A 72,089-nucleotide genomic window follows, 5' to 3' on the forward strand; every position below is an offset into this window, starting at 1 on the left:
TTCCTGGTGTTCGTAGAATCATAGAAACTTATGGCACAGAAGGAGGCCATTTGGCCCATCGTGCTTGTGCTGGCTCTTTGACAGAGCAGGCGTGCTTAGTCTAAGAAGCCAACCTTTGCAACGGATGTGCTGAGGGTTTGTGTAAGCTCTATGCAGACATCTCGGTGTTTGAGCTGAGCTTTGGACATGCTATTTGTCACCATATCATTGAAACATACAAGACTCTTGAGCGGGCTTGACAGGGTAGATGCAGGGAGGATGTTTCCCCTGGCTGGGGAGTCTAGAACCAGGGGTCACAGTCTCAGAATAAGGGGTCGGCCATTTAGGACTGAGATGAGGAGGAATTTCTTCACTCAGAGGGTGGTGAATCTTTGGAATTCTCCGCCCCAGAGAGCTGTGGAGGCTCAGTCGTTGAGTTTATTCAAGACTGGGATCGATAGATTTTTGGATATTAAGGGAATCAAGGGATGTGGGGATAGTGTGGGAAGGTGGAGTTGAGGTGGAAGATCAACTATGATCTCATTGAAGGGCGGAGCAGGCTCGAGGGGCCATTTTGCCTACTCCTGCTCCTATTTCTTATGTGAATTGGAGTGCCAATTTACATGTGATAAGTTTGTGAATAAGGTCTCAGCTGTATGTGTGGGTGTAGCTTGGATCCAGCGGCTTAGCCTGAGTATTGCTTAAAGTTGGCCTCACATGTCATCTTTATTTTGATTTATCGGATCAGTAGATCTTCAGAAAACAAATTGTTAAAGGAGTAGGGTGGTTTTGTAACCTGCTGCAAAAGGAATATTGGTCTACAATATAGTTTAATTGGGCAACGTTTTGTTGGCTTCAAATAGAAGTTGGAATAACTCCATTCTTGAGTCAGGATGGTGTGTGACTTGGAGGAGAACGTGGAGGTGGTGGTGTTCCCATGCGCCTGCTGCCCTTGTCCTTCTAGGCGGTAGAGGTCGCGGGTTCGGGAGGTGCTGTTGCAGAAGCCTTGGTGAGTTGCTGCAATGCATCTTGTAGATGGTACACACTGCAGCCACGGTGCGCCGGTGGTGGAGGGAGTGAATGTTGAAGGTGGTGGATGGGGTAATGGGCACTAACTCTTTCTGAGGTACAGTCTCAGTTGATGCTGAATATGTTTTAAACTTGAATGCCCTTCGCTTAATCATGCATGTTATTTTGACAGGCTAAATGAGAGCATCACAAAGCCCAACTAACTGTGTAATCACAGTGGATCGTGACTTCAAGAAGACTAACTATCGCTAAGCTTATAAATACCTTTTGTGCTATTCGTGCACGAACCCTTTTTTTTATCAATCTAAACAAGAAAAATGGCACCATGATTTCTTCTCTGTCATTTAATGGAAAATAGTTTCTTGGAAAACATCCAACACACTCTGAATTACAATCAACACTGGGGTAGACATTGTGTGTCCTTGAGAAGATAGTGGAAGGACCTTGCACTGCACAGCCTTCACTGACATTATCTCCGCTTTGAGTTGTCAAATCCCACTGTCATTTCTCTTTAAAAATGATGCAACAGATATTACGTAACACGTCAAATTTATCAAAATGTAACTGGAATCTTGATAGTGAGTTGGCATTGTATTTTGAGCAGGAATTGCCTTTTTTGGATAAGTGTACATATTTTTAATATCAACCCCACAGTAGTTATTTAATTTCCCTCCAATCTTTATCACCCTCTCTTTTTTTCTTATCCACTCATGGGATGTGGGCGTCGTTGGCAAGGCCGGCATTTATTGCCCATCCCTAATTGCCCTTGAGATGTTGTTGGTGAGCCGCCTTCTTGAACCGCTGCAGTCCGTGTGGTGAATGTGTCCCCACAGTGCTGTTAAGGGAGGGAGTTCCAGGATTTTGACCCAGCGACGATGAAGGAACGGCCGATATATTTCCAATCCCAAAAAGTTAGTTTGCAGGTGCAGCAGGTAATCAGGAAGGCGAATGGAATGTTGGCCTTCATTGCGAGAGGGATGGAGTACAAAAGCAGGGAGGTCCTGCTGCAACTGTACAGGGTATTGGTGAGGCTGCACCTGGAGTACTGCGTGCAGTTTTGGTCACCTTACTTAAGGAAGGATATACTAGCCTTGGAGGGGGTACAGAGATGATTCACTAGGCTGATTCCGGAGTTGAGGGGGTTATCTTATGATGATAGATTGAGTAGATTGGGTCTTTACTCGTTGGAGTTCAGAAGGATGAGGGGTGATCTTATAGAAACATTTAAAATAATGAAAGGGATAGACAAGATAGAGGCAGAGAGGTTGTTTCCACTGGTCGGGGAGACCAGAACTAGGGGGCACAGCCTCAAAATACGGGGGAGCCAATTTAAAACCGAGTTGAGAAGGAATTTCTTCTCCCAGAGGGTTGTGAATCTGTGGAATTCTCTGCCCAAGGAAGCAGTTGAGGCTAGCCCATTGAATGTATTCAAATCACAGATAGATAGATTTTTAACCAATAAGGGAATTAAGGGTTATGGGGAGCGGGCGGGTAAGTGGAGCTGAGTCCACGGCCAGATCAGCCATGATCTTTTTGATCAGGCACGAGGGGCTAGATGGCCTACTCCTGTTCCTAATTCTTATTATGTTCTAAGTCAGGATGGTGTGTGACTTGGAGGAGAACATGGAGATGGTGGTGCTCCCATGCGCCTGCTGCCCTTGTCCTTCTAGGTGGTAGAGGTCGCGGGTTTGGGAGGTGCTGCCAAAGAAGCCTTGGCGAGTTGCTGCAGTGCATCTTGTCGATGGTACACACTGCAGCCACGGTGCGCCGGTGGTGGAGGGAGTGAATGTTGATGGTGGTGGATGGGGTAATGGGCACTGACTCTTTCTGAGGTACAGTTGCATGGGCTTGTTCAGGGGCCGTCTTTCGGATGAGATGTTAAACCGAGGCCCCGTCTTCTCTCCCAGGTGGACATAAAAGATCCCATGGCACTATTTCGAAGAGAGCAGGTGAGTTATCCCTGGTGTCCTGGCCAAAATTTATCCCTCAATCAACATGGATGCATTGGTGGTCATTTTCCAACATTCTATAGACTCTGGATAAGTTCCTATGGATTGGAGGGTGCTAATGTAACCCCACTTTTTAAAAAAGAAGGGAGAGAGAAAATAGGGAATTATAGTCCGGTTAGCCTGACATTGGTAGTGGGGAAAATGTTGGAATCAATTATTAAAGATGTAATAGCAGCGCATTTGGAAAGCAGTGACAGGATCGGTCCAAGTCAGCATGGATTATGAAAGGGAAATCATGCTTGACAAATCTTCTAGAATTTTTTGAGGATGTAACTAGTAGAGTGGACAAGGGAGAACCAGTGGATGTGGTGTATTTGGACTTTCAAAAGGCTTTTGACAAGGTCCCACACAAGAGATTAGTGTTCAAAATTAAAGCACATGGTATTGGGGGTAATGTATTGACGTGGATAGTGAACTGGTTGGCAGACAAGAAGCAAAGAGTAGGAATAAACGGGTCCTTTTCAGAATGGCAGGCAGTGACTAGCGGGGTACCGCAAGGTTCAGTGTTGGGACCCCAGCTATTTACAATATACATTAATGATTTAGACAAAGGAATTTAATGTAATATCTCCAAGTTTGCAGACGACACTAAGCTGGGTGGCAGTGTGAAGTGTGAGGAGGATGCTAAGAGGCTGCAGGGTGACTTGGACAGGTTAGGTGAGTGGGCAAATGCATGGCAGATGCAGTATAATGTAGCTAAATGTGAGGTTATCCACTTTGGTGGCAAAATCAGGAAGGCAAAATATTTTCTGAATGGTGACAGATTAGGAAAAGGGGAGCTGCAACAAGACCTGGGTGTCATGGTACATCAGTCATTGAAAGTTGGCATGCAGCTACAGCAGGTGGTGAAGAAGGCAAATGGTATGTTGGCCTTCATAGCGAGAGGATTTGAGTATAGGAGCAGGGAGGTCTTACTGCAGCTGTACAGGGCCTTGGTGAGGCCACACCTTGAATATTATGTACAGTTTTGGTCTCCTAATCTGAGGAAGGACATTCTTGCTATTGAGGGAGTGCAGCGAAGGTTCACCAGACTGATTCCTGGGATGGCAGGACTGACATATGAAGAAAGACTGGATCGACTAGGCTTATATTCACTGGAATTTAGAAGAATGAGAGGGGATCTCATAGAAACATATAAAATTCTGACGGGATTGGACAGGTTAGATGCAGGAAGAATGTTCCCGATGTTGGGGAAGTCCAGAACCAGGGTAACAGTCTAAGGATAAGGGGTAAGCCATTTAGGACCGAGATGAGGAGAAACTTCTTCACTCAGAGAATTCTGAACCTGTGGAATTCTCTACCACAGAAAGTTGTTGAGGCCAGTTCATTAGATATATTCAAAAGGGAGTTAGATGTGGCCGTTACGGCTAAAGGGATCAAGGGGTAAGGAGAGAAAGCAGGAATGGGGTACTGAAGTTGCATGATCAGCCATGATCATATTGAATGGTGGTGCAGGCTCGAAGGGCCGAATGGCCTACTTCTGCACCTATTTTCTATGTTTCTATGACTAAAACAGATTATCTGGTCATTATCACATTGTTGTTTGTGGGAGCTTGCTGTGCGCAAATTGGCTGCCGCGTTTCCCACATTGCAAGAGTGACTATGTTCGAAAAGTACTTCATCGGCGGCAAAGTGCTGTGAGACGTCCGGTGGTCGTCAAAGGCATTAAATAATTGCAAGTCTTTCATTTTTTATTCTGACCACGGAGTACATCAGCACTATAGGCTGACATTTTGCTCACCTGCTACACATACACTCCCAGTTTCGAACTGGGATCAAGCATAGCAGTCCAGAGCGAAACCCTGCTTGAGCTATTTTTCCTTTCCTTCTCACTAGCCCTGGGGCGCTGAACCTAATTGTAGCAACCCCACTAACAACCAGTCAATTATTTCTCCACTGCTTGTCTGAGTTTGATTTTATATAAATCTGAGGTGGGCTACAGTGGGAGGGATGGTGGATTCAGCTGGAAGTCAATTTTGTGGAACTTGGAGTGTATCTTAGAAGTACTGGTGCTGAGCACCTTGCTGGTTGCACTCGGGATAGTTTGCACTGCAGATTACTCAGAATAAGAAAGAGTTTAATGGTGCCGGTATATTAGAATTTAATACTTGAATTTGATACAAATAACAAATCTTAAGCAGTCTTTGTAGGAAACAAAGACTTGCATTTCTATAGCATCTATCACAACCACCGGACGTCTCAAAATGCTTTACAGCCAATGAAGTACTTTTGGAGTGTGGCCGCTGTTGTACTGTAGGAGACGCGGCAACCAATTGCGCACAGCAAGCTCCCACAAACAGCAATGTGATAATGAGCAGATAATCTGTTTTTGTTATGTTGATTGAGGGATAAATATCGGCCAGAACACCGGGGATAACTCCCGTGTTCCTCTTCGAAATAGAGCCATGGGATCTTTTATATCCACCTGAGAGAGCAGACGGGACCTCGGTTTAACGTCTCATCCGATAGACGGTACCTCCGACAGTGCAGCACTCCCTCAGCACCGCACTGGAGTGTCAGCCTAGATTTTTGTGCTCCTTCCCTGGAGTGGGAATCAAACCCATAACCTTCTGACTCAGAGGCAAGGGTGTTGCCCACTGATCTCCGGCTGACTCTAGAGTAGGAGGAGCTCGAGAATTTCAGTGAGACTAAAGTGCAATCATTGGTGTTGTGCAGGCAGATGGAGCAGTCAAATTGTGCACAATATGATGCCGTGGTGACCAACAAATGACGTGTGCACAAAGTTCTCAGCTGACGCTCCAGTGCAATGCCGAGGGAGTGCTGCACTGTCGGAGTTGCCGTCTTTCGGATGAGACGTTAAACCGAGGACCCGTCTGCTCTCTCAGGTGGACGTAAAAGATCCCATAGCACTATTTTGAAAAAGAGCTGGGGAGTTCTCCCCGGTGTCCTGGGCCAATATTTATCCCTCAATCAACATAACAAAAAAGCAGTTTATCTGGTCATTATCACATTGCTGTTTGTGGGAGCTTGCTGTGCACAAGTAGGCTGCCGTGTTTCCCACATTACAACAGTGACTACACTTTAAAAAGCACTTCATTGGCTGCAAAGCGCTTTGGGACGTCCGGTGGTAGTGACAGGCGCTATATAAATTCAAGTCTTTCTTTTCTTTTAAAATAAATATATTCGTAATTTTGCAAAAAATAATGGGGGGTTTGGAAAAAGAGAGAACGATTTATCTCCAAATAAACCCCTAAAATGCTGTCAATTCTTTGGCACGTCACTTCCTGTTGACAAAGCTGAAGTTATAGAGCAGTTTCATTGTCACAAAGGACCATGGGTAATAGAACTGCCATTCCGATGTGAATGTTGCCTTGTAATGCAAGGGTAGTGACTTTCCAGCTCTTTCATTTGAATTCAAACCATCTCACCGTCGCGCGAGAGAAAAGTTTCCCGTTAGCTTGGGCTGAATACTGATCACAATGGCCCTGAAATTCCGGTTGGAGGCTTCTTTCGGACGAATGCCTCCGACTGGAGAATTTTTCCGAAAGTACCCTGGTGGTCCCGGAGGAGTGTGGGATTCCGTTGGGGAGGCCTTCTCTCCCCGTGCTGCGAAGCTCGCTCCCGTCCTCCAGGTTCCCACGCAGAAGGTGCAGTCACATGTGACTGCTCAACCAATCAGGTACCGTATTCTCAATTAATAGCAATGGGAACTCCGTATCGACCAGTTCTCATTGCTAATAATGGAGAAAAAACAAACAAACACAATAACACCAAATAAAAAATAAAAAGACACACCTCACATAATTAAAATTAATTGAAATTAAAGTTAATAAATATCTTAGAGGGAAACATTTTTTCTGAGGTTTTAAAAAGTTTTTTTAAGTATGCTTTAAAATAAATTTAACGTAGTGGACAGGGTTTTTAAAAATAAAATGTGTTTTTAAAATTTTATTTTTTATGTTTTAAGTGTGTTTTAAGACTCTTACTGCCTGTAACAGTAGGCTATGCACCTGCTTTTATCAGGCGCAAGAGTTTTGAAGTCATCTGCTGGGCAAGCTATGGGTAAATTCCGCAATCATGCCCGTGCAAATGTCCTCGCTCCCGAGATACGGAGGATCTGTCGAGCCAGTTTTCAGTGCATGCGCATTGTGCGCTGAAAACCAACCTTTGCGATGCCTTCCCGGATCCGTACGGACTCGGGGAGGCCGGGATTTCTGGGCCATAATCTTACTTTGTACGTGTGAAGCACTGAAAAGTGACAACAGTCTTCCTGGATCTTCTCAGATTGCAGAGCTTGCTCCACTTGATTTCACTCCAAGTGCATTCAATCCACCTTAGAAACATAGCTTGGCACTAAATTTTACAAGAGGCTATTGGAAAGTCCAACTAACATCATTTAAATACAGTACAACTACTTCACGTTTCAGGTCAGGCTGTGTAGACATGAAGAACCATCCCGAGATTGTCAAGGGACGATGAAGTGTCTCGGATTCGCGTTACCAAGTCTGTCCCTTTCCTCCTTGCCAGGAATGGACAGCATGCATCTCAGTGGTCCATTCCAGTGATACCATATACATCATTCCAAAACTTACCTGGCCTGCTCATAGACAGCCAGTATCGCCAGTGCAACAGGTGAGTAAGGTGATGATGAAGGATGATTTCAAAATTTTCGTACTAGTTTACAAATCCCTCCATGGGCTCGCCCCTCCCTATCTCTGTAATCTGCTCCAGCCCCACAACCCCCTGAGATGTCTGCGCTCCTCTAATTCTGCCCTCCTGAGCATCCCTGATTATAATCACTCAATCTCTGGTGGCTGTGCCTTTTGTTGCCGAGACCCCAAGCTCTGGAACTCCCTCCCTAAACCTCTCAGCCCCTCTGCTTCTCTCTCTGTCTGCAAGACGCTCCTTAAAACATACCAAGCTTTTGGTCACCTGCGCTAATTTCTACTTCTGTGGCTCGGTGTCAAATTGTTTCATCTTGTAACACTCCTGTGAGGCGCCTTGGGATGTTTCGCCGCGTTAAAGGCGCTATACAAATACAAGTTGTTGTTGTTGAGGAAGGAAGTTGCAGGTTTCCGTGGGTGTGGATAAACTGTGAGATTGGGCGGGGCGAGGAGTTGTCCCATCGGCCAGCTCCTGGTCAGGCGCTGGGATCGCTCGCTCGCTCACACGGGGTCGCCATAGCCACCGGCCGCGTACGTGTGCAGCTTCAGGCTCGGAGCGCCGTAGGGTTCGCAGTCCGCCACGTGGGCGTCGGCACGACAGCAGCGCCAAATCCACCGGTCCCTCCCGCTGAGGGGCCTGCAGCTCGCGGTGCCCTCGTTCCTCGTCCCGTGATCCGGCAGGGCGGAGAACAGCTTCCACTCGCACACGCCGTCCGACTTGGACATCTTGAAGAACGCGTCCCTGGAGCCGACGGGAATACGCACCACATCCTTCTGGCCCTCGGCGCTGTGGCTGCTGCCCGTGCTGTAGCTCAGCGGGTGTTGGATGGACACCTGCTTCCTGTGTCGGCACTTGCCCCTCAGGATGTTTTGGAAAGCCTTTCTGAATTCCTGATTGGACGACGGGTATATGATCGGGTTTATGCAGCTGTTGAAATAGCCGAGCCAAAACGCTATTTTGAAGATGGTGTCGGGGGGCTTGTAGGCAGGAAAGAAGGAACCTGTGTGAGCACAGAACAAATATCGTTACTTAAAGAAAGACTTGCATTTATAACCTGCGTCATCCATGCCTTTGTTACCTTCAGACTTGACTATTCCAACACACGCCTGGCTAGCCTCCCACATTCTACTCTACGTAAATTAGAGGTGATCCAAAACTCGCACCAGTCCCGCTCACCCATCATCCCCTGTGCTCGCTGACCTACATTGGCTCGCGGTTAAGCAACACCTCGATTTCAAAATTCTCAAATCTCTCCCCTCACCCCTCCTTATCTCTGGAATGTCCTCCAGCCCCACAACCCCCCCAGAGATGTCTGCGCTCCTCTACTTCTGCCCTCCTGAGCATCCCTGATTATAATCGCTCAACTATTGGTGGCCATGCCTTCTGCTGCCTAGGCCCCAAGCTCTGGAACTCCCTTCCTAAACCTCTACCTCTCTTTCTTCCTTCAAGATGCTCCTTAAAACCTACCTCTTTGACCTAGCTTTTGGTCACCTGCGCTAATTTCTACTTGTGCAGCTCGGTTTCAAATTTTATCACTCCTGTTAATACTCCTGTTAAGTGCCTTGGGATTATTTAAAGACGCTATCTAAATGCAAGTTGTTGTTATATAGCGCCTTTCACGATCACCAGACATCTCAAAGCGCTTTACAGCCAATGAAGTACTGTTGGAATGTGGGAAACATGACAGCAAAATTGCGCAAAGCAAACTCCCACAAACAGCAATGTGATAATGACCAGATAATCTGGTTTTGATGTTGATTGAGGGATAAATATTGGCCAGGACACCGGGGATAACTCCCCTGCTCTTCTTCAAAATAGTGCCGTGGGATCTTTTACGTCCACTTAAGAGAGAGCAGACTGGACCTCGGTTTAACATCTCATCTGAAAGATGGTGCGCACATGTATTGACATCACATTGAATTTGAATCAGTGCAGCGAGATTATGGCCTTGAAATTCCGGTCGGAGGACATCCTTCAGACAAACGCCTCCGACCCGAAATTTCTCTATGGATATACCTGGTGGTTCCGGAGGCTCCGTGGATTCCGGTCGGAGGCCTTTTCTCCATGGGCTTCGCAGCGCGTCTAAATCTTCTGGATACGGACAGAGAAGCTGGAGTCACGTGGGCCTGGACAACCAATCATGGTGCAGTATTCTCCATGATCGTAATGATCGTAATGGGAACTCCGATTTTACCAGTTCCCGTTACTATCAATGAGAATAACCCCCTAAAACACCCAAACACAACATAATAAATTAAAAAAAAACACACATATTTAAAATTAATTGAAATTAAAGTTAATTAAATGATTTAGAAAAAAGGTATTTTTTTTAATGTGTTTTAATAGGGTTTAAAATAAACTTACCTTAGTGGACAGGGTTTTTACTATAAAAATGTGCATTTACATTTTATTTTTATATGTTTTAAAACTCTTATGCTGGTAAAAGTAAGCTATGCGCCTGCTTTTTCCAGGTGTAAGAGTTTGAAGGACATTCGCTGGGTAAATTGCCCAATCTCTCCCGCGCGGATGTCCTTCTCCTGGGGAGGCAGAGGATCTGTCGCGAGATAGGTTGACAGATCGGAAAAACCGGTTTTTGGCGCACGCGCATTGCGCGCCAGACACCGTCTTTTGCAGGGCCTCGCTGGGTCCGTGCACACTTTGTATCGACCCAGCGAGGCCGGGATTTCAGGGCCAATATTTCTCCAAGAAATAACATGACTCACAGCCCACAGTGCTGGGTATGCGAGCTAAAGCTCAAATCAATTGTAGCTAGATGGAATAAGCTGGTCAAAGGTTGCAGAAAACCGAGAAGGCACTGTTCCATATTCATTAGCACTGAAGTGGGACTGCTTTTGAGAAGGTAATTGAAAGAAGACAGGAGATGCCCACTATACAAAGGCCAACAGGGCAGGCAATGCGCCTAGTCGCCGTGAATGATGAGCTGGGTGAGGGGCCAGCGATTTTTGTGTGGAAATAGGTGCACTGCGCGAAATGTAAAGTCAATATGGATTCAACACTAAAAGTACTTCGAAGGTTAAGCCTTGCCCGAAATGTTTTTTGTGAACATAAGAACATAAGAAATAGGAACAGGAGTAGGCCATACGGCCCCTCAAGACTGCTCCGCCATTTAATACGATCATGGCTAATCTGATCATGGACTCAGGTCCACTCCCCATAACCCCTTAATCCCTTATTGGTTAAGTAGCTGTCTATCTCTGTCTTACATTTATTTAATGTCCCAGCTTCCACAGCTCTCTGAGGCAGCGAATTCCTCAGATTTACAACCCTCTGAGAGAAGAAATGCCTCCTCATCTCAGTTTTAAATGGGCGGCCCCTTATTCTAAGAGTAAACCCTCTAGTTCTAATCTCCCCCATCAGTGGAAACATCCTCCCTGCATCCACCTTGTCAAGCCCCCTCATAATCTTATACGTTTCATAGAAACATAGAAAATGGGTGCAGGAGTAGGCCATTTGGCCCTTCGAGCCTGCACCACCAGTCAATAAGATCATGGCTGATCATTCACCTAAGATCACCTCTCATTCTTCTGAATTCCAATGAGTAGAGGCCCAACCTACTCGACCTTTCCTCATAAGTCAACCCCCTCATCCCCGGAATCAACCTAGTGAACCTTCTCTGAACTGCATCCAAAGCAAGTATATCCTTTCATAAATATGGAAACCAAAACTGCACGCAGTATTCCAGGTGTGGCCTCGCCAATACCTTGTATAGCTGTAGCAAGACTTCCCTGCTTTTATACTCCATCCCCTTTGCAATAAAGGCCAAGATATCATTGGACTTCCTAATCACTTGCTGTACCTGCATACTAACCTTTTGTGTTTCATGCACAAGTACCCCCAGGTCCCGCTGTACTGCGGCACTTTGCAATCTCTCTCCGTTTAAATAATAACCTGCTCTTTGATTTTTTTCTGCCAAAGTGCATGACCTCACACTTTCCAACATTATACTCCAGCTGCCAAATTTTTGCCCACTCACTTAGCCTGTCTTTGTCATTTTGCATATTTTTTGTGTCCTCCTCACACACTGCTTTTCCTCCCATCTTTGTATCGTCAGCAAACTTGGCTACGTTACACTCAGTCCCTTTTTCCACGTCAGTGAAGCTGAACGCTGGCAGCTTTGGTAGAGATAGTTACTCACCCAAGAATGCAACTATTTCCATCTTTCCTTTCAAAGTTGCCTGGCGACTTCAAAACAAAGTAGCACTGATCTAAACATAAATTCGCCCACTGAAGACCATTCAATCGCACTTGAGTGATACTGCACTATGACCCCAATTAATATGCCCCTCAAAAGCTCTTGGAAGGTTCTAGATGAAATAATGTTGGCAGAAACTACAACTAAAATATTTTACAATCCTGAAAAGCAAAAAAAGATGTGCATTTATGGAGCACCTTTCACGACTGCGCTTTATAGTGGTATTTTTTTGGAATGTAGTCACTGTTGTAATGTAGGAAACACGGCAGTCAAAATTGCGCACAGCAAGCTCTCACAAACAGCAATGTGATAATGACCAGATAATCTGTTTCTGTGTTATGTTGATTTAGGAATAAACATTGGCCAGGACACCGGAGATAACTCCCCTGCTCTTCTTTGAAATAGTGCCTTGGGACCTTTTACGTCCACCTGAGAGAGCGGACAAGACCTCGGTTTAACGTCTCATCCAAAAGGCATCAACTCTGAAAGTGCAGCACTCCCTCTGCTCGGCATTGGAGAGTCAGCTGAGATTTATGTGCTCAAGGTCATGGAGTGGGACTTGAACCCATGATCTTGTGACTCAGGGGCAAGTGTGCTGCTCACTGAGCCACAGTTGACACAACCTGGTTCAATAAACATTTATAGTACAGACAAACTTCTCATTTCAAATATAAAATAAAAGTGTGTGACTGGAGTCACATGTAGGCCAGACTGAGCAGGAACAGACCTTGAAGAACAAGTTGTGTTTGGGCAACAATCTGTCAGACCTCATGGTAATGTTTCTAGTGCCGGATTTATTGAATCCAATTTCACAATCTGCCTTGGTGATATTTGAACTCATGACCAATGGGTGATTCCCGTACTAGTCATGTATAAAATTCTTACGGGGCTTGGCAGGTTAGATGCAGGGAGGATGTTTCCCCTGGCTGGGGAGTCTAGAACCAGGGGTCACAGTCTCAGAATAAGGGGTCGGCCATTTAGGACTAGGTGAGGAGAAATTTCTTCACACAAAGGGTTGTGAATCTTTGGAATTCTCTACCCCAGAGAGCTGTGGAGGCTCAGTCTTTGTGCATATTCAAGACAGGAAGGAGAGAGAAAACAGGGAATTATAGACCAGTTAGCCTGACATCGGTAGTGGGGAAAATGCTGGAATTAATTATTAAAGATGTTATAGCAGCATATTTGGAAAGCAGTGACAGGATCGGTCCAAGTCAGCATGGATTTATGAAAGGGAAATCATGCTTGACAATCTTCTAGAATTTTTTGAGGATTTAACTAGTAGAGTGGATAAGGGAGAACCAGTGGATGTGATGTATTTGGACTTTCAAAAGGCTTTTGACATGGTCCCACACAAGAGATTGGTGTGCAAAATTAAGGCACATGGGATTGGGGGCTAATGTATTGATGTGGATAGAAAACTGGTTGGCAGACAGGAATAAACGGGCTCGTTTCAGAATGGCAGGCAGTGACTAGTGGGGTACCACAAGTTTCAGTGCTGGGACCCCAGCTATTTACAATGTACATTAATGATTTAGACGAAGAAATTGAATGTACTGCAGAGTGAGTGGGAAAATGCATGGCAGATGCAGTATAATGTGTGAGGTGGTTATCCACTTTGGTGACAAAAACAGGAAGGCAGATTATTATTTGAATGGTGACAGATCAGTAAAAGGGGAGGTGCATCGAGACCTGGGTGTCATGGTACATCAGTCATTGGCAGGTACAGTAGGCAGTAAAGAAAGCAAATAGCATGTTGGCCTTCATAGTGAGAGGATTTGAGTATGGTAGTAGGGATGTTTTGCTGCAGTTGTACAGGGCCTTGGTGAGACCACACCTTGAGTATTGTGTGCAGTTTTGGTCTCCTAATCTGAGGAAGGACATTCTTGCTATTAAGGGAGTGCAACGAAGGTTCACCAGACTGATTCCCGGGATGGCAGGACTGACATATGAAGAAAGACTGGATCGACTAGGCTTATACTCACTGGAATTTAGAAGAATGAGAGGGGATCTCATAGAAGCATATAAAATTCTGATGGGATTGGACAGGTTAGATGCAGGAAGAATGTTCCCGATGTTTGGGAAGTCCAGAACCAGGGGTCACAGTCTAAGGATAAGGGGTAAGCCATTTAGAACTGAGATGAGGAGAAACTTTTTCACTCAGAGACTTGTGAACCTGTGGAATTCTCGACCACAGAAAGTTGTTGAGTCCAGTTCGTTAGATATATTCAAGAGGGAGTTAGATGTGGCCCTTACAGCTAAAGGAATCAGGGGGTATGGGGAGAAGGCAGGGGTGGGGTACTGAAATTGCATGATCAGCCATGATCATATTGAATGGTGGTGCAGGCTCGAAGGGCTGAATGGCCTACTCCTGCACCTATTTTCTATGTTTCTATGATAGATTTTTGGATATGAAGGGAATCAAGGGATACGGGGATCGGGCGGGAAAATGGAGTTGAGTTAGAATATCAGCCATGACCTTATTGAATGGCGCAGCAGGCTCGAATGGCTGACTCCTGCTCCTATTTCTTATGTTCTTACGTACCATAACCACTAGGCTACCAAACTCCTCCACTGTCCTACTGAGATTAACTAGGCGCTGATCAACAATTCAACCTGGGACCTTATGCTTGAAAAGGAGGAGCCGAGAGCTGCACATTGGGGAATGACAACGTATTTAAATCCTTGCCTACATTTGGTGCTGTGTGGGGGGGGGATCACGTGTTTGGTGTGAGGAGCAGTGCAGAGAAAGAGCTGCAAGGATTTGTGTCTTGTTACTGGCGCCAATCCGCAAATAGATTATTCTGCAGCAGAGTTAAAAAAAAAGAAAGACCTGGATTGATATAGCGCCTTTCATGACCACTGGACGTCTCAAATCGCTTTACAACCAATGACGTACTTTTTGGAGTGTAGTCACTGTTGTAATGTGGGAAGCGTGGCAGCCAATTTGCGCACAGCAAGCTCCCACAAACAGCAATGTGATAATGACCAGATAATCTGTTTTAGTGAAGTTGATTGAGGGATAAATATTAGCCCAGGGCACCGGGGATAACTCCCCTGCCCTTCTTCGAAATAGTGCCGCGGGATCTTTTACGTCCACCTGAGAGAGCAGACGGGGCCTCGGTTTAACGTCTCATCTGAAAGAGTGGACCTCAATGGGTACGTGGTTGTGCGGGGGTGTTTGTGGGGAGTGGGGGGTGGGGTGTGAACACAAGAACATAAGAATTAGGAACAGGAGTAGGCCATCTAGACCCTCGAGCCTGCTCCGCCATTCAACAAGATCATTGCTGATCTGGCCGTGGACTCAGCTCCACTTACCCGCCCGCTCCCTGTAACCCTTAATTCCCTTATTGGTTAAAAATCTATCTATCTGTGATTTAAATACATTCAATGAGCTAGCCTCAACTGCTTCCTTGGGCAGAGAATTCCACAGATTCACAACCCTCTGGGAGAAGAAATACCTTCTCAACTCAGTTTTAAATTGGCTCCCCCGTATTTTGAGGCTGTGCCCCCTAGTTCTAGTCTCCCCTACCAGTGGAAACAACCTCTCTGCCTCTATCTTGTCTATCCCTTTCATGATTTTAAATGTTTCTATAAGATCACCCCTCATCCTTCTGAACTCCAATGAGTAAAGACCCAGTCTACTCAATCTATCATCATAAGGTAACCCCCTCATCTCCAGAATCAGCTGAGTGAATCGTCTCTGTACCCCCTCCAAAGCTAGTATATCCTTCCTTAAGTAAGGTGACCAAAACTGCACGCAGTACTCCAGGTGCAGCCTCACCAATACCTTATACAGTTGCAGCAAGACCTCCCTGCTTTTGTACTCCATCCCTCTCGCAATGAAGGCCAACATTCCATTCGCCTTCCTGATTACCTGCTGCACCTGCAAACTAACTTTTTGGGATTCACGCACAAGGACCCCCAGGTCCCTCTGCACCTCAGCATGTTGTAATTTCTCCCCATTCAAATAATATTCCCTTTTACTGTTTTTTTTCCCAAGGTGGATGACCTCACACTTTCCAACATTGTATTCCATCTGCCAAACCTTAGCCCATTCGCTTAACCTATCCAAATCTCTTTGCAGCCTCTCTGTGTCCTTTACACAACCCGCTTTCCCACTAATCTTTGTGTCATCTGCAAATTTTGTTACACTACACTCTGTCCCCTCTTCCAGGTCATCTATGTATATTGTAAACAGTTGTGGTCCCAGCACCGATCCCTGTGGCACACCACTAACCACCGATTTCCAACCCGAAAAGGACCCATTTATCCCGACTCTCTGCTTTCTGTTCGTCAGCCAATTCTCTATCCATGTTAATACATTTCCTCTGACTCCATGTACCTCTATCTTCTGCAGTAACCTTTTGTGTGGCACCTTATCGAATGCCTTTTGGAAATCTAAATACACCACATCCATCGGTACACCTCTATCCACCATGCTCGTTATATCCTCAAAGAATTCCAGCAAATTAGTTAAACATGATTTCCCCTTCATGAATCCATGCTGCGTCTGCTTGATTGCACTATTCCTAACTAGATGTCCCGCTATTTCTTCCTTAATGATAGTTTCAAGCATTTTCCCCACTACAGATGTTAAACTAACCGGCCTATAGTTACCTGCCTTTTGCCTGCCCCCTTTTTTAAACAGAGGCGTTACATTAGCTGCTTTCCAATCCGCTGGTACCTCCCCAGAGTCCAGAGAATTTTGATAGATTATAACGAATGCATCTGCTATAACTTCCGCCATCTCTTTTAATACCTTGGGATGCATTTCATCAGGACCTGGGGACTTGTCTACCTTGAGTCCCATTAACCTGTCCAGCACTACCCCCCTAGTGATAGTGATTGTCTCAAGGTCCTCCCCTCCCCCATTCCTGTGACCCGCAATTTATGACATGGTTTTTGTGTCTTCCACTGTGAAGACCGAAGCAAAATAATTGTTTAAGGTCTCAGCCATTTCCACATTTCCCATTATTAAATCCCCCTTCTCATCTTCTAAGGGACCAACATTTACTTTAGTCACTCTTTTCCTTTTTATATATCTGTAAAAGCTTTTACTATCTGTTTTTATGTTTTGCGCAAGTTTACCTTCGTAATCTATCTTTCCTTTCTTTATTGCTTTTTTAGTCATTCTTTGCTGTTGTTTAAAATTTTCCCAATCTTCTAGTTTCCCACTAACCTTGGCCACCTTATACGCATTGGTCTTTGATTTGATACTCTCCTTTATTTCCTTGGTTATCCACGGCTGGTTATCCCTTCTCTTACCACCCTTCTTTTTCACTGGAATATATTTTTGTTGCGCATCATGAAAGAGCTCCTTAAAAATCCTCCACTGTTCCTCAATTGTGTTACCGTTTAGTCTGTGTTTCCAGTCTACTTTAGCCAACTCTGCCCTCATCCCACTGTAGTCCCCTTTGTTTAAGCATAGTACGCTCGTTTCTGACACAACTTCCTCACCCTCAATCTGTATTACAAATTCAACCATACTGTGATCACTCATTCCGAGAGGATCCTTTACTAGGAGATCATTTATTTTTCCTGTCTCATTACACAGGACCAGATCTAAGATAGCTTGCTCCCTTGTAGGTTCTGTAACATACTGTTCTAAGAAACAACCCCGTATGCATTCTATGAATTCCTCCTCCAGGCTACCCCGTGCGATTTGAGTTGACCAATCGATATGTAGGTTAAAATCCCCCATGACTCCTGCCGTTCCTATTCACATGCCTCCATTATTCCCTTGATTATTGCCCGCCCCACCCTGAAGTTATTATTTGGGGGCCTATAAACTACGCCCACCAGTGACTTTTTCCCCTTACTATCTCTAACCTCCACCCACAATGATTCAACATTTTGTTCATTAGAGCCAATATCGTCTCTCACAACTGCCCTGATATCATCCTTTATTAACAGAGCTACCCCACCTCCTTTCCCTTCTTGTCTATCTTTCCGAATCGTCAGTCTTGGCCACCCTGCAACCATGTTTCTGTAATGGCCACCAAATCATATCCATTTGGAATGATTTGTGCCATGAACTCATTTTACTTTATTTTGAATGCTGCGTGCATTTAGGTAGAGTGTTTTAATCCTAGTTTTTAAACCATGATTTCTAGTTTTGACCCCTCCTGCAGCCCCTTTATATTCAGCGGCCCTTTTTGTTTTTTGCCTTAGGTTTCTCTGCCCTCCACTTTTACTCATCTCTTTTCTGTCTTTTGCTTTTGTCTCCTTTTTGTTTCCCTCTGTCTCCCTGCATTGGTTCCCATCCCCCTGCCATATTAGTTTAACTCCTCCCCAACAGCACGAGCAAACACTCCCCCTAGGACATTGGTTCCGGTCCTGCCCAGGTGCAGACCGTCCGGTTTGTACTGGTCCCACCTCCCCCAGAACCGGTTCCAATGCCCCAGGAATTTGAATCTCTCCCTGCTGCACCACTGCTCAAGCCACGTATTCATCTGTGCTATCCTGCGATTCCTACTCTGACTAGCATGTGGCACTGGTAGCAATCCCGAGGTTACTACTTTTGAGGTCCTACTTTTTAATTTAGCTCCTAGCTGCTTAAATTTGTCTTGGAGGACCTCATCCCTTTTTTTACCTATGTCGTTGGTACCAATGTGCACCACGACAACTGGCTGTTCTCCCTCCCTTTTTAGAATGTCTTGCACCTGCTCCGAGACATCCTTGACCCTTGCACCAGGGAGGCAACATACCATCCCGGAGTCTCGGTTGCGGCCGCAGAAACGCCTATCTATTCCCCTTACAATTGAATCCCCTATCACTATCACTCTCCCACTCTTTTTCCTGCCCTCCTGCGCAACAGAGCCAGCCACGGTGCCATGAACTTGGCTGCTGCTGCCCTCCCCTGATGAGTCATCCCCCTCAATAGTACTCAAAGCAGTCTATCTGTTTTGCAGGGGGATGACCGCAGGGGACCCCTGCACTACCTTCCTTGCACTGCTCTTCCTGCTGGTCTTCCATTCCCTAGCTGGCTGAGGACCCTTCATCTGCGGTAAGACCAACTCGCTACACGTGATACTCACGCCATTGTAGGCTGACGTAGAATGAGAGCAAATGGATCCACATCAAAACTCTGCTGTGTGCTTCAAAAATTCTATTGGTAGCTTTCTTTTCAAAATGTTTGAAATCGAGCAACATTTCGCAAAGGCCCGACTGAGCTTGAAACATAATGGGATTCAAATGAAAATGTAATGGCCTCCACACTTTAAGAATATTGTTCGGTTTTATAGAAGGGATGCTGCAGTTTATCATATTTTTTGTATTTTGAGTTTTTTTAAATGGTATTTCAAGATCGTCTGTTCAGCAACAGTGAAAATGTACATACAATATGATGGGAAACACACATCTCAGTCGTGTGACGGGACACGTAATGCTTGGCAAACATCAGTCTTTGCCATAATAAAAAACAGAAAATGCTGATACTCTCAGCAGGTCCAGCAACATCTGTGGAGAGGGAAACAGAGTTAACGTTTCGGGTCTGTGACTCTTTGTCAGAACTGGCAATAGTTTGAGGTGTAACAGATTCGCAAGGAAGTGCAAGGGGGCCCTGAAAGAGGGAGGGGAGGACAGAACAAAAGGGAAGGTCTGTGATTGGGTGGTAGGCAGGAGAGATTTGAGAGACAAAGGGGACGATGGGCCGAAATGTGATGGTAATGGGACAAGTTAGGAAACAAAAGATGAGTCTAGATAGGGTGTGAATGACGGAATAATTACCGGCTGCCCTGGGAAACTGAGAGGAAGAAAATAAAAATAAAGAAGGTGGGGGGGGGGGGGGGGGCGGGGGGGAGATGGGGGGGAGAGAGGGGAGTTTTCGTTAATATTGAAAACGAGGAATGGGAACAAAATGTGGGCAGAGATTACGGTCTGAAATTGTTGAACTCAATGTTGAGTCCAGAAGGCTGTAAAGTGCCTAAACGAAAGATGAGGTGCAGTTTCTCGAGCTTGCGTAGAGCTTCATTGGAACAGTGGACGAGGCCGAGGACGGAGATGTTGAGGAGGGAGTGGAGTGGGGAATTAAAGTGACAGGCGACCGGAAGCTCGAGATCACGCTTACTGACTGAACGGAGGTGTTCGAGTTCAACAATTTCAGACCATAATCTCTGGCCAAATTTTGTTCCCTTTTCTCACTTTCAATTTTAATAAAAACTCTCCCCCCACCACCCCCCCATCCCACTTCTTTATTTTTATTTTCTTCCTCTCTGTTTCCCAGGGCAGCCGGAGGAGGCAATTCAGCCCATCGTGTGTTTGGTACAGCAATCCAATTAGTCCAACGAGTTATGCTTTCCTCATTTTGCCTTGGGTCTTTTACCAATCACCTTAAATCTGCACCCTCTATAGCCTATCGGTCATACTAATTAAAACTAGTTGAACCTGGAACGTCAACATTTGGGGGGGAGGGGGAGGAGAGCATTATATCCCCCTAAAGTTGACTGACACGTGACTTGATTGACTTTGAGACAGGAGGCCTTTTCCCTGTCAACTAACAATAACAACGACGTAGTAACATGTCCCAAGGCGCTTAACCAGAGTATTATAAGGCAAAAAATTTGACACCGAGCCACATAAGGAGAAATTAGCCCAGGTGACCAAACGTTTGGTCAAAGAGGTAGGTTTTAAGGGGCGTCTTAAAGGAGGAGAGAGACGGAGCGGTTTAGAGAGGGAGTTCCAGAGCTTAGGGCCCAGACAACAAAAGGCATGGCCATCAATGGTTGAGCGATTATAATCCGGGAGGCTTAAGAAGGCAGAATTAGAGGAGCGCAGACATCTCGGAGGATTGTGGGACTGGAGGAGATTACAGAGATAGGGAGAGGCGAGGACGTGGAGGGATTTGAAAACAAGGATGAGAATTTTGAAAGCGAGGTGCTGTTTAACCGGGAGCCAATGTAGGTCAGCGAGCACAGGGGTGATGGGTGAGCGGGATTGGTGCGAGTTAGGACACGGGCTGTTGAGTTTTGGATGACCTCAAGTTTACGTAGGGTAGAATGTGGGAGGCCAGCCAGGACTACGTTGGAATATTCAAGTCTGGAGGTAACAAAGGCATGGATGGGGGCTTCAGCAGCGAATGATGATTATAATAGCCTTTTTAATGATGTGCTATATTTGGGTCTCAGTGTAACCAATCCACATAATGAGAGGTATTGGGCTGTATGGTTGTACAGCTCCTGACTTGCCTTCTGATTGCTTATTGGGCTGATCAGATTGCAGTGTCAACAGTAGAAAGTGGCCATGTGTGGGGGTTGTAACGTACTACATCAGCAAATTGTAATGGGAGTATTAGGGATTGAGAGAGCGCCCTTAGGATTGAGTGATGACAGCAGAGGGAGTAGGGCTGGGATGGTTGGCCATCCAGGATCCCGGAGCAGCCTGCTACAAACGTCATAAACCGTGCCCCAAGCACCAAGATATTGTATAAGCAATGCCAAGGGAATTCTGGTATTCATTTATGCTTCGCCACAAGTAATTTTAGCTCTGACTAGCCTGCACTCCCATACTGAAGCAATGTTTACACAGTGTCATCACTAATGGGAGTAACATCTGACCACAGCATCTTGTATTTATGTAGCGTTAAGTAGAAGAACATCCCAAAAGTCCTTCACGGAGGTGTAGTCGGTCCAAGATAGATACTGAGGAGAGGGGGAGGGGTGAGCGAAAGCTTGGTCATGGAGCCGGGGTTTACCGAGGGAATTCCAGAACATGGGGCCTAAATGGTTGATGGCCTGGCTGCCATCAAAGGGACAAAGAGACAAAAGGAAGGAGAAGGGGAGGGTGGGGAGGGGTGGGGGGTTGCACCAGTAGCCAAACTCATGAGTTTGGGAGAAGTGAGGGTTGAAATGGGATGGGATGGGATGGGGGCGGTGGGATAGGATGATGAAATGGAATGGAGCATTGGGATGGGTTGGGACAATAGAGATGAGGGGGTGTGGCGGGTGGGGGTGTTGGGATAGGAGGACGGAGTGGGATGGAGCAATGGGATGGGGATGGGTAGATTGGGATAGGATGGAATGGGATGGTTTTGGGATGGGGGAGTGAGAGAGGATGGAATGATGGAGCGATGAGATGAGGGATGGGAGGAGTGGGATAGGACGGAATGGGATGGGGGGAGTGGGATAGGACGGAATGGGATGGGGGAGTGGGATAGGATGGAATGGGATGGTGTTGGAATGGGTTGGGGAGTTGGTGCGATAGGATGGATGGATGTGATGGAGCATTGGATGAGTTGGAGGGGGTGATGGGAAGTCAATGCCTTTAATGGACAACCTTCAAGTACCTGCAGACAGCAAGGAGTAGCCAACCTTCAATTGAACTCCTGCGGGATCAGTGACTGTGAATTTGAGGGAAAGCAGACCTACGCTTGCACGTGAAGGTAATGTCGACCTATTCCTTGTGCTTATCTTGCCAAAGAACTTGAACGCACTACCCAGGGGAAGCAGAGGTAAAGAATATTATTAAACATGCAATAAAACGTGTGGTAAAATGGCTCCAATGAGGTAGGCCATTAAGAATGTGTTCATTTGATGTACTAGCGATGAAAAGAACATAATATAAGGACATAAGGAATAGGAGCAGGAAGAGGCCATTCGGCTCCTCGAGCCTGCTGCCATTCAATGAGATCATGGATGATCATCTACCTCAGCTCCACCTTCCCGCAACATCGCCATAATCCCTTGATTCCTTTAATATCCAAAATTAATACGCTGGATGTGGGCATCGCTGGCATGGCCAGCATTTATTGTCCTTCCCTAATTGCCCTTGAGAAGGTGGTGGTGAGTTGCCTTCTTGAAACAATTGAGGGGCTATTTCAGGGGGCAGTTATGTTAGCCACATTGCTGCTGATCTGGGTAAAGACATTTAGGGTTAGGCCCTAACTCTAACCTTACCTAAAAGACATGAGTGAACCAGATTGATTTTTAGAACAATCCTGTCGTTACATTACTGACGAGAGCTTTTTATTTCAGATTTATTTAATTAACTGAATTTAAATTCTCCAGCTGCCATGGTGGGATTTGAGCTTACATCTCTGGATCATTCGGCCTCTGGATTACTAGTCCCGTGAGATAACTACTATGCCAGCGTACCCTTAAATTTTAATGCATCAATCACATGAAAGGAAGTTAAGTTTGATTGGTTATTGCATCATCATCATCATAGGCAGTCTCTCGGAACCAAGGAAGACTTGCTTCCACTCTAAAAGTGAGTCCTTAGGTGGCTGAACAGTCCAATACGAGAACCACAGTCCCTGTCACAGGTGGGACAGACAGTGGTTGAGGGTAAGGGAGGGTGGGACTGGTTTGCCGCACGCTCCTTCCGCTGCCTGCGCTTGATTTCTGCATGCTCTCGGCGACGAGACTTGAGGTGCTCAGTGCCCTCCCAGATGCACTTCCTCCACTAAGGGCGGTCTTTGGCCAGGGACTCCCAGGTGTCAGTGGGGATGTTGCACTGTATCAGGGAGGCTTTGAGTATTGTCATTGACATCTCTGTTCAGTATGCCTTTAACAATTACCCATCTGTATAACAAAATATGAATCAAAAAAATCTAATTACGATTGAGAAAAATGTGCTGTTCCCCCATCCCGAACCTTGTCACTGTATCCCTGTCCAGGAAACTATAAGCAGAGGTGTGAAAAGTGGCCTGGGATTAGTTTGTGCAGGGTAGTGGGGTTAAGTGATAGTCCCCCTCCCTCTTTGTACGGTGATATTGAGATTGCCAACGCAAAGAGCTCCCAGTAATGGGGAGGAGCCGACATAATCACAAGAACTAACTTTTCAACTGCTTCTCGGATCTCCCAGTGACACTATGCGTGACACACTGCATTTGATGCAGAACCCGGCAGGCCCTTAGCTCTGACTGTTTGGCCCCTCGAGCCTGCTCCACCATTCAATAAAATCATGGCTGATCTGATCATGGATTCAGCTCCATTTCCCTGCCTGCTTCCCTTAACCCTTTACTCCCTTATCGCTCAAAAATCTGTCTATCTCCACTTAATTCACTGACCCAGCTTCCAAAGCTCTCTGGGGCAGAGAATTCCATAGATTTACAACCCTCTGAGAGAAGAAATTACTCCTCAACTCAGTTTTAAATGGGTGGCCCCTTATTCTGAGACTATGTCTCCCAGTTTTAGTTTCCTCTATGTGCAAATATCCTCTCTGCATCCACCTTGTCAAGCCCCCTCATTATCTTATATGTATCGATAAGATCACCTCTCATTCTTCTGAACTTCAGTGTGTATAGGCCCAACCTACTTAACCTATCTTCATAAGTCAACTCCCTCATCTCCGGAATCAACCAGGTGAACCTTCTCTGAACAGCCTCCAATGCAAGTATATCCTTCCTTAAATACGGAGACCAATACCCTGTACAGTTGCAGCAGGACTTCTCTGCTTTTGTACTCTATCCCCTTTGCAATAAAAAGTTACCGATGAACTTGGATCATAGAAACATAGAAACATAGAAAATAGGTGCAGGAGCAGGCCATTCGGCCCTTCGAGTCTGCACCGCCATTCAATATGATCATGGCTGATCATGCAACTTCAGTACCCCACTCCCGCCTTTTCTCCATATCTCTTGATCCCTTTAGCCGTAAGGGCCACATCTAACTCCCTTTTGAATATATCCAACGAACTGGACTCAACAACTTTCTGTGGTCGAGAATTCCACAGGTTCACAATTCTCTGAGTGAAAAAGATTCTCCTCATCTCAGTCCTAAATGGCTTACCCTTTATCCTTAGACTGTGACCCCTGATTCTGGATCTCCCCAACATCGGGAACATTCTTCCTGCATCTAACCTGTCCAGTCCCGTCATATGTTTCTATGAGATCCCCTCTCATTCTTCTAAATTCCAGTGAGTATAAGCATAGCTGATCCAGTCTTTCTTCATACGTCAGTCCTGCCATCCCGGGAATTAGTCTGGTGAACCTTCGCTGCACTCCCTCAATAGCAAGCACATCCTTCCTCAGATTAGGAGACCAAAACTGCACACAGTACTCAAGGTGTGGTCTCACCAAGGCCCTGTACAACTGCAATAAGACCTCCCTGCTCCTATACTCAATTCCTCGCGCTATGAAGGCCAGCATGCCATTTGCTTTCTTTACTGCCTGCTGTACCTGCATGCCTACCTTCAATGACTGATGTACCATGACACCCAGGTCTCGTTGCACCTCCCCTTTTAGTAATCTGTCACCATTCAGATAATAATCTGCCTTCCTGTTTTTACCACCAAAGTGGATAACCTCACATTTATCTACATTATACTGCATCTGCCATGCATTTGCCCACTCACCTAACCTGTCCAAGTCACCCTGCAGCCTCTTAGCATCCTCCTCACAATTCACACTGCCACCCAGCTTAGTGTCATCTGCAAACTTGGAGATATTATATTCAATTCCTTTGTCTAAATCATTAATGTATATTGTAAAGAGCTGGGGTCCCAGCACTGAACCTTGCAGCACCCCACTAGTCACTGCCTGCCATTCTGAAAAGGACCCGTTTATCCTGATTCTCTGCTTCCTGTCTGCCAACCAGTTCTCTATCCACGTCGATACATTACCCCCAATACCACGTGCCTTAATTTTTCACACTAATCTCTTGTGTGAGACCTTGTCAAAAGCCTTTTGAAAGTCCAAATACACCACATCCACTGGTTCTCCCTTGTCCACTCTACTAGTTACATCCTCAAAAAACTCTAGAACAAGGATCGATAAGGACTATTGATTTTGCTTCAACTGAATTATCTTCAATAAATGTTGTCTTGTGTCCAAGAGGCAGTTAAAAAAAAAAGTAAAATCAAAATCATTTATTCCACCGTGCAAATTGGAGCCTTTTGATGTTTTCGCTGCATTGTGTAAGTAGGTTAGTTATGACCAGTCTGAATCTGCTTTGTTATATGATGGATGTAAGAAGCACAAAATTACAATGCACCGAGAAGCTTGCTGACGAGTACAATGAAAGCATTGCGCTCTATGTTCTAATTAAATGCATAATGGTTCCCTCGCAGTATCCAGTTCTAATTACATCTTCTGTTGGACCGAGAATGAGCTATCTGTTAAATTAGTGTGATACAAAAAAAACACAACCAGGATATGAAGAAGTCAAACTCCTTTCTCCTTAATTGAAGGGAAAGTGAAACTCTGTGGGGAGTATTTCATTGTTCAACAAACTGCCTCTTTTAATATCGGAAAACACTACAGACAAAGCAGGCATTTCTTGCATACAAGTGCTGCAGAGTCTCTACTGTGGCTCAGTGGGTAGTACCCTCACCCTCTGGGTCAGAAGGTTGTAGGTTTAAGTCCCACTCACAGAGACTTAAGCACAAGAATCTAGGCTGACACTCCAGTGCAGTACTGAAGGAGCGCTGCACTGTCAGAGATGTCGTCTTTTGAATGAGATGTTAAACCGAGGCCTCGTCTGCTTTCTCAAGTGGACATGAAATATCCCACGGTGCTATTTCGAAGAAGAACAGGGGAGTTCTCTCCGGTGCCCTGACAAATATTTATCCCCCCCCCCCATTCAACATAACAAAAAAAAACAGATTATCCGGTCATTATCAAGTTGCTGTTTGTGGGAGCTTGCTGTGCGCAAATTGACTGCCGCGTTTTCTACATTACAACAGTTTTCTACACTCCAGAAGTACTTCATTGGCTGAAAAGTGCTTTTGGGACATCCTAAGTTCATGAAAGACACGCTAAAAATCCAAGTACTTCTTTCTTTCTATCCTATCCCGCACCAAGTCCTGCCCACCCATCCGATCTGTGCTCGTTCCCCCACGTTAGCTCCCGGTCCTCGAAAGCCTCAATTTTAAAATTCTCATCCTCGTATTCCAATCCCTCCATGGCCTCGCCCCTCCATATTTCTATAAGTTCCTCCAGCCACACAATCCTCCGAGAACTCTGTGCTCCTCCAAATCTGGACTCTTGCATCCCACACGCCCTTCACCCCACCATTGGCGGCCGTGCCTTCAGCCGTATTGGCCCTAGCTCTGGAATTCCCTCTGTAAATCTCTCCGTCGTTCCGCCTCCCTCTTCCTTTGAGACCTTCTTTAAATCTTACCGCTTAGACCAAGCTTTTAGTCACCTACTTAAAAGGTGCTATATAAATGCAAGTTGCTGCAGTATTCAATTCATCTTTCTTTTTGTGTCTTTTGTGTTCCCTTTGGGGAATAGTATGAAGTAGTGGAAGGATTCGCAGGCTGATTAACAGTCTGACTGGCCACGTCATGGCATTAACAACAACAACTTGTATTTATATAGCACCTTTAACGTAGTGAAACGTCCCAAGGTGTATTATGAGATAAAAATTTGACTCCGAGCAGCGTAAGTAGAAATTAGCGCAGGTGACCAAAAGCTTGGTCAAAGAGGTAGGTTTTAAGGAGTGTGTTGAAGAAGAAAGGGAGGCAGAGAGGTTTCGGCAGGGAGTTCCAGAGCTTGGGGCCCAGGCAACACAAGGCACGGCCACCAATGGTTGATAGAGTATAATCAGGGATGCTCAGGAGGGCAGAATAACCACCTTTATACCAGCTAATAGGGTGGTCAGTGCCATGCAGCAGGAGGGTTTTATGGACTTCCACAGCCCATATAATGAGGGGGAGAGGGGAGGGGGGGGCCACCCACCCACTGGACACAAGTTTCAACCCAGAATTGAAAGCCAGAGTTCCAACTCCACTCGCCAGGACTGTCTGGAGTGGGGTTTGAGCCCTTGCACCCCCTGGCCCAGAGGCATGTATGCTACCCCTGCACCAAGGGCTCGCTCCCAGCCAATTCATCAACAGCTAGTTTTGGTCTCAATTTCCTCTGTGTTACTTTTTGTGGGACCATTGATGTATTTGTACAAGGCCCTGTCTTTGCTATTTTAATGCGCCCATTAACTAAGTTGAGGTGTGTTAAAATAGTACAGACAGAACCGATGGAAACATGTTAATGACCTGCCCTAAAAATATCATTGGGAAGGGTTAAACCCACTTCATACACTGCACTTATTATCCTTCACTCTGTCCTTCATCAACTCCAGAAAGTGAGCCTTTTTGAATTGGAATCTTCTGATTTTTCTATAACCCAGTAACAGTGTTAGGAAGTTCTTCTGAAAGAGACCTGTGTCACGATTCTCTTCTTGATTTGTTTGCAACATTCATCATGGATGGTCCTGGAAGTAACGAGTTCAAAACAAGCGCAGATACTCCAGAAACTAATCACGCAAACCTGTCATATCTTATTTATCTTGCTCTAAATCTTGCTCGCTGTCTGTGCTTATATCCAGATGTGCCAGACCAACCTTGTAAACCAATGTTGTTATTAATGTTTTTATTACCAGCCATTCAGCTCTCCAAATGATTGCAATACATGCCGGTTATTGCGCCACAACTGTTGCTGATCATAACTCTAGAGATAAGCTGCATCTCAATTACGAGTGGGGACTCACGGTTGATTCATTGGTGATGGCACGTTCCTGACTTCAAGGTCGTTTTATCAGTGTACACTGTATTAACGGATGCTCCTGCTGTTGCTATTGGGTGGTGAGATGCAGCGTTTGCAAGAACACAAGAAATAGGAGCAGGAGTCGGCCATTTGGCCCCTCGAGCTTGCTTCGCCATTCAATAAAATCCTGGCTGATCTGATCTTGGCCTCAGCTCCACTTCCCTGTCCGCTCCCCATAACCTTTTATTCCCTTATCGCTCAAAAATCTGTCTATCTCCATCTTAAATATAATCAATAACCCAACCTCCACAGTTCTCCGGGGCAGAGGATTCCAAAGATTCACAATACTCAGAGAAGAAATTCCTCCTCATTTCCGTTTTAAGTGGGCGACCCCATATTCTGAAACGATGCCCCCTAGTTCTAGATTCCCCCACGAGGGGAAACATCCTCTCTGCATCTACTCTGTCGAGCCCCCTCAGAATCTTATACATTTCAATAAGATCACCTCTCATTCTTCTGAACTCCAATGAATATAGACCCAACCTGCTCAACCTTTCTTCATAAGACAACCCCTTCATCTCAGGAATCAAACTCGTGAACCTTCTCTGAACTGCCTCCAATGCAAGCATATCCCTCCTTAAATACAGAGACCAAAATTGTACGCAGTACTCCAGGTGTGGTTTCACCAATACCCTGTACTGTTGTAGCAGGACTTCTCTGCTTTTCTACTCTATCCCCCTTGCACTAAAGGCCAACATTCCATTTGCCTTCCTAATTACTTGCTGTACCTTACTATGTGTACCTTACTATGCTGATTTCCCCAAAGTGAAGGATTTTGCAGCTAGTAATAAGACCATCATGAACATCAGACTTCAGTTTGCCAACATTGTTTTTCACAAGATAAATACAAGATGAGGACGGACAGTAATCTAATTCTTGGCCCCCTTGCCCAACAGGAACTATATCGGGATGCTGAGGTGATGAAGGGAAACAGAGCCATGGAAACTATATGCTCCCCAATTCAAAAGCATTGCTACTGTGACTGCCCAATCACGTATGTCTGATACTGCACTGATACGTAAACTGGAGGTGATCCCAAACTCAGCTGGCCGTGTCCTAACTCGCACCAAGTCCCGCTCACCCATCACCCCCTGTGCTCGCTGATCTACATTGGCTCCCAGTTAAACAATGCCTCGATTTCAAAATTCTCATCCTTGTTTTATTAATAGACTCGCCCCTCCCTGTTCTGAGTGTGGGAAGCGATTCACTACCTCATCCAACCTGCTGGGTACACCAGCGAGTCCACACTGGGGAGAGGCCGTTCACCTGCTCAAAGTATGGGGAGGGATTCACTCGGTCATCCACCCTGCTGAGACACCAGCGAGTCCACACTGGGGAGAGGCCGTTCACCTGCTCAAAGTGTGGGGAGGGATTCACTCGGTCATCCACCCTGCTGAGACACCAGCGAGTCCACAAGTGACTGCAGGGTTTGGATTCTGCTGTTTTTGCTGTTGTTATTCATATCCTAATGAACTGTGTTCATGCTGTTAGTTGGCGTTTGTTTTTGTTGATGTTAATAACCCTTCAACTAGGCTGGAGTTTACTATTTTGATATTTCAAATAACAGTGTTAATATTTGATGTCTCCAAGATAAGAGGAGACGAATTGATGTCCTGTTTCTGACTGCTCCATTTTTGATCGGAGTGGAGGAGCAGTGAGCGTCGTGATCGAGGCCCAGGAGAGGCGAGGGCCCAGGGGCAGCATGGGCCAGCCCACACTACAATCTATGGATAGTAGGAGTATGTGTGCGCACTAGGCCCATGCAGCAGAGCTTGGTCTCCAGTCGTCTTGGTTAACCCTTGCCACTGGACCAAGACCTAGCTCTGTCAAGCTGGTGTAGTGGCTGGTGTGCAGCGGCAACTCCACGTTAAAAGAATCCATGCACAGGCATCTTCCACCCTTCAGGATGTAGTTTGGGACTTCGAATGTCAGGTCCCTCATTGAAACACCTGTGAACTCATCCCGTTTTGGTGTTGAAGCAGGTCATCTTCGATACGAGGGACTGCCTAATACTATACTATACTGTACTAATCTCCAGCCCCACAAACCCCCGAGATGTCTGCACTCCTCTAATTCTGCCTTCTTGAGCATCCCTGATTATAATCGCTGTGCCTTCTGTTGCCTGGGCCCCAAGCTCAGGAACTCCCTGCCTAAACCTCTCCACCTCTCTACCTCACTTTCCTCCTTCAATACACAACTTAAAACAGACGGCAGCGGTTCAAGAAGGTGGCTCACCACCATCTTCTCGAGGGCCAATAGGGATGGGCAATAAATGCTGGGGGCTGGGTTATAATGAAGGAAGTGAGAAACTGAAGAATATAATAGGAGCAGGAGTCGGCCATTCGGCCCCTCGAGCCTGCTCCGCCATTCACTAAGATCCTGGCTGAACTTCGACCTCAACTCCACTTTCCTGTCCAATTCCCATATCCTTTGATTCCCTTGGTGCCCAAAAAATCTATCGATCTCTGTCTTGAATATATACAACGACTGAGCATCCACAGCCCTCTGGGGTAGAGAATTCCAAAGATTCACAAAACTCTGAGTGAAGAAATTTCTCCTCATCTCAGTCTTAAATGGCTGACCCCTTATCCTGAGAACATGACCCTTTAGTTCTAGACTTTCCAGCCAGAGGAAACAGCCTGGGATATTCAGCTTTGAAGGAAACGATTAATCTCTGATCAGCCATGATCTTATTGAATGGTGGTGCAGGCTCGAAGGGCCGAATGGCTTACTTCTACACCTATTTTCTATGATCTTATTCAGGGCTGTCATAGATACCTTCTCAGTTCCAGTGACATCAGTCTCTGCTATAAGCAGTCTGCGCATCTTATTTTTTTATAGGCGTGGCATTACTCTGCCTTCCAGCTACTGACATGATCATGGAAGCCCAGTGATGTGCCCTTGTAACTTGAAGCATATATTCTTGTCTTTGGAATGTGCACTTAAATCTCTCCCAAGGCAGACCTAATGAACACTTGGTGAGGTGAGGCTTGATGCAAATCGAGCAGCTATTTTATTGCGCAATGAGGTGAACGTCCAGAACGGCAATTGCAATTGGACACAGTTTAATGCACATGCCATGTTACCTGACACCAGTGGGTTCTCGTGCTGCACTTCAACGTGGTGGCTTCTAGCCAGCCGCCAGCAGTGCGTATCTCTTTGCCTCCACGGCAGCCCTCTCCGCATTCTCTGTAACCAACCTGACCACCCTTGTAGCTTTACAGCTCTCTTCCCTGTGTATCCCAGTCTCTGTCCGTAACCAGGAAGGGGATTAAAGACGTTTCAGTTGATTGGGCGAGGTGCTTTTTTGATCGCCGAGACTGTCTAACAATTGCTAAGAATTTTAATCCCTGGGGACCAGTTCATTAGCATTTTAAACTACCAATCAACGTAGACCTTTTTGGTAAACTTAGTTGATACGCTCTGCTTTTAACAACCCATAGGCAGTCCCTCGAAACGAGGATGACTTGTTTCCAGGCCAAAAAAGGATGAGTTCACAGGTGTTTCAATGAAGGACCTAATATTCCAGGTCCTGAACTCCAACTGAAGGGTGGAAGATGCCTGTGGGTGGATTTTTTTAACGTGTGGTGGCCGTTGCACACCAGCCACCACACGGGCTTGACAGAGCTAGGACTTAGTCCATTGGCAGGGATTAACCAGGATAGCTGGAGACCTGCTCTGCTGCATGGACCTAGTGCGCACACATATCGCAGTGTGGGCTGGGCCCGTGCTGGTGTTGCTGGTGTTTTTAACGCAAATCCTTTCTGTGGTAAAATGCACAAAAATAAAATCCCAAAACACGATTGGGTAGTTAAGATAGCAACGGCAAGGTAAACACAGACTGCAAATTAAACCACGACAGTCGGACGCAGGTTCACACTCGTGAAAACAATTTACCAATATTGGCAGGAAGTTTACAGCAAGAGCAACCAACATGTAGTGCAAAGAGGCTTCAAAAGAGTCAGCTGTGGCTCTATGGATAGCACTCTTGCCTCTAAGTCAGAAGGTTGTGAGTTCAAGTCCCACTCCAGGGACTTGAGTACATAGATCTAGGCTGACACTCCCATTGCAGCACTGAGGGGGTGCTGTCTTTCAAATGAGATGTTAAGCTGAGGCCCTGTCTACTTTCTCAGGTGGATGTAAAAGATCCCATTGCACTATTATCAAAGAAGAGAAAGAGAGTTATCCCTGATGTCCTGGCCAATAATTAACCATCACTAAAAACAAATTATCTGCTCATTATCCCATTGCTGCTTTTGGGAGCTTGCTGTGCGCAAATTGGCTGCTGTGTTCGAATCTCACCAAAGCAGCTTGATCATTTGAATTTACTTAAAAAAAATCTGGAAATAAAAAGCTGGTATCAGTAAATGCACCTTGAAGTGGTTGGATTGTCGTAAAAACCCAACTGGCTCACTAATGTTTTTCAGGGAAGAAAACTTGATGGGGCTGAAATTCGGTGCCGCCAGAAAGATAGGTGTTAAGGCCTTTCTTCCCGACGAGCGCCGCAATGTTTACGGCGGCCACTGGATCCAAATTCAATGTGTTGATCACAGAAAAGTGCTCCAGTCTGATCAGCCCTTCAAACCTGAAAGTTTGCAGTCTTAATTGGGGTGTTATTCCCACTGGAAAGTGAAAGAAGCATTCATTTAATTGTTTTTAAGTATCTGCCTCTCTATTCTGGTCACAGATTAAGCTCAAACCACTATTACGTGTAATTCAGTAACTCTTACTCTTTGTAAATATTTTAATTGGGTTTGGAGGTTATGGAAACTATTTTACAGAAGTCAAACAGGAATTGTGACAAGGCCAGGATCTGAAGATAATCAGTTTTTTACTCGTAGAATATATTAGAGAAACAGGCCATTCGGCCCATCAGGTCCGTGCCGGTATTTATGCTCCACACGAGCCTTCTCCCACCCCTCTTCATCTCACCCCACCGGCATATCAACAATCTACAATTAGATAAAACAATTATTTATACCCGGCAGCTTGTTCAGCCGTGGCTCGCACTCTCGCCTCGGAGTCAGAAGGTTGTGGGTTCAAGTCCAACTCCAGGGACTTGAGCACATAAATCCAGGCTGACACTCCCGGTGCAGTGCTGAGGGAGCGCTGCACTGTCGGAGGTGCCATCTTTCGGATGAAACATTAAACCGAGGCCCCGTCTGCCCTCTCAGGTGGATGTACAAGATCGCATGACACTATTTCGAAGAAGAGCAGGGGAATTATTCCCGGTGTCCTGGCCAATATTTATCCCTCAATCAACATAACTAAAGAAAGATTATCTGGTCATTGTCACATTGCTGTTTGTTGGAGTTTGCTTATGCACAAATTGGCTGCCGCGTTTCCCACATTACAACAGTGACTACACTCCAAAAATACTTCATTGTGCCGTCTGGCGCTGTGGAAATCCAAGTCTTTTTTTTCTTTCAAGATGTTCCCAGTTTTACTGCAAATAGTCCTTCCTCAATATGCCTTGCACACTTTCCCAGCCATCGGTCACGAGTTTTAAATCAATTTCCTACACGTTCCCTGTTCACTTTAGTAAAACTCAGTGAAAGTGAGGGGTGGGGGTGGCTTGTAGGGGCACAATTTATTGTAGGACCTCATTCCAATGAATATCCACCCATTTCTGCCCGCAGTCAAAAATTCTGGTGGGAGGGGCTAACAGCTTGCCATAATATAACATTCAATGTTTGGAAATGTTGATCATTGCTAACAGCACTAACTCTCTTCCAATGATAAGTGCCCCAATTTTTCAAGCCCTTGCATGAACTGTGGCTCAGTGGGCAGCACACTCGCCTCTGAGTCAGAAGGTTGTGGATTTGAGTCCCACTCCAGAGACTTGAGCACATAAATCCAGGTTGACACTCCCAGTGCAGTGCTGAGGGAGTGCCACACTGTCGGGGGTGCCGTCTTTCGGATGAGACGTTAAACCGAGGCCCCGTCTGCCCTCTCAGGTGGATGTAAAAGATCCTGTGGCACTGCTTCAAAGAAGAGCAGGGGAGTTCTCCTCAGTGTCCTGGGCCAATATTTATCCCTCAATCAACATCACTAAAACAGATGATCTGGTCATTATCACATTGCTGTTTGTGGGAGCTTGCTGGCTGCCGTGTTTCATAGAATCCTAGAAAAATTATGATACAAAAGGAGTCCATTCAGCCCATCAAGTCCGTGCCGGTCGAAAAAGAGCTACCCAGCCTAATCCCACCTTCAAGCACTCGGTCCGTAGCCCTGCAGGTTACGGCACTTCAGGTGCACATCCCATATTTTTTAAATGTGGTGAGGGTTTCTGCCTCTCCCACCCCTTCAGGCCGTGAGTTCCACCCTCCTCTGGGTGACATTTTTTTCCCTCATCTCCCCTCTAATCCTTCTACTAACTATTTTAAATCTATGCCCCTTGGTTATTGACTCCTCTGCTACGGGAAATAGGTCCTTCCTATCCACTCTATCTACGCCCCTTATAATTTTGTACATTGCAACAGTGACTACACTTCAAAAAGTACGTCCTTGGCTGTAAAGAGATTTGGGACGTCCTGAGGTTGTGAAAGGCACTATGGAAATGCAAGTCTTTCTTTCAACTAATCTTTCCAGCCTGATTTACCTAGTCTTCTATCCTACTCTTTTTGCAAGTCTTTTTAAAAAATAAAATCCAAAATATAACACCTGACCTATTGTGCCTGTGCCAGTAGTATTTCTTCACTTGGAGCCATCTACTCTAAACCCACGTCCTTTCATATTTTTCCTTTCTAAGAACCTATCCAATTCCCTTTTAAATGATGTCATCCTTGCTTCAATGCACAGCTTCTGAAGCTTTACAAGATCTAAGAACTACATGGAAAATAATCAATTCTAACTCCCCCTTTGCTTACTGTGACGATCCTTGTTGCTAATTGTATCACTGATTGATCAACCTGTCTTTCACCCTTTCAGCATCTTGTACCATTTACAAAATTGCAATTCATTCCTCCTCTTACCTTGCTCCGTTCCAATGAAAAAAGCCCCAATTTGTCAAGCTAATCTTCATAATAGCTCTCATTCGCTGAGGGTTCAGTAATATCCACTCTGCCCTTTCCGTGGCTGCATTACTGAGGTTGCATTAAAAACTCATTTTACCTTTGTATGTCCTCTTCCCACCCCATGTGACGCTCAAGAAAGCCACAATAATCCTGAAAAGTCCCATTCAGGATGCACCGAAACTCGGCAGTTGTAGAAATGAAATCTCCATGAACACAATCTACTGGTGTGCCTTTCAATAATATTCACACTCAGGGGGAAGTGTGCCCACATCCTTCTATTCAAAAGCATTTGAATGTGTTCTTTTTCTGAATGAAGATGAAATGCACTTTACTACAGCAGATGCTTTGCGTTCCAGATTACTAAACCCATTAGTTGCTTCAATGTACAATTAGTCAGCCGTTCTGCACTGCCGAACTTTATCTGCAGCTTTCTTTACCTCACTGCTTCAGTCAGTCCAACTTTCATTTTCTGATTATGAAATTCCACTCCTCTATCCTCAAACTGTTTCCTCTCACACCCCACTGCTGTTTTGCACTTTCCCCTCTTGTTCCTGATTGGCCTCAACGACATCATCATCATCATAGGCGGTCCCTCGAACGAGGGTGACTTGCTTCCATGGAAGTTCAGAGATGTTTCGATGAAGGACCTGATGTTTCAGATCCTGAACTCCAATTGAGGGGGTGAAAGATGCCTATGGATTTTTTTAACGTGTGGTGACCGTTGCACACCAGCCACCACACGGGCTTGACAGAGCTAGGTCTTTATCCAGTGGCAAGGATTAACCAGGATGACTGGAGACCTGCTCTGCTGCACAGACCTAGTGCGTACACATATGGCAGTGTGGGTTGGCCCGTGCTGCCCCTGGGCCCTCGGCTCTTCTGGGCCCCGTACCCTCATTCGCCGCACCTCCGCCCATGGTGTTCTAGGGCCCGGCGCTCCAGCTCTATAGCCCCGACCTGCGGTGCTGTTCTCACACAGGTCGGGGTGGCCCACTAGAGGTTAATACAGAGTAAAGCTCCCTCTGCACTGTCCCATCAAACACTCCCAGGACAGGTACAAGGGGTTAGATACAGAGTAAAGCTCCCTCTGCACTGTCCCATTAAACACTCCCAGGGCAGGTACAGCACGGGTTAGATACAGAGTAAAGCTCCTTCTACACTGTCCCATCAAACACTCCCAGGGCTGGAGGAAATGTTCCCATTCTGGGCCCCGCACTTTCCCCACAGTCCGACCCCCGGGACACTCACCCTCAGCCGCGCTCCCTCCGCTCATTTTCTGCCATTTTGGCCTCAACTACATCATCATCATAGGCGAGCCGAGGATCACTTGCCTCCATGCCAAAAAGATCACAGGTGTTTCAATGAAGGACCTAATATTTCAGATCCTGAACTACATCGTGAAGGGTGGAAGATGTCTGTGCGTGGATTTTTTTAACGTGGGGTGACCATTGCACCCCAGCCACCACACGGACTTGACAGAGCTAGGTCTTGGTCCAGTGGCAAGGGTTAACCAGGACGACTGGAGACCAGCTCTGCTGCACGGACCTAGTGCGCGCACATATCGCAGTGTGGGCTGGGCCCGTGCTGCCCCCGGGCCCTCGCCTCTGCTGAGCCCCGAACCTTCCACCTCTCCTGGGCCCCGATCACATCCCTCTACAACCTCTCGCCGCTCCTTCGCCCCGACCTCGCCGTTCCTGCTGTAGCTGCCCACGCTCCAATCAGTCACCTGGCCTCAGCTACACGACTGTGCTCGCTCTGTCTCCGCACACTACTGCAATCGACTCCTACGCTACCTCCTACTCGAACTCATTCTTTCCCAGAATCTCCAAACTGTTGAAATCCTTAGCGCCCCATGTCTTCCCTTCCCTTTTACTAACCATTCAGTTTGTATTTTGTTTTTGAGATGGTGCATTTTAATAAGTCAATTGCTAATTTCTACCATCTGAAGTTTTCCAACGTCTTTAGATGCTAGTTTTCAACACAATATTACAAACCCATGTGTTTAAATGATGCCTGGATATTTTTTAAGTGGCCCTGTTATGTCTTCTGGTGCCTCACAGCAATAATTAGATCAGGCTGCTGACCCATCTTCCCAATGTGCCCTTGGAATAATGCAAATAGCATACCACCATTTTAAAACTGTTATAAATATTGGGTGCTTTCTACCTCCCTCTGCTGTAGCTCAATGGGCAGCACTCTTACCTTTGAGTCAGAAGGTTGTGGGTTCAAGTCCCACTCCAGGGACCTGAGCACATAAATCTAGGCTGACACTCCCAGTGCAGTGCTGAGGTGCTGTCTTTTGGATGAGATGTTAAACCGAGTCTGTTATGTATGTAAACCTGTAAACACCATGTCTAACCACCAGAGGGCTTATCCCCTGGATTGTGGGATCCCTTGGGAGCACCTGTATATAAGGAGGCCTCACAGGCTGGAGAGGCACTCTGAGATCTGTCATAAAGGACTACGGTCACACCTTACTTTGAGCTTGCAGTATCTGGCCTGACTCTTTATTCAAGACATAAGAGTCCCTGTCTACTCTCTCAAGTGGATGTAAAAGTGGATCTAGTTCAAAGAAGAGCAGGGGAGTTATCCCCGGTGTCCTGGCCACAATTTATCTCTCAATCAACATCATGAAAAACAGATTATCTGGTCATTATCACATTGCTGTTTGTGGGAGCTTGCTGTGCACAAATTGGCTGCTGCATTTCCCACATTACAACAGCGACTATACTTTAAAAGTACTTCATTGGCTGTAAAGCGCTTTGGGACATCCGGTGGTTGTGAAAGGCACTATATAAATGCAAGTCTTTCTTTCTTTTCACACTAATTTACCCTAATGTACCACTAATTTACCCGGCCCGCTATTCTTCCAACCTTGGTGCTGCTTCCACTTTGGATGTCTCCCTTGACATTGATTTATTAATTTTAAAAATGCCATCTTTTTTCAACTTCTCAGTGACCAAGTCAAATAAATAAAAAAACTAAGAGCTGGAAACATCCTTTCAGACTGAACTCCACTAACCGTGGTTAGACCACCCTTGGAGTACTGCGCACAGTTCTGCTCGCCATAATATAAAAAGGATATAGAGGCACTGGAGACAGTGCAGAGAAGATTTACAAGGATGATACCAGAAATGTGAGGGTATACATATCAGGAAAGGATGAACAGGCTGGGTCTCTTTTCTCTTGGAAAAAAAGCTGAAGGGTGACGTAATAGAGGTCTTTAAAATTATGGAAGGTTCTGATCGAGTGGATACAGAGAGAATGTTTCCACTTGTGAGGAAGAGCAAAAGTAGAGGCCATCAATATAAGATAGTCACCAAGAAATCCAATGGGAATTCAGAGAGTGGTGAGAATGTGGAACTCGCTGCCACAGGGAGTGGTTGAGGCGAATAGTATCGATGCATTTAAGGGGAGGCTAGACAAGCATATGAGGGAGAAGGGAATAGAGGGTTATGCTGATAGATTTAGATGAGGAAAGACGGGAGGAGGCTCGAGTGGGGCATGGACTGGTTGGGCCGAATGGCCTGTTTCTGTGCCGTATATCCTATATAATGTAACGTATCCTATGTATATCCTACATAATCTAATGTGTCCCATGTATGTCCTATATAATGTAACATATCCTATGTATATCCTATATAATGTAACATATCTTATGTATATCCTATATAATGTAACATATCCTATGTATATCCTATATAATCTAATGTGTCCTATGTATATCCTATATAATGTAACATATCCTATGTATATCCGATATAATGTAATGTATCCTATGTATATCCTATATAATGTAACATATCCTATGTATATCTGATATAATGTAATGTATCCTGCCTTTTTACCTCCTCCCTTCCCAGTATCCAGGGCCCCAAATACGCCTCCCAGGTGAAACAGCGATTTACTTGTACTTCTTTCAATTTAGTGTACTGTATTCACTGCTTACGATGTGGTCTCCTCTACACTGGGGAGACCGAGTGTAGATTGGGCGACCGCTTTGCTGAACATCTCCATTCAGTCCGTAAGTGTGACCCTGAGCTTCCGGTCACCTGTCACTTTAATTCCCCGCTCCACTCCCACTCTGACACCTCTGTCTTCGGTCTCCTACACTGTTCCAATGAAGCTCAACGCAAGCTCGAGGAACAGCACCTCATCTTTTGTTTAGGCACTTTACAGCCTTCTGGACTCAACATTGAGTTGAACAATTTCAGAGCATGGTCATCTTTGGCTCCTTCTCCCTCCCTCCCCCCCCATCTTATGTTTTTTTTTTATCTTTCTTCTCTCTTTTCTCTTTGTCTCCAATGGCAGCTGGTCATTACTACGCCATTCACACCCTATCCAGATTAACCTTTTTCTAACTCCTGCCATTACCATTTCAATTCGGCCCAACATCCCTTTTGCCTCTCTAATCTCTCCTGCCTTCCACCCTATCACAGACCTTCCCTTTTGTTCTTTCTTCCCCTCCCCCTTTCAGTGATTAAGAACGTGCTCTTTTCGAACATTCGCCAGTTCTGACGAAGGGCCGTTGACCCGAAACGTTAACTCTGTTTCTCTCTCCACAGATGCTGCCTGACCCGCTGAGATTTCCAGCATTCTCTGTTTCTATGTCTGATACTTTCAGTTGTCTGGGTCTGTTTTGGGAATTTTAACAAGTCAATTGCTAATTTCTACCATACTGAAGTTTTCTAACGCCTTTAGATGCTCCTTTTTAATACAATATTACAAACCCATGTGTTTAAATTGTGCCTGGATATTTTTTAAGTGGCCCTATTGTGTCTTCTGGTGCCTCACAACAATAACTAGATCAGGCTGCCGACCCATCTTCTCAATTTGCCCCTGGAATAATGCAAACAACAGATCACCATTTTAAAACTGTTATAAATATTGAATGCTTTCTACCTCCCTCCACTGTGTCAGCTGTGCCTCAGGAGGCAGCACCCTCGCCTCTGAGTCAGAAGGTTGTGTGTTCAAGTCCCACTCCACGAACTTGAGCATATAATTTAGGCTGACACTCCCAGTGCAGTGCTGAGGGAGCGTTGCACTTTCAGATGAGATATTAAACCGAGGCCCTGTCTGACGTAAAAAAATCCCATGGCACTAATTTGGCGAGGAGCAAGGGAGTTCTCCCAGGTGTCCTGGCCAAAATTTACCCCTCAATCAACATAACAAAAAACCTGATTATCTGGTCATTATCACATTGCTGTTTGTGGGAGCTTGCTGCGTGCAATTTTGGCTGCTGTATTTCCTACATTACAACTGTGACTACACTCCAAAAAGTACTTCATTGGCTGTAAGGCGCTTTGAGACGTCCGGTGGTCGTGAAAGGTGCTATATAAATGCAAGTCCTACTTTCCCTGTCCTAGATCTAGTGAGGTCATGGATATCAACCCTCTTATGAAGGTGGCTGGCAATTGATTTATGCACTAGATACAGATACGTTATCTGATAACAACAAGGGTGTTTGGACACATTGTCATAGCCTCCCAAGGTTACTTTGGAGACATGTGCAGTGACCTCTACTGCTTGCAATGGTAATACAACACTCCAAAAGTACTTGATTGGCTGTAATGCACTTTGAGACATCCAGTGGTCGTGAAAGGCGCTATATAAATGCAAGTCTTACATTTTTTTTATATTTAAAGAAAAAAATAGATCAGCCTCAATATTTACCCAACTACCCAGCAAGCTACAGACCTGAGCCCATGCCCGGAATTGGTCCTTACCTAGTGGGAGAACCACAAAGAACGGGAGCCAGCAGAGTATGAAACCTCCCACTACTATCCCCAGTGTCTTGGCGGCTTTTTTCTCGCGGGAGAACCTGAGCAGGAGGACCGAGAAGTGCGTCCTGAGCAGTGTGCCCTTGTTCTTGGCGTTGTGATCGCCCAGCCTGGGCGAGCTCTGCGCCGGGGCGTTCCTGCGGTGGATGCGCAGCGTCACCTCTTCGGCCTGCAGCCGCTCCCTCTTCTTGCCGGCCTTCAGGCTCCTGGTCTCCCGCTTGGCCACGATGTAGACCCGGCAGTACATGACCAGGATGATGGCGAGCGGCACGTAGAAGGAGCCGCAGGCGGAGAAGAGGACGTAGCCTGGCTCCTCGGTGACCTTGCAGACCGTCTCGTCTGGTGGCGGGGGCTCCTTCCAGCCGAAGAGCGGCCCCACCGAGATGACCAGGGCCAGCATCCAGACGGCCACCAGGGTCAGCAGCCCCCTCCTCTCGGTCATGATGCCGGGGTGCCTCAATGGGTAGCTGACCCCGATGTAGCGGTCGATGGAGATCACGCACAGGCTCATGATGGAAGCGGTGGAACAGAGCACGTCCATGGCCGCCCAGATGTTGCAGAAGACCCGGCCGAAGGCCCAGTGGCCCAGGATCTCCAAGGTGGCCGAGAAGGGCAGCACAGTACCGCTCAGCAACAGGTCGGCCACGGCCAGGTTGATGATGAAATAGTTGGTGACCGTCTGGAGGTGCCGGTGGCAGGCCACCGACAGTATCACCAAGATGTTGCCCAGAATGGCGGAGAGGATGAAGAAGCCCAGCGCGATGCCCAGCGCCACAGCTCGGGTGGGATTCAGGGGGTGGTTGCAGGTTGAGCAGTTCACAATGAGCACCGACGTCTTGTTTTCAGCGAGGAACCCCATCCTCGTCGCCTCCCACACCAGCTTTGAAGATTGGGAGAGCTCCCGCCTGTGCCTGAAACGTGCCAGCCACTTTCCACGTTGATACTTCGCCTTGGGGACCTGTCCGACTTCTCAACGGGGCTAACTCTGGGGTGGGCGAAGAGGTTCCTGGCTGCCTTGGCACGGAAATGTCCAGGTCCAGTGTCCAGCTTGTGCCTCCCAGCAACAAATGGAAAGATCCTGTGGGGAGCAGAAGAGTCAATGGATCGCACTTTGCTTTCTTGAAAGAGGAATTGGTGTTGAATGAACAGCAGAGCTTGAATTAAAAGCCTCGACTGAAAGCATCCCCTTCCAACAATAAGACAATGTCACCTCCGCCCATCGACCCGTCAATTTCGGTTAAATTTCCCAGTCATTGTCCTTCCAATAGTCCCAGATCAGTTCAGCAGAAGCCCATTCAGGGCATTTGGGTACCCCATTGGTAGGAAACGGCAGCAGTCTTCACAGGAGCGTGGGAGAGAGGAGAAGACCTTGCAATATTCTTGCAGCAAGCAGAGGGTTTGTTCCACAAAGCAAGCAAAGCGGGGGGCGCGGGGGCTTGAAATGGTTAACTTTTGCAAAACCAATTTGAGAATCAGAAGACAGAACGGATTCTCGCCAGACCTGTCACGGCCATGGCTGTGTCGGGAGCAGTTGGCAGTTACGAATTATAACTGCCCCTTCACAATGTCAGAAATTGAAGAGATTAATTGTGCCTTGTTTTTTTTTTGCAAGTTTGTTGATTAAAATCCGCGGGGTCCACACCTTATCCAGAGTGCGAGGAACTGGTTACTTACATTCTATCCGGCTGGAGCATCAGAACTCCGATGCTGTCAGGCAACAGATCGCAGGCGTGTTAAAATAACGTAAAAATTCCCTCCCTCCAAGGAGATTATAGTTCGCACGACTCCAGACTTGCAAACACACTGCCCCGAGGCACAGACAAGAGATAGTTGCAACTGCACAGCTGAAAACTGCCCAAGGGCTGTGCTTTGATTTGGAGTAGAGAGAGAGAGAGAGAGAATATCATTGCTGAGCTAACTCCCTCTGTTTAGCATTCAATAACTGTAGGAGGACCCAGATAATCTCAGCAGGGAAGGTGTATCTGCTCTCCAGCTATTTGCTGCGTGGCTCCACGTCAGTCGTGATGGATTGGATTCATGCCCCGAGTCCCCAGACACACCAACTCATTCAATTTGGTTCGCCTGCCCTGAGGCGAGCGCTATTAACCTGGCTTCGAACAAAAACTTGTTGTTTTACAACGCCTTTAATGTAGTAAAACGTCCCACAGCATTTCACAGGAGCGATTTTCAAACAAACTTTGACACCGAACCAGGAGATATTAGGGCAGGTGACCAGAAGCTTAGTCAAATAGGTAGATTTTAAGGAGCCACTTAATCGTCATCATTAGGTGATCCCTCGTATCGAGGATGACTTGCTTCCACGCTAAAAAGGGATGAGTTCACAGGTGTTTCAATGAAGGACTTAATATTCCGGATCCCGAACTACATCCCGAAGGGTGGAAGATGCCTGTGCGTGGATTTTTTTAACGTGGGGTGGCCGTTACACACCGTTACACACCAGCCACCACACGGGCTTGACAGAGCTAGGTCTTGGTCCAGTGGCAAGGGTTAACCAAGACGACTGGAGACCAGCTCTGCTGCACGGACCTAGTGCGCGCACATATCGCAGTGTGGGCTGGGCCCGTGCTGCCCCTGGGCCCTCGCTTCTTCTGGGCCTCAGATTCACGCCTCTCCTGGGCCCCGGTCACTTCCCTCTACGGACTCTTGCCGCTCCTTCGCCCCCTCCTGCTGTGCCTGCCCGCACTGCAATCAGTGACCTGGCTTCACGGCCGTCGCCCTCCTGTACCAGCACGCGCTGCTCCCTGCAGTGGTATACTGCCGCTCGCTGTTCCTTCCAATGGTCCCGGCCTGCTAATGGTCTTACAGGCTGGGACCGCGCCAATTTCTAGGCCGGGCCACCGCACACTGCTCCCTCTTAAAGGAGGAGAGAGAGAGATGGAAAGGTTTAGGGAGGGAATTCCAGAGCTTGGGGCCCAGGCAGCTGAAGGCACAGCCACCGATGGTGGAGCGATTAAAATTGGGGATGCGCAAGAGGCCAGAATTGGAGGAGCGCCGAGATCTGGGAGGGTTGTAGGGTTGTAGGGAGGGGCGAGGCCATGGAGAGATTTGAAAACAAGAATGAGCATTTAATTCCTGCCAGTTGTTGTTCAATTACAAATGGCAGACTCTTCCATTAAAAAAAAATGTCTCAAAAAAAAAATCTCTACCACCCTTTCAGGCATTTAAATGGCATGGATCCCATATACCTGAAGCTGCTTGTGTTCAGTTGCATTAAGATGTTAGGGCAGATGAGCAAAATTTGTACATGGGGTGTGGGCGTTGCTGGCAAGGCCAGCATTTATTGGCCATTCCGAATTACCCTTGAGAAGGTGGTGGTGAGCCACCTTCCTGCTGTGCGACGAGGACAGGTTGGTGGAGGACCTTTGTCTTACGGATGTTTAGCATAAGGCCCTTGCTTTCGTACACTTCAGTAAATACGTTGACTATGTCCTGGAGTTCAGCCTTTGAATATGCGTAGACGCAGGCGTCATCCGCGTACTGTAGCTCGACGACAGAGGTTGGGGTGACCTTGGACCCGGCCTGGAGACGGCGCAGGTTGAACAGGTTCCCACTGGTTCTGTAGTTTAGTTCCACTCCAGCGGGGAGCTTATTGACTGTGAGGTGGAGCATGGCAGCGAGGAAGATTGAGAAGAGCGTTGGAGCGATGACTCAGCCCTGTTTTACCCCGGTCCGGATGTGGATTGGGTCTGTGATGGATCCGTTGGCAAGGATCACGGCCTGCATGTCGTCGTGGAGCAGGCGGAGGATGTTGAAGAACTTTTGGGGGCATCCGAAACGAAGGAGGACGCTCCATAGACCCTCGCGGTTGACAGTGTCAAAGACCTTTGTAAGGTTGAAGAAGGCCATGTATAAGGGCTGGTGCTGCTCCCTGCATTTTTCCTGCAGCTGTCGCGCTGCAAAGATCATGTCCATTGTGCTCCTTAGGGGACGAAATCTGCACTGTGACTCCGGGAGGAGCTCCTCGGCCACAGGGAGAAGACATAAGAACATAAGAAATAGGAACAGGAGTAGGCCATACGGCCCCTCGAGCCTGCTCCACCATTCAATAAGATCATGGCTGGTCTGATCATGGACTCAGCTCCACTTCCCTGCCTGCACCCCATAACCCCTTATCCCCTTATCGTTTAAGAAACTGTCTATTTCTATCTTAAATTTATTCAATGTCCCAGCTTCCACAGCTCTCTGAGGCAGCGAATTCCACAGATTTACAACCCTCTGAGAGAAGAAATTTCTCCTCATCTCAGTTTTAAATGGGCGGCCCCTTATTCTAAGATTATGCCCTCTAGTTCTAGTCTCCCCCATCAGTGGAAACATTCTCTCTGTATCCACCTTGTCAAGCCCCCTCATAATCTTATACGTTTCATTAAGATCACCTCTCATTCTTCTGAATTCCAATGCGTAGAGGCCCAACCTACTCAACCTTTCCTCATAAATCAACCCCCTCATCTCCGGAATCAACCTAGTGAACCTTCTCTGAACTGCCTCCAAAGTAAATATATCCTTTCGTAAATATGGAAACCAAAACTGCACGCAGTATTCCAGGTGTGGCCTCATCAATACTCTGTATAACTCTAGCAAGACTTCCCTGCTTTTATACTCCATCCCCTTTGCAATAAAGGCCAAGATACCATTGTCCTTCCTGATCACTTGCTGTACCTGCATACTATCCTTTTGTGTTTCATGCACAAGTATCCCCAGGTCCCACTGTACTGCAGCACTTTGCAATTTTTCTCCATTTAAATAGTAATTTACTCTGTGATTTTTTTCTGCCAAAGTGCATGAGCTCACACTTTCCAACATTATACTCCATCTGCCAAATTTTCACTTAGCCTGTCTATGTCCTTTTGCAGATTTTTTGTGTCCTCCTCACACAATGATTTTCCTCCCATCTTTGTATCATCAGCAAACTTGGCTATGTTACACTCAGTCCCTTCTTCCAAGTCGTTACTATTGATTGTAAATAGTTGGGGTCCCAGCACTGATCCCTGCGGCACCCCACTAGTTACTGGTTACCAACCAGAGAATGAACCATTTATCCCAACTCTCTGTTTTCTTTTAGTTAGTCAATCCTCTATCCATGTTGGTTCTGTCTTCACGAAGGAAGACACAAATAACCTTCCGGAAGTACTAGGGGACCGAGGGTCTAGTGAGAATGAGGAACTGAAGGATATCTTTTTAAGCGGGAAATTGTGTTAGGGAAATTGATGGGATTGATGGGATTGAAGGCCGATAAATCCACGGGGCCTGCATCCCAGAGTATTAAGGAAGTGACCCTAGAAATAGTGGATGCATTGGTGATCATTTTCCAACAGTCTATCGACTCTGGATCAGTTCCTATGGACTGGAGGGTAGCTAATGTTACACCACTGTTTAAAAAAGGAGGGAGAGAGAAAGCGGGTAATTATAGACTGATTAGCCTGACATCAGTAGTGGGGAAAATGTTGGAATCAATTATTAAGGATGAAATAGCAGCTCTTTTGGAAAGCAGTGACAGGATCGGTCCAAGTCAGCATGGATTTATAAAAGGGAAATCATGCTTGACAAATCTTCTGGAATTTTTTTTGAGGATGTGACTAGCAGAGTGGACAAGGGAGAACCAGTGGATGTGGTGCATTTGGATTTTCAAAAGGCTTTTGACAAGGTCCCACACAAGAGATCGGTGTGCAAAATCAAAGCACATGGTATTGGGGGTAATATACTGACATGAATAGAGAACTGGTTGGCAGACAGGAAGCAGAGAGTCGGGATAAACGGGTCCCTTTCAGAATGTCAGGCAGTGACTAGTGGGGTGCCGCAGGGTTCAGTGCTGGGACCCCAGTTATTTAAAATATACATCAATGGTTTAGATGAAGGAATTGAGTGTAATATCTCCAAGTTTGCAGATGACACTAAACTGGGTGGCGGTGTGAGCTGTGAGGAGGATGCCAAGAGGCAGCAGGGTGACTTGGACAGGTTAGGTGAGTGGGCAAATGCATGGCAGATGTAGTATAATGTGGATGAATGTGAGGTTATCCACTTTGGGGGCAAAAACACGAAGACAGAATATTATCTGAATGGCGGCAGATTAGAAAAAGGGGCGGTGCAACGAGACCTGGGTGTCATGGTTCATCAGTCATTGAAAGTTGGCATGCAGGTAAAGCAGGTGGTGAAGAAAGCAAATGGTATGTTGACCTTCATAGCTAGGGGATTTGAGTATAGGAGCAGGGAAGTCTTACTGCAGTTGTACAGGGCCTTGGTGAGGCCCCACCTGGAATATTATGTTCAGTTTTGGTCCCCTAATCTGAGGAAGGACGTTCTTGCCTTTGAGGGAGTGCAGCGAAGGTTCACCAGACTGATTTCCGGGATGGCAGGACTGATATATGAGGAGATTGGATCAACTGGGCCTTTATACATTGGAGTTTAGAAGGAAGACAGGAGATCTCATATAAGATTCTGACGGGACGGGACAGGTTAGATGCGGGTAGAATGTTCCTGATGTTGGGGAAGTCCAGAACCAGGGGACGAGGATAAGGGGTAGGTCATTTAGGACTGAGATGAGGAGAAACTTCTTCACTCAGAGAGTTGTTAACCTGTGGAATTCCCTGCCGCAGAGAGTTGTTGATGCCAGTTCATTGGATATATTCAAGAGGGAGTTAGATATGGCCCTTTCGGCTAAGGGAATCAGGGGGTATGGAGAGAAAGCAGGAAAGGGGTACTGAGGGAATGCTCAGCCGTGATCTTATTGAATGGTGGTGCAGGCTCGAAGGGCCGAATGGCCTACTCCTGCACCTATTTTCTATGTTTCTATGTTTCATGCTCATATATTATCCCCAACCCCGTGAACTTTTATCTTGAGCAGTAACCTTTGATGTGGCACCTTGTCAACTGCTTCTGGAATTCCAAATACACCATATCCAGTGGTTCCCCTTTAGCCACCCTGTTCGTTACATCCTCAAAGAATTCCAGAACATTTGTCAAACATGACTTCCCCTTCATAAATCCATGCTGACTCTGCCTGACTGTAATTTGCTTTTCCAAATGTCCTGCTACTGCTTCTTTAATAATGTACTCCAATATTTTTCCAACCACAGATGTTGGGCTAACTGGTCTAGGGAGCAGGGAGCTGATAGCAGGGAGATTCCTCTGTACGTGGACCATTTCCCATACCTTGGGAGCCTCTTATCAACAAAAGCAGACATTGATGAGGAGATTCAACACTGCCTCCAGTGCGCCAGCGCAGCCTTCGTTGCCTGAGGAAAAGTGTTCAAAGACCAAGCCTTCAAATCTACCACCAAGCTCATGGTCTACAGGGCTGTAGTGATATCTGCTCTCCTGTATGGCTCAGAGACATGGACCATGTACAGTAGACACCTCAAGTCGCTGGAGAAATAGCATCAACGATGCCTCTGCAAGATCCTACAAATCCCCAGGGAGGACAGATGCACCAACATCAGTGTCCTCGACCAGGCCAACATCCCCAGCATCGAAGCACTGACCACAATTGAGCAGCTCCGCTGGGCAGGCCACATAGTCCGCATGCCAGACACGAGACTCCCAAAGCAAGCGCTCTACTCGGAACTCCTTCATGGCAAACAAGCCAAAGGTGGACAGAGGAAACGTTACAAGGACACCCTCAAAGCCTCTGTGATAAAGTGTGGCATCCCCACTGACACCTGGGAGTCCCTGACCCAAGACCGCCCTAAGTGGAGGAAGATCAACCGGGAGGACACTGAGCGCTTCGAGTCTCGTCGCCGAGAGCATGCAGAAATCAAGCACAGGCAGCGGAAGGAGATTGCGGCAAACCAGTCCCACCCACCCTTACTCTCAACCACTATCTGTCCCACCTGTGACAAGGACTGTGGCTCTCGTATTGGACTGTTCAGCCATCTAAGGACTCATTCTAAGAGTGAAATCAAGTCTTCCTCGATTCCGCGGGACTGCCTATGATGATGATGATGGTGGTGAGCCGCCTTCTTGAACCGCAGCAGTCCGTGTGGTGAAGGTGCTCCCACAGTGCTGTTAGGGAGGGAGTTCCAGGATTTTGAACCAGCGACGATAAAGGAACGGCCGATATATTTCCAAGTCAGGATGGTGTTCCCATGTGCCTGCTGCCCTTGTCCTTCTAGGCAGTGGAGGTCGCAGGGTTGGCAGGTGCTGCCAAAGAAGCCTTGGTGAGTTGCTGCAGTGCATTTTGTCGATGGTGCACACTGCAGCCACGGTGCGCCGGTGGTGGAGGGAGTGAATGTTGAAGGTGGTGGATGGGGTGCTAATCTGTTTTAGTGATGTTGATTGAAGGATAAATATTGGCCAGGACACTGGGGATAACGCCCCTGTTCTTCTTCAAAATAGTGTCATGGGATCTTTGACATCCACTGAGAGAGCAGACAGGGCCTCGGTTTAACATCTCATTCTGAAAGACAGCACCACCGACAGTGCAGCACTCCCTCAGCACTGCACTGGGAGTGTCAGCCTAGATTTATGTGCTCAAGTCCCTGGAGTGGGTCTTGAACCCACAACCTTCTGACTCAGAGGCGAGGGTGATACCCACTGAGCCACAATTGACGCTGAGGTCAGTTTCAAGGAGAGAGTTAAAAGGAGAAGGAGTGGTAGAGATGCAGAGAGGTTTAGTGAGGGAATTCCAGAGCTTAGGGCCCAGGCAGCTGAAGGCACGGCCTCCAATGGTGGAGCGATTAAAATTGGGGATGCTCAAGAAGCCAGAATTAGAGGAGTACAGAGATCTTGGAGAGTTGTCGAGATGGGTGAAAGACTTGGATTTCTATAGCACCTTTCATGACCACTGGGCTTTACAGCCAATGAAGTACTTTTGGAATGTGTAGTCACTGTTGTAATGTAGGAAATGCCAATTTGTGCACAGCAAGCTTCCCCAAACAGCAAAGTGATAATAACCAGATATTCGGGTTTTTTGTTATGTTGATTGAGGGATAAATATTGGCCAGGACACCGGGGATACCTCCCCTGCTCTTCTTCGGAATCGTGTTATGGGATCTTTTACATCCACCTGAGAGAGCAGACGGGACTTCGGTTTAACGTCTCATCCGAAAGACAGCACCTCCGACAGTGCGGCGCTCCCTCAGTGCTGCAGTGGAGAGTCAGCATAGATTTATGTGCTCGAGTCCTTGGAGTGGGACTTGAACCCGCAACCGTCTGACTCAGAGGTGAGATTACAGAGATGGGGGTGTGGTGGGAGGGGAGCGAGGGGGGCGCTAGGCCATGGCGGGATTGGAACCCCGTCGACTTTAGCGCGGCTTCCGAATGCCATACTGTTGCTTTGTTTGGAGCTGGAGCAATTCTGTCTGATGCTTGAATGCTTTCTGAAAACTTGACAACCTAGCAACTAACAACAGACAGGTTTGTGGGATATCAGATGTATTCTCCAATGGAACCATGTTGAAGGTATCTGAGGGGCCAGCTGTCTATTTCCCGATGTGTGACTACTTATCTCCCCTGCTCATTATCGTTAGGTCAAGGAAAGGAAGCCCTTGTCAGCAAACCTGTCCAGAGTTGGCAGGAGATGAAACATTTAGAGGTGGAGGTGAAATCCCCATATCCTTGATATATTGTGGCTTCCCGGTCTCAACAGAGATGGAATTCTATCTTCATTTTGCCCTTGGTGGCTTGGTGGTGTAAATGTGAAGCAAAGACGATTGCTCATTAACCCTGGTTGAGTTTCAGTGACGTGACTGCAATTTGAGCAGGGCCCCAAATGACTCTCTGAAATTGATTACCTCAACCAATTACACAGTCCAGTACTCGATTGCTAACTTGCAGTTCATAGGTGGGAATGAAGGGCAAGCCATCCTAAAACAAAATGATTAAAACACTTTGGGGGCATGTACACGTTCAGATGACTAGAGGTAGCAGTCTGTAAATGCGACATAGAGCCGGTATTATACCATTGGCTCGTGAGTAACTCTCTGCCCAGGGGCCAATGCAATCACCAGCATTCTCAACAACAACAACCAACAACTTGTATTCATATAGCGCCTTTAACGTAGTAAAATGTCCAAAGGCGCTTCACAGCAGTGTTATATGATAAACCAGATAAATTTGACATCGAGCCACATAAGAAGAAATTACGGCAGATGACCAAAAGCTTGGTCAAAGAGGTAGGTTTTAAGGAGCGTCTTAAAGGAGGAAAGAGAGAGGTAGAGAGGCGGAGAGGTTTAGGGAGAGAGTTCCAGAGCTTTGGGCCCAGGCAGCTGAAGGCACGGCCATCGATGGTTGAGCGATTATAATCAGGGATGCTCAAGAGGGCAGAATTTGAGGAGCAGAGACATCTCATGGGGTTGTGAGGCCGAAAGAGATTACAGAGCTAGGGAGGGGCGAAGCCATGGAGTGATTTATAAACAAGGATGATGTTGTGTACGCATAATGTATGTACTATAACATTAGACCATTGAATGTATCCTCACACTATACACCATACCTGTACCACCAGAGGGTGCTACTGGTGGAGACCTAGGGGTCATCTGCACACTGCAGGTAACCAAGTATAAAAGGGAGCTCACCTCATTGTGTCCTCACTCAGGCAACTACAATAAATGGACTAAGGTCACAACAGTTCAAGTACAATACCTTACCTCGTGGAGTCATTACTAGAGTGCTTACATATATAACAAATGGCGACAAGATTACGAATTTCCACGCGCAACATGGCTAACCTAAGCAACTTTCAACAATTCGCTGATGGAGAAAATTGGGATGCCTTTGTGGAAAGGCTCGAACACTTTTTCATCGTGAACGACCTGGCTGGAGACACACCGACCACGCTGGCTAATAAGCACAGAGCTATCCTGCTCAGCAGCTGTGGGCCCACTGTCCATGGCCTCGTCAGGGACCTGCTAGCCCCAGCGAAGACAACAACCAAAATGTACGTGGAGCTCGTAACAATAATACAGAAACAGCTCAAACCTAAAGAGAGCATCCTCACAGCCAGACACCAGTTCTACACCCAACGACGGCTCGAAGGCCAAGAAATTGCAAAATCTGCTGCAGATCTGAGACAATTGGCTGCACCATGTGATCTTGGCGACCACCTCACCGAGGCACTGAGGGACATCTTCGTTATTGGAATCGGCCACGAGGGCCTCCTCCACAAGCTGCTCTCAGCGGACACTACGGTCACCCTGCAGAAGGCAAGTAAAGTGCGCCAGGCGTTCATGATTTCGGCCTGCGATTCCAAGAGGATGATGACTCACCCCCCAGGACTCTAACCCGACAAGTACAGTGAACCGACTGGTGCCTTTCAGAGGCAAAGCTGCTACCCCGAGTCTTGCAACCCTGAGTCCACCACATGGGGCCAACCGGCTGACCCTGTGCTGGTGCTGTGGAGGAAATCACAGGGCCCACCAGTGCCAATACAGAGACAATACTTGCAAAGGCTGCAACATTAAAGGTTATCTCCAGCAGATCTGTAGAAGAACCTTTACTCACCGAGTCACTGAAGAAGTGACCGAGTAGGAATCGCAGGATAGCGCAGATGAATACGTGGCTTGAGCAGTGGTGCAGCAGGGAGGGATTCAAATTCCTGGGGCATTGGGACCGGTTCTGGGGGAGGTGGGACCAGTACAAACCGGACGGTCTGCACCTGGGCAGGACTGGAACCAATGTCCTAGGGGGAGTGTTTGCTAGTGCTGTTGGGGAGGATTTAAACTAATATGGCAGGGGGATGGGAACCAATGCAGGGAGACAGAGGGAAACAAAAAGGAGCCAAAAGCAAAAGACAGAAAGGAGATGAGGAAAAGTGTAGGGCAGAGAAACCCAAGGCAAAGAACAAAAAGGGCCACTGTACAGCAAAATTCTAAAAGGACAAAGGGTGTTAATAAAACAAGCCTGAAGGCTTTGTGTCTTAATGCAAGGAGTATCCGCAATAAGGTGGATGAATTAATTGTGCAAATAGATGTTAACAAATATGATGTGATTGGGATTACGGAGACGTGGCTCCAGGATGATCAGGGCTGGGAACTCAACATTCAGGGGTATTCAACATTCAGGAAGGATAGAATAAAAGGAAAAGGAGGTGGGGTAGCATTGCTGGTTAAAGAGGAGATTAATGCAATAGTTAGGAAAGACATTAGCTTGGATGATGTGGAATCTATATGGGTAGAGCTGCAGAACACCAAAGGGCAAAAAACGTTAGTAGGAGTTGTGTACAGACCTCCAAACAGTAGTAGGGATGTTGGGGAGGGCATCAAACAGGAAATTAGGGGTGCATGCAATAAAGGTGTAGCAGTTATAATGGGTGACTTTAATATGCACATAGATTGGGCTAGCCAAACTGGAAGCAATACGGTGGAGGAGGATTTCCTGGAGTGCATAAGGGATGGTTTTCTAGACCAATATGTTGAGGAACCAACTAGGGGGGAGGCCATCTTAGACTGGGTGTTGTGTAATGAGAGAGGATTAATTAGCAATCTCATTGTGCGAGGCCCCTTGGGGAAGAGTGACCATAATATGGTGGAATTCTGCATTAGGATGGAGAATGAAACAGTAATTTCAGAGACCATGGTCCAGAACTTAAAGAAGGGTAACTTTGAAGGTATGAGGCGTGAATTGGCTAGGATAGATTGGCGAATGACACTTAGGGGGTTGACTGTGGATGGGCAATGGCAGACATTTAGAGACCGCATGGATGAAGTACAACAATTGTACATTCCTGTCTGGCGTAAAAATAAAAAGGGGAAGGTGGCTCAACCGTGGCTATCTAGGGAAATCAGGGATAGTATTAAAGCCAAGGAAGTGGCATACAAATTGGCCAGAAATAGCAGCGAACCTGGGGACTGGGAGAAATTTAGAACTCAGCAGAGGAGGACAAAGGGTTTGATTAGGACAGGGAAAATGGAGTACGAGAAGAAGCTTGCAGGGAACATTAAGGCGGATTGCAAAAGTTTCTATAGGTATGTAAAGAGAAAAAGGTTGGTGAAGACAAACGTAGGTCCCCTGCAGTCAGAATCAGGGGAAGTCATAACGGGGAACAAAGAAATGGCGGATCAATTGAACAAGTACTTTGGTTCGGTATTCACTAAGGAGGATACAAACAACCTTCCGGATATAAAAGGGGTCAGAGGGTCTAGTAAGGAAGAGGAACTGAGGGAAATCTTTATTAGTCGGGAAATTGTGTTGGGGAAATTGATGGGATTGAAGGCCGATAAATCCCCAGGGCCTGATGGCCTGCATCCTAGAGTACTTAAGGAGGTGGCCTTGGAAATAGCGGATGCATTGACAGTCATTTTCCAACATTCCATTGACTCTGGATCAGTTCCTATGGAGTGGAGGGTAGCCAATGTAACCCCACTTTTTAAAAAAGGAGGGAGAGAGAAAACAGGGAATTATAGACCGGTCAGCCTGACCTCAGTAGTGGGTAAAATGATGGAATCAATTATTAAGGATGTCATAGCAGTGCATCTGGAAAATGGTGACATGATAGGTCGAAGTCAGCATGGATTTGTGAAAGGGAAATCATGCTTGACAAATCTTCTGGAATTTTTTGAGGATGTTTCCAGTAAAGTGGACAAAGGAGAACCAGTTGATGTGGTATATTTGGACTTTCAGAAGGCTTTCGACAAGGTCCCACACAAGAGATTAATGTGCAAAGTTAAAGCACATGGGATTGGGGGTAGTGTGCTGACGTGGATTGAGAACTGGTTGTCAGACAGGAAGCAAAGAGTAGGAGTAAACGGGTACTTTTCAGAATGGCAGGCAGTGACTAGTGGAGTGCCGCAAGGTTCTGTGCTGGGGCCCCAGCTGTTTACATTGTACATTAATGATTTAGACGAGGGGATTAAATGCAGTATCTCCAAATTTGCGGATGATACTAAGTTGGGTGGCAGTGTGAGCTGCGAGGAGGATGCTATTAGGCTGCAGAGTGACTTGGATAGGTTAGGTGAGTGGGCAAATGCATGGCAGATGAAGTATAATGTGGATAAATGTGAGGTTATCCACTTTGGTGGTAAAAACAGAGAGACAGACTATTATCTGAATGGTGACAGATTAGGAAAAGGGAAGGTGCAACGAGACCTGGGTGTCATGGTACATCAGTCATTGAAGGTTGGCATGCAGGTACAGCAGGCGGTTAAGAAAGCAAATGGCATGTTGGCCTTCATAGCGAGGGGATTTGAATACAGGGGCAGGGAGGTGTTGCTACAGTTGTACAGGGCCTTGGTGAGGCCACACCTGGAGTATTGTGTACAGTTTTGGTCTCCTAACTTGAGGAAGGACATTCTTGCTATTGAGGGAGTGCAGCGAAGGTTCACCAGACTGATTCCCGGGATGGCGGGACTGACCTATCAAGAAAGATTGGATCAATTGGGCTTGTATTCACTGGAGTTCAGAAGAATGAGAGGGGACCTCATAGAAACGTTTAAAATTCTGACGGGTTTAGACAGGTTAGATGCAGAAAGAATGTTCCCAATGTTGGGGAGGTCCAGAACCAGGGGTCACAGTCTGAGGATAAGGGGTAAGCCATTTAGGACCGAGATGAGGAGAAACTTCTTCACCCAGAGAGTGGTGAACCTGTGGAATTCTCTACCACAGAAAGTAGTTGAGGCCAATTCACTAAATATATTCAAAAGGGAGTTAGATGAAGTCCTTACTACTCGGGGGATCAAGGGTTATGGCGAGAAAGCAGGAAGGGGGTACTGAAGTTTCATGTTCAGCCATGAACTCATTGAATGGCGGTGCAGGCTAGAAGGGCTGAATGGCCTGCTCCTGCACCTATTTTCTATGTTTCTATGTTTCTATCACCCGGGCTCCAGTGCTGATGAAGACGAAGAGAGTCTATGAAGCGGCTCAGCCCCTGGAAGAGGTGTACGGAGTGTGTACCTGCTCCACCGAGAGTTCCCTGTGGAAAATGGAAGTCGAAATCAACGGTGTTCCAGTCTCAATGGAGGTCAACACAGGGGCGAGCCAATCGCTGATGAATCAAACGGCCTTCGAGAAACTCTGGGACAATCCCGCCAAATGACCCAAAATGCTCCCAATCCAGGCGAAGCTGCTCACTTACACTAAAGACACCATCCCAGTCGCTGGCAGCGTGAATGTCCAGGTGTCCATGACGGCGCGATGCACAAGCTACCTTTGTGGATCGTTGCTGGTGATAGTCCAACGCTGCTGGGAAGAAGATGGATGAAGCAAATCCAAATCTGTTGGAGCTGGGAAAACCCCCAGGCCCCGGCAATCGACATCCTACGCGGCCCCAAATTTGGATCCGTCACAGCACCTGAAAATCCTACCGTCCAACTCGACTGTGTGGTAACGACACAGACCGCACAACTCAACAGCGAGATGATCCAACCCAAACGACCAGATCTCATCTTCCGGGCTCCAGTGGCAGGACTCCGAGGGAAGAAAATTGGCACAGGAGGTAGATTCCCGACTTCCGTGGCAGAATCTGGGGAGAAAAGGATCACTGCAGCCTACTTCGAGGAGAGAAAGACAATGGCGCCCGCACCACGAGGTGAAGCATCTGAAATCAAGATGGACGCGACCAGACCACGAGGGGCAGCATTGAGGGAACAACACGTGATGCCGAGCAACGAACCGGATTGGGGTAAAGATTGCAAGGCTCTTTTAAAGGAGACCGGCAACCCAGCACAATTAAAGGGACAGTTCCACTCTTTGTACAGCGATGCCGGTGACACCAATGTAAAAGATGTAATCAACAAATGCAAGTATGTAAATGTACTGTTGAACATCGATGCTGATGATACTAATGAAAAATTGTAACTAACAAAGGCAGGTATCTAAATGTAACCTTGCACAAAGATGCTGATAGTACACAGGAAAGTGATGTAATTAACAAATGCGAATTTGTAAAGACAACTAACAATGTCGAGTCGGCTGATTGTGGTCGGAGCCAATGTATCATGAATGCTAATGATGAAATGATATGTGATGCCGGGTTCTACATGCACGCCGACAAAGCCAAGGGCAACCTCCTGTGGGAAGCACCCAGTTCCAGCGGGCTACCTGATCATGTAACCTGCCCCTCCGGGACCAATGTGATGCCCCAGGGAGGATGGACACACACACAGTGGGAGCATACCCATTGTAGGGCCAGCGATCAATGTACGGCACAGGCACCACCACTGGCACCCTGCCCTACCCGCCTGGCCAGCACCGGGGGCAAGAGGCCAGCACCCTCCAGTCCTCCTGACGGGACCTGGGATGACCAGACTCCCACCACCGCTGAAGGGCAGCATGGAGATCCTGCAGTCGTCATCGGAGGACAGGGAGACCACACTTTCCGGTGGTTCTGCCCACCACTAAGCAATGGCAAAGGCCATGAGACACAGCCAGGTGAGCAATTCGAGCCCACCCAGCTGGCAAGGGGGGCACAGTCCGGTTGCTCCGGAATGAGCACCCTCACCCATCTGCACCCACACCCCAGGGGCAAGACTGTAATACCATGTATGTACCTTACTTGTAATATGTACTTGTTCCAGCACTGCTGAACGCAAAACAGTGATATAACTAATCCTATCAGTCATTCTCTGTACATGTACGCCAAGGCAGATGTCGAGCCACACATAGTCTATGTATGGGGGGAAGGGGAAATGGATGTATGTAGCCATGGACTTACATGGATCACACCCAACCTTCACCACAACACCCAACTGTCCACTGCTGACCATTTCCCAATGTCATGGCAATAAGGACTGGTGGGGGGGGGGGGTGCGGGGGTCTACAGGGAGAGAGCCATTCCCAAGCACACTCAAGTTGAGAGCCAGAACACACAGTGCAAAGGCCAGTGGCACAAGACTTAGGAGGGAATGATGTTGTGTATGCATAATGTATGTACTGTAACATTAGACCACTGAATGTACACTCACACTGTATACACCATACCTGTACCACCAAAGGGTGCTACTGGTGGAGACCTAAGGGTCACCTGCATACTGCAGGTAACCAAGTATAAAAGGGAACTCAGCTCACTGCATCTTCACTCAGGGAGCTACAATAAATGGACTAAGGTCACAACAATTCAAGTACAATACCTTACCTCATGGAGTCATTACTTATATAACAGATGAGAGTTTTGAAATCGAAGCGTTGCTTAACCGGGGGCCAATGTAGGTCAGCGAGTACAGCAGGTGATGGGTGAACGGGACTTGGTGCGAGCGAGGACACGGGTTGCCGAGTTTTGGATGACCTCAGGTTTACGTAGGATAGAATGTCGGAGGCTAGCCAGGAGTGCGTTGAAGTAGAAACATAGAAACATAGAAAATAGGTGCAAGAGTAGGCCATTCAGCACTTCGAGCCTGCACCACCATTCAATCTGATCATGGCTGATCATGCAACTTCAGTACTTCATTTCTGCTTTCCCTCCATACCCCTTGATCACTTTAGCCGTAAGGGCCACATCTAACTTCCTTTTGAATATATCTAACGAACTGACCTCAACAACTTTCTATGGTAGAGAATTCCACATGCTCACAACACTCTGAGTGAAGAAGTTTCTCCTCATCTCGGTCCTAAATGGCTTACCTCTTATCCTTAGACTGTGACCCCTGGTTCTGGACTTCCCCAACATTGGGAACATTCTTCCTGCATCTAAACTGTCCAATCCCATCAGAATTTTATATGTTTCTATGAGATCCCCTCTCATTCTTCTAAATTGCAGTGAATATAAGCCTAGTCGATCCAGTCTTTCTTCATATGTCAGTCCTGCCATCCCGGGAATCAGTCTGGTGAACCTTCGCTGCACTCCCTCAATAGCAAGAATGTCTTTCCTCAGATTAGGAGACCAAAACTGTACACAATATTCAAGGTGTGGCCTCACCAAGGCCCTGTACAACTGCAGTAAGACCTACCTGCTCCTATACTCAAATCCTCTCGTTATTAAGGCCAACATGCAATTTGCCTTCTTCACCGCCTGCTGTACCTACATGCCAACTTTCAATGACCGATGTACCATGACACCCAGGTCTCATTGCACCTCCCCTTTTCCTAATCTGTCACCATTCAGATAATATTCTGCCTTCCAGTTTTTGCCACCAAAGTGGATAATCTCACATTTATCTACATTATACTGCATCTGCCATGCATTTGCCCATTCACCTAACCTGTCCAAGTCACCCTGCAACCTCTTAGCATCCTCCTCACAGTTTACACTGCCACCCAGCTTAGTGTCATCTGCAAACTTGGAGATATTATATTCAATTCCTTCGTCCAAATGATTAATGCGTATTGTAAATAGCTGGGGTTCCAGCACTGAACCTTGCGGTACCCACCAGTCATTGCCTGCCATTCTGAAAAAGACCCGTTTATTCCTACTCTTTGCTTCTTGTCTGCCAACCAGTTCTCTATCCATGTCAATACATTACCCCCAATACCATGTGCTTTAATTTTGCACACTAGTCTCTTGTGTGGGACCTTGTCATAAACTACATCCACTGGTTCTCCCTTGTTCACTCTACTAGTTACATCCTCAAAAAATTCTAGATGATTCGTCAAGCATGATTTTCCCTTTCATAAATTCATGCTGACTTGGACCGATCCTGTCACTGATTTCAAAATGTGCTACTATTACATTTTCAATAATTGATTCCAACATTTTCCCCACTACCGATGTCAGGCTAACCGGTTTATAATTCCCTGTTTTCTCTCTCCCTCCTTTATTAAAAAGTGGGGTTACATTAGCTACCCTCCAATCCATAGGAACTGATCCAGAGTCTATAGAATGTTGGAAAATGACCACCAATGCATCCACTATTTCTAGGGCCACTTCCTTAAGTACTCTGGTCTGCAGACTATCAGGCCCTGGGGATTTATCAGTCTTCAATCCCATCAATTTGGGATTAGCCATTTGGGACCATGGCTGATCATGCACTGCAGTATCCCATTCCTGCTTTCTCTCCATACCCCTTGATCCCTTTAGCTGTAAGGGCTACATCTAACTCCCTTTTGAATATATCTAACGAACTGGCCTCAACAACTTTCTGTGGTAGAGAATGCCACATGCTCACAACTCTCTGAGTGAAGAAGTTTCTCCTCATCTTGGTCCTAAATGGCTTACCCCTTATCCTTAGATTGTGACCCTTGTTTCTGGACTTCCCCAACATCGGGAACATTCTTCCTGCATCTAACCTGTCCAATCCCATTAGAATTTTATATGTTTTGATGAGATCCCCTCTCATTCTTCTAAATTGCAGTGAATATAAGCCTAGTCGATCCAATCTTTCTTCATATGTCAGTCCTGTCATCCCGGGAATCAGTCTGGTGAACCTTCGCCGCACTCCCTCAATAGCAAGAATGTCCTTCCTCAGATTAGGAGACCAAAACTGTGCACAATACTCCAGGTGTGGCCTCACCAAGGCCCTGTAGAACTGGAGTAAGACCTTCCTGCTCCTATACTCAAATCCTCTCGTTATGAAGGCCAACAGTTTGAATGATGAAAGTCAGTGATTCATCAATTTATTTTCAAAGTTTGAGCTGTCCATTGGCTTACGATAATTTTCCTTACACTTTGCCTGCCGCCGGGTTAACTCAACACTTCTGACATCACCGCGGCTCTGAATCTGCGGTCGGAGGCTTCCCGCGGGGAAATGCCTCCGATCCATAAATCAAATGCCCGCGTAGCTGGTGGTCTGGGAGGTACGGAGATTGGCGGTCCTGCCCCTCTCAGGGATGCAGGCAGTTCTCAAGCACCCCTGGGATCACATGGGCCGGCCCAGCCAATGAAAGAAGGGATCCCCATTCATGCTTATTGGGATTCCGTATGTACAGATTCCCCGTGAACATGAATGCGAATACCTAAAAAACCATCACATATGTAAAATTAATTAAAGTAGCATTTAATTAAATATTTAAAACAGCATTTTTTTTTGAAAAATAGATTTAAGTGTTACTTACCTTACAGGTTTTTTAATGTATAAATGATTGAAAAAAATATATTTTTATGTTTTTTAAACTCTTACGCTGGTAAAAACAGGCCTTACGCTGGCTTTTACCAGGCGTGAGAATTTCACGGGCATCCGCTGGGCAGAAGTTGGGCCCGACTCTCCGTCCGTGGATGCCCTTTTCCCGGGGGTGCGTTGGATCTGTCGAGAAAATTCTCGACTGATCGCAAGTTCCGGGTTTGCGTGCATGACCATGTCATGGTCGAAATTGAGTGCCAAGTTTATGACAATGTATCAAAAGGCAATGAACCTCAAAAGTTAACCTGGAAAGAAAGACTTACATGTCTATAGCGCCTTTCATGACCACCGAATATCCCAAAGCGCTTTACAGCCAATTGGGGATTTTTGAAATGCAGTAATTTTTGTAATGTGGGAAACCCGGCAGCCAATTTGCGCACAGCAAGCTCCCACAAACTGCAATGTGATAATGACCCAGATAATGCATGCCTCGTACTCGCCTGTCGGGGGCACAAATTATGGGCCCATGTCTTGGAGAGCAAGCAGACTGTACATCACCCGCCCTTCAGATTCTGGGGTTCGAGAGCAGAGGTCTGAGGCACAGGATGTGCAGCCCTCTTACTGCTGGTGCTCCCAACTGAACTGCAGTAAGAATTGACTTCTTAAATTAAATGCCAGCTGTGGCTCAGTGGGTAGCACTCTTCCCTCTGCACCAGAAGGTTGTGGGTTCAAGCCCCACTCTCAGAAACCTGAGCACAAAAAAACCATCTAGGCTGACTCCAGGGGAATGCTGCACTGTCGGAGGTGCTGTCTTTTAGCTGAGTCGTTAAACCGAGAGCCCCATGATCATATTGAATGGTGGTGCAGATACGAAGGGCCGAATGGCCTGCTCCTGCACCTATTTTCTATGTTTCTATGTTTCAATGTCTGCTCTCTCAGTGGACGGAAAAGATCCCATGACACTATTTCGAAGAGAAGGGGAGTTCTCCCCAGTATCCTGGCCAGTAATTTTCCCTCAGTCAACATAATTAAAGACAGATTATCTGGTCATTGTCACATTGCAATAATGTGACAATGCTAAAGCTGCAGCCAACCCAGTGTCCATTTCGATCGAACGTCTGGACTGACGAGGCTATGAGCTGTAAATGCCAGCTTGATGAGAGCACCTAAATATTGAAACTGCTCCCCGGGACTTACCTCTTGGTTCTGTCCCATCAGGCTCACTCCCTCTCTCTCTGTATCCTGTAGATCAAACTATGCACAGTCGTTATGTTACTGGACCAGTAATCCAGAGGCCCGGACTGATGATCCTGAGACCTGAGTTCAAATCCCACCATGGCAGCTGGGGAATTTAAATTCAGTTAATTAAATAAATCTGGAATAAAAAGATAGTATCACTAATAATGACCATGAAACTACCTGATTGTTGTTAAAAACCCATCTGGTTCACTAATGTTCTTTTGGGAAGGAAATCTGCTGCTCTTACCCGGTCTGGTCTATATGTGACTCCAGAACCACAGCAATGTGGTTGACTCTTAACTGCCCCCTGAAATGGCACCTCACCCCCACCTTCTCAAAGACAATTAGGAATGGGCAATAAATGCTGGGTTTGCCGGCGGTGTCCACATCCTGTGAACGAATAAAACAATGGGCTGGATTTTCAGGCGAAAACATAAGCGATACGTGAAAATGACCGTTTTCGCTTCATTACCGATTTAAGGCCTAACTTTCGGCACTTGGGGTGCGCCAGGAGTGCATTGCAAAGGGAAGTGTTGCACTATTATTCGGGGCGCAGAAACGCGATCCTCGCCAACGACCGGGGTGAGAGGGGGAAAAAGAACATTACTAAGACCCTTGCCTAACAAATCGCAGTGAAAAAATAAACACATGTAAACTTTAACTGACCTATTTTTGCAGGTTTTCCAACTTACTGCCTTTGGCCGGGCTGCGGCGCTAGGTTTTACCTGTCGGTGTTCCCCGGGCGCGGTGCACGGGTCGGGTGAGTGCCGAAACTCGGACGGTAACGCAATCCGCGTCGTTACACGTCCGGTGCAGCTCTACCCGGCGGTGATTCCACCGTGGAACCGAGGATCGCGACCGGGCTTAGCGACCGGGTTTTCGCCCGCGGAAAGTCAAAACGCGGCGAAAACACGGATCGCAAACCACCGGAAAATCCAGCCGTATGTGCCAAGCGAGTGCTGCTAGACTGTGTGCGGCAGTTGAGCAATTGACAAAACAACAAACAAGGCAGTACAACTGATTTTCAGGAAATGTCTAAGCACATTACTCCAGTGTCCTGTCATTTAGCTAATTTGCTAAGTTGCTCTAATGAGCATTGAGGTGTTACTCTTGGAGCAGTATTTGCAAAGGTTTCAACAGAAATCAATTATTTTAGTTAAATTAGGCAGAACATATTTGCTGACAGTTATTATGGCAAAGTAAGGAAAGTATTGCTTTTATTTAGCTGCTTGATGGGCTAACAGTTGACTTTCTGCCTCATTCCTTCACTTAAAATTCAGTTAGAATTCTGGCCATGCACATTTCTGTCAAAGTCAACCAAATGAGTTTTTGCTCAGGAATAAATGCGGTGGATTGTGGAAGTTCTGCACTGCAAATTCGTACGGCTGCCCAGAGGAGATTGTTCGGCAAGCTGCTCGTCATCCTCATCAATGCATTAATACTGGGGGGAAAAAAGACGTCCATTTGTGTTACACGTTATCATGTCTCATTTGCAGTGGATGAATATTCAATAGGCACACGTAGTAAGGTGTGACGAAGAGCAATGAGGAAATGGTGATTTAAAGAAGATTGTTGCCTTTAGGATATTAGGACAACTCCCTTCTTTCCTTTGAATAGTGCTCGCGCATCTTGAACCTTTCCTAAACCACGAGAACAAGCAGATGAGGCCTCGGTTTATGACTGTTAAGTCTGAAATGCACTTATGAATGACTCCACGAGGCAATGTGTTGTACTCAAACTTTAGTGACCTTGGTCCTTTATTCGTAACTCCAGACTGAGGCACAAGCACGGTGGGCAGCCTTTTATGCTGGGCCCTGCACACCCATGCAGGTGACCCTCAGGTCTCCCACTGCAGTGCCCTCTGGTGGACAGCCTCTGCCACAGGTGCAGGAAACTCCGGTCTCCACCAGTTGCACCCTCTAGTGGTGCCAGCATAGTATATACACAGTGTAAACCTTATTGATAGTACATCAGGTAACAAGTCTCCATCTTATGAAACTATACATTGACTACACAGAGAGTATATCTATAATCTGCATATATAACAACCACAGAGTAACAGAGTAACGGAAGGTAACAGAACACTCGTTCTCCGCAATACCAGTTTTAGCTGTGATTATCAGCTGACACTCCTGTTCTGAAGCTCAAATATAAGTCCTTATGATGCTGTCAATGGAACCAGGTTGTGCTCTGTAACGTAAATAAATTGAACGCTGGCACCTGTTGTCTATGATCTTTAGACTTCTTCATAAAATGAAGATTCTGTTTCTAACAGCAAATCACTGGAATCGAATTGATGCTTTAAGGGCATTTTGTTTCTTTATTCATTCATGGGATGTGGGCGATGCTGGTAAGGCCGGCATTTATTGCCCATCAGTAGTTGTCCCTTGAGAAGGTGGTGAAGGTGCTCCCACAGCGCTGTTATGAAGGGAGAATTTTGCCCCAGCGATGATGAAGGAACGGCCGCCATATTTCCAAGTCAGGATGGTGTGTGTGACTTGGAGAGGAACGTGTTCCCATGCGCCTGCTGCCCTTGTCCTTCTAGGCGGTAGAGGTCGCGGGTTTGGGAGTTGCTGCCGAAGAAGCCTTGGCGAGTTGCTGCAGTGCATCTTGTAGATGGTGCACACTGCAGCCACGGTGCGCCGGTGGTGGAGGAGGGAGTGAATGTTGAAGGTGGTGAATGGGGAGCCAATCTGTTTTAGTGATGTTGATTGAGGGATAAATATTGGACTGGACACCAGGGATAACTCCCCTGCTCTTCTTCAAAATAGTGTCATGGGATCTTTTACATCTGGGAGAGCAGACAGGGCCTGAACACCTCGAATCTCTTCGCCGAGAGCAAGCTGAAGCCAAGCGTCGACAGCGGAAGGAGCGTGCGGAAAATCAGACTCCTCACCCACCCCTTTCCTTCAACCACCGTTTGCCCCACCTGTGACGGAGACTGTAGGTCCCGCATCGGACTCCTCAGTCACCTGAGAACTCAGTTTTAGTGTGGAAGCAAGTCATCCTCGACTCCGAGGGACTGCCTATGATGATGATGATGATGACTTCATTGCCTGTAAAGTGCTTTGCGACATCCGGTGGTCATCCGAAAGGCGGCACCTCCGACAATGCAGCACTCCCTCGGCACTGCACTGGAGCGTACCCATGCACCTGCTGCCCTTGTCCTTCTAGGTGGTGGAGGTCGCGGGTTTGGGGGGTGCTGCGAAGAAGCCTTGGCGAGTTGCTGCAGTGCATCTTGTAGATGGTGCACACTGCAGCTGCGGTGCACCGGTGCTGGCGGTCGCAGGTTTGGGAAGTGCTGCCGAAGCAGAACTGTGAGGCACAATGGGACGGCAGCGTGGTTGGGGGGGGGGGGGCGGTGGGGGGCGAGTTTGCCGTTGCCCAGGTTTCTAAGCTTAGCCGCGCTGATGTGACGAGCTGCTGCTTGGGTGCCTCCTCAAAGCATAATAAGTAACGGAGAATCAGATCAGTTAGAGATCTTTACCCACATTTTAAAAAAAGAATTCGCTGCCCAGGTCCAAATCTGAATTTGCCTGAACTTCTGGCACAGACACGATGGGCCGAATGGCTTTGTCCTGTGATGCTTCAACTCTTAGCTGTGAAATGAAGCCTCTTGTCTAACTATGGCGAGAAGCTGGCCAAGTGGTGTTGATATTTCACAAAGCGATGGATTCAGTTGGTCGAATGATCTCCGATCGCACTGGGGAGGGCACAGAGGAGATTTACGAGGATGTTGCCAGGACAGGAGAATTTTAGCTATGGGGAAAGATTGGATAGGCTGGGATTGTTTTCTTTGGAACAGAGGAGGCTGAGAGGAGACCTTATTGAGGTGTGTAAAATTATGAGGGACCTAGAGAGAGTGGATAGGAAGGACCTATTTCCCGTGGTAGATTGGCCAACAACCAGGGAGCATAGATTTAAAGTAATTGGGAGGAGGTTTAGAGGGGATTTGAGAAAGAAAACAAAGAAAGACTTGCATTTATATAGCACCTTTCACGACCACCAGACGTCTCAAAACACTTTACAGGCAATGAAGTCATCATCATCATAGGCAGCCCCTCGGAGTCGAGGATGACTTGCTTCCACACTAAAAATGAGTTCTCAGGTGGCAAAAGAGTCCAAAGCCGGACCTACAGTCTCTGTCACAGGTGGGGCAGATGGTGGTTGAAGGAACGGATGGGTGGGGAGTCTGGTTTTCCGTGCGCTCCTCCCGTGGCCGACGCTTGGCTTCAGCTTGCTCTCGGTGAAGAGACTCGAGGTGTTCAGCGCCCTCCCGGATGCTTTTCCTCCACTTTGGGCGGTCTTGGGCCAGGGATTCCCAGGTGTTGGTGGGGATGTTACATTTTTTCAAGGAGGCTTTGCGGGTGTCCTTGAAGCGTTTCCTCTGCCCACCTGGGACTCGCTTGCCATGTCGGAGCTCCGAGTACAGCACTCACTTAGGGAGTCTTGTGTCAGGCATGCGGACGATGTGGCCCGTCCAGCGGAGCTGATCGAGCGTGGTCAATGCTTCAATGCTGGGGATGTTGGCCTGAGAGAGAACACTGACATTGGTGCGCCTAGCCTGCCAATGGATTTGCAGGATCTTGCGGAGGCAGCGTTGGTGGTACGTCTCCAGTGTATTGAGGTACCTGCCGTACATAGTCCATGTCTCTGAGCCATATAGGAGGGCGGGTATCACTACTGCTTTGTAGACCATGAGCTTGGTGCCGGGTTTGAGGTCCTGATCTTCAAACACTCTCTTCCTCAGGCGACTGAAGGCTGTGCTGGCACACTGGAGACAGTGTTGGACCTCGTCGTCGATGTCTGCCCTTGTTGACAGTAGGCTCCCGAAGTATGAAAATGGTCCATATTGTCCAAGGCTTCGTCGTGGATTTTGATAACCAGGTGGCAGTGCTGTGTGGCGGGGGCAGGTTGGTAGAGGACCTTTGTCTTACAGATGTTTAGTATAAGGCCCATGCTCTCGTACGCCTCGGTGAAGGTGTTGACGATGGCTTAGAGTTCGGCCTCCGAGTGTGCGCAGACGCAGGCGTCGTCTGCCTACTGTAATTCGATGATGGAAGATGGGACAACCCTGGATTTGGCCTGGAGGCGGAGGAGATTGAACAAATTCCCGTTTGTCCTGTAATTTAGCTCCACTCCAGCGGGGAGTTTGCTGAGGGTGAGATGGAGCATTGCAGCAAGGAAGATCGAGAAGAGCTTTGGTGAGATGATACAGCCTTGCTTGACCCCGGTCCGAATGTGGAATAGATCTGTGGTGGATCCGTTGGTCAGGATCTCGATTAGCAAGTCATCGTGGAGCAGGTGGAAGATGGTAATAAACGTTTGAGGGCAGCCAGATCTGAGGAGGACCCTCCATAATCCCTCACGGTTGACAGTGTCGAAGGCTTTTGTGAGGTCAAAGAAGGCCATGTACAAGGGTTGGTGTTGTTCCCTGCATTTCTCTTGTATCTGCCACGCATAAATTTAAAGTAATTGGTAGGAGGTTTAGAAGGGATTTGAGAAAGAAAAAAAAGAATAGCTTGCATTTATATAGCACCTTTCACAACCACCGGACGTCTCAAAGCACTTTACGGGCAATGAAGAACTTTTGAACTGTAGTCACTGTTGTAATGTGGGAAGCGTGGCAGCCAATTTGAGCACAGCAAGCTCCCACAAACAGCAATGTGATAATGGCCAGATAATCTGTTTTTGTTATTGTGATTGTGGGATAAATATTGGCCCCAGGATACCAGGGATAACTCCCCTGTTCTTCTTTGAAATATTGCCATGAGATCTGAGAAGGCAGACAGAGCCTCGGTTTAACATCTCATCCGAAAGATATAAGGGAAAATCTTTTCACCCAGAGGGTGGTGGGGGTCTGGAACTCACTGCCTGAAAGAGTGGTAGAGGCAGAAACCCTCATTGCATTTATAAAGTACTTGGATGTGCACTTGAAGTGCTATAACCTACAGGGCTACTGACCAAGAGCGGGAAAGTGGGACTAGGTTGGATAGCTCTTTGTCGGCCGGCGTGGACACGATGGGCCGAATGGCCTCCTGTTCTGTAAATTTCTATGATTCTATGATCTTTTCCTGTTCCTAAAAGTTCTTTTGTACGAAACCTAACCAGTCATTTTTTGACTCCGGGAACTCTTAAAAATGGTTTCAGGATGAGACCAAGAACAGCATCACAACAAATCTAGCATTGTTTTATTGGCTCTGCCTAACATTGCTGCTTTGGTCACAACAACTTTGACCCCATAATAATAACTGGGTCTGTCATAAGAACAAAAGAATTAGGAACAGGAGTAGGCCATCTAGCCCCTTGAGCCTGCTCCGCCATTCAACAAGATCATGGCTGATCTGGCCGTGGACTCAGCTCCACTTACCCGCCCGCTCCCCATAATTCCCTTATTGGTTAAAAATCTATCTATCTGTGACTTGAATACATTCAATGAGCTAGCCTCAACTGCTTCCTTGGGCAGAGAATTCCACAGATTCACAACCCTCTGGGAGAAGAAATTCCTTCTCAACTCGGTTTTAAATTGGCTCCCCCGTATTTTGAGGCTATGCCCCCTATTTCTAGTCTCCCCGACCAGTGGAAACAACCTCTCTGCCTCTATCTTGTCCATCCCTTTCATTATTTTAAATGTTTCTATAAGATCACTCCTCATCCTTCTGAACTCCAACGAGTAAAGATCCAGTCTATTCAATCTATCATCATAAGGTAACCCCCTCATCTCTGGAATCAGCCTCGTGAATCGTCTCTGTACCCCCTCCAAAGCTAGTAAATCCTTCCTTAAGTAAGGTGACCAAAACTGCACGCAGTACTCCAGGTGCGGCCTCACCAATACCCTGTACAGTTGCAGCAGGACCTCCCTGCTTTTGTACTCCATCCCTCTCGCAATGAAGGCCAACATTCCATTCGCCTTCCTGATTACCTGCTGCACCTGCAAACTAACTTTTTGGGATTCATGCACAAGGACCTCCAGGTCCCTCTGCACCGCAGCATGTTGTAATTTCTCCCCATTCAAATAATATTCCCTTTTACTGTTTTTTTTCCCAAGGTGGATGACCTCACACTTTCCAACATTGTATTCCATCTGCCAAACCTTAGCCCATTCGCTTAACCTATCTAAATCACTTTGCAGCCTCTCTGTGTCCTCTACACAACCCGCTTTCCCACTAATCTTTGTGTCATCTGCAAATTTTGTTACACTACACTCTGTCCCCTCTTCCAGGTCATCTATGTATATTGTAAACAGTTGTGGTCCCAGCACCGATCCCTGTGACACACCACTAACCACCGATTTCCAACCGGAAAAGGACCTATTTATCCCGACTCTCTGCTTTCTGTTGGCCAGCCAATTCTCTATCCATGCTAATACATTTCCACTGATCTTTATTTTCACCGCGTACCTTTATTTTCTGCAGTAACCTTTTGTGTGGCACCTTATCGAATGCCTTTTGAAAATCTAAATACACCACATCCATCGGTATACCTCTATCCACCATGCTCGTTATATCTTCAAAGAATTCCAGTAAATTAGTTAAACATGATTTCCCCTTCATGAATCCATGCTGCGTCTGCTTGATTGCACTATCCTATTTCGATGTCCCGCTATTTCTTCCTTAATGATAGTTTCAAGCATTTTCCCCACTACAGATGTTAAACTAACCGGCCTATAGTTACCTGCCTTTTGTCTACCCCCTTTTTTAAACAGAGGCGTTACATTAGCTGCTTTCCAATCCGCTGGTACCTCCCCAGAGTCCAGAGAATTTTGGTAGATTATAACGAATGCATCTGCTATAACTTCCGCCATCTCTTTTAATACCCTGGGATGCAATTCATCAGGACCAGGGGACTTGTCTACCTTGAGTCCCGTGAGCCTGTCCAGCACTACCCCGCTAGTGATAATGATTGTCTCAAGGTCCTCCCTTCCCACATTCCTGTGACCAGCAATTTCTGGCATAGTTTCTGTGTCTTCCACTGTGAAGACCGAAGCAAAACAATTGTTTAAGGTCTCAGCCATTTCCACATTTCCCATTATTAAATCCCCCTTCTCATCTTCTAAGGGACTAACATTTACTTTAGTCACTCTTTTCCGTTTTATATATCTGTAAAAGCTTTTACTATCCGTTTTTAGATTTTGCGCAAGTTTACCTTCGTAATCTATCTTTCCTTTATTTATTGCTTTCTTCGTCATTCTTTGCATTCGTGCATTTGCCAGACTGACCTTGTTGAACACCGTTGATCTCTACCGTTCTACCTCGGGGATCTTGGTTTAATCTTCATCTGCCTCATTGCCGCGGCACTATTTGGAAGAAGACCAGGGGAGTTCTCCCTAGTGTCCTGGGCTAACATGTATCCCTCAATCAACATAACAAAAAACCAGACTCGCTGGTCGTTATCACATTGCTGTGTGTGGAAGCTTGCTGTGCGCAAATTGGCCGCACATTCCCACATTACAACAGTGACTACACTCCAAAAGTACTTCATTGGCTGTAAAGTGCTTTGAGACGTCCAGTGGTCGTGAAAGGCGCTATAGAAATCCAAGTCTTTCTTTTTCTTTCTCTCTCTCTTTCTTTCTCTCTTTCTCTCTTTCTTTCTTTCTCGCTCTCCTTTCTCTTTCTCTTTCTCTCTTTCACTTTCTTTCTTTCTTTCGTGTTGACGTGCGATTTGCTTCCTTCTAAGTCAGATGTCTTGAAGCAGTTCAATTATGTCTCGAATGCTGAACCTCCTTTATGTGTTCCAGTTATTGATTTTTACTTGACGTATATTCGATAGAACAAACAATCCAAACCTTTTCTCCTCTTTTCAACCAAAAATACGCTTCAGTTCAATGTTGAATTTTGTGTCATGATCTATTTGCACTGCCTCCCTGAACAGTCTGTCCAACACCTACAGCATTCTCTGTGTAAAGTAATTCAATCAAAACTGTTTATTCATCTTCCCTCTTCTGAGCTGGAATCTGTGACCTTTGGTTATGGTATGTGGTTATGTCGGACGCTTTATACAATCTCAGCGAATCTGTACATTTTAAAAGACCTCGATAAGGTCTCCCCCGAGCCTTTTGTTGAGAATGAACATTCCCAGTCTCCTTGGTTTCCCCTTGTAGCTGAGGTGCCCAATCCCCAGGATAAGGACACAAGAGCTTAAGAATTAGGAGCAGGAGTCGGCCATTCGTCCCCTCGAGCCAGCTCCGCCATTCAATAAGATCATGGCTGATCCCTGACCTCAACTCCACTTTCCCGTCCGATCCCCATATCCCTTGATTCCCGTAGAGTCCAAAAATCTATTGATTTCAGCCTTGAATATACTCAACGACTGAGCCTCCACAGCCCTCTGGGGTAGAGAATTCCAAAGATTCACCACCCTCTGAGTGATGAAATTTCTCCTTAAATCAGTCCTAATTGGCCGACCCCTTATTCTGAGACTGTGACCCCTGGTTCTAGACTCTCCAGCCAGGAGAAACAGCCTCTCAGCATCTACCCTGTCAAGCCCTCTCAGAACCTTGTGCTTCAATGATTCTGATCAGATTAAATCTGATGCAGCACTGTTTTCAAGAACTAAAAAATAACGCTTGACTTCCTTTACAACACTTCAGAAGTTAATTCTGTTTCTCTCGCCACAGATGCTACCTGACCTGAATATTGCCAGCATTTTCTGTTCGAACTACAAAAGTACTTTGTTGGCTATAATGTGCTGTGGGATGTCCTGAGGGCATGAAAGGTGCTATATAAATGCAAGTCTCTCTTTTCCCTTTATAGATGAGCAAGCTAATTATATTTCTCCGCCCCCCCCCCTGGGGTCACAGAAACATAGAAACATAGTAGGCCATTTGGCCCTTCTAGCCTGC

General features: G+C 46.7%; 1 protein-coding gene across 1 annotated transcript; it reads right to left on the reverse strand.

Annotated features, from left to right (window-relative positions):
- Window positions 1-8,143: 8,143 nt before the first annotated feature.
- On the reverse strand, window positions 8,144-41,991 carry LOC139234757 (alpha-1A adrenergic receptor-like). The gene is made up of 2 exons (XM_070865444.1): window positions 41,079-41,991; window positions 8,144-8,643 (listed from the first exon to the last, which is right to left on the reverse strand). The coding sequence occupies exons 1-2, from the start codon at window positions 41,989-41,991 to the stop codon at window positions 8,144-8,146; spliced, it is 1,413 nt and encodes a 470-aa protein (XP_070721545.1).
- Between the last annotated feature and the right edge of the window lie 30,098 nt (window positions 41,992-72,089).

Source organism: Pristiophorus japonicus, chromosome 22 (assembly GCF_044704955.1).
Source record: "Pristiophorus japonicus isolate sPriJap1 chromosome 22, sPriJap1.hap1, whole genome shotgun sequence".
Lineage (NCBI taxonomy): Eukaryota > Metazoa > Chordata > Chondrichthyes > Pristiophoridae > Pristiophorus > Pristiophorus japonicus.

Excerpts from the sequence above, each read along its gene's own strand:
- LOC139234757 (XM_070865444.1), bottom strand. The coding sequence starts at position 41,991 with ATGGGGTTCCTCGCTGAAAACAAGACGTCGGTGCTCATTGTGAACTGC. Across the intron at positions 8,644-41,078 it reads CTTTGTGGTTCTCCCACTAG|GTTCCTTCTTTCCTGCCTAC; the intron begins GTAAGGACCAAT and ends GTGCTCACACAG.